This window comes from Magnolia sinica, chromosome 1 (assembly GCF_029962835.1).
Source record: "Magnolia sinica isolate HGM2019 chromosome 1, MsV1, whole genome shotgun sequence".
NCBI classification, from domain to species: domain Eukaryota; kingdom Viridiplantae; phylum Streptophyta; class Magnoliopsida; order Magnoliales; family Magnoliaceae; genus Magnolia; species Magnolia sinica.
The window spans coordinates 134,722,219-134,794,307 of NC_080573.1; the positions used below are offsets into that span (position 1 = coordinate 134,722,219).

The window sequence follows — 72,089 nt, forward strand, 5'->3', positions numbered from 1 at the left end:
CAACGGTGGTAAACTCTTTCAACAATTTTCCTTTTGGTATGGCCACCTTGATTTTTGGAACCACCTGATTTTTATCTCATGTACTAACATGATCTCAAAAAGAAAAAGGATGGGGTGAATTTTTCATAAATATCATAGTGAGCCCCACCTAACATCCAAGTGCCGTAACTTCTCATGGAAGGCTTTTGGCAAGACATCCGCGTCCGTTTCTTCCATCTAAGTAACCAGGTGAAAGTGTGAATTATACAAACCCAAGCCATAAACACTCTAAAACAGAGGTTTTTGACCACATGTATTCAAGATCCAACCTTTCCATCAAGTGGACTAGTGATGCAGTTTTTGGCTCACCTCCTTTATGACCCTTGAGTATCTGCACAGGAAGAGGACAAAGGAGACCCTAGTGCCAAGGTCAGGAATGGAATCTGGGTCTAATAGTTTGTAAGGGTTTAGGGGTGAGAGAGTGTGCATACCTTTCACCTTGAGCGTATCTCCTATTCATAGGAGAGAGGAGGTCTCGCGGTTTTGGGTTCCTTCCCTGATATCTAAGGGGATCTATCATTATCTAAGATAATCTCGAGATTATAGATTCCCGTGATTCTTGAGGGTTGATGTTATCTTCCGAAGATATCGGAAGACATCTGTAAAATCTTCTAAGATTTGGCCGAGTCTGTAGCTCGGCTGGGCCCGCGACATCAGTTGAAGCCTCTTCGACTTTGTCAGGGATGCTCCTTGTGTTGGTAGCGAAACGGTCGGCCGATGCTGGCGAATCCTTAATCGGCTGTCGGATTAGGTCAGGTCGACCCGTAGTCGACCTAAAACCGACCTATAGCTGACCTATGAACTAGGTCGGACTAGAGTCGGGTTAGGGTAGGGTCGATCCATAATCGACATATAGCTGACCTACTGGTTAGGTCGGCAGTATATAGCCACTAATGGGCTCTTTGAATGTCCTTAAAGCTGCATCGACCTCCTTGGAGGTCTCGCCTTTTGATTCTTTGGTCATGTGGGTCTCGGTTAGGCTCGGCGCCTAAAGAGCCCAGGTTATGTCAGTATTGGTCCATTCAATAAGCTGACTTATCGACTTGTCAGCTTTTTCCCCCAAGATGGGCGATTCCATTTTGATCTTCTGGGGCAAGGTTACCTGGTTTCACTTAAGTTGGCCAGTGTACAAAATATGGATGACTAAAAATATATATGTTTTAAACCATTCGTTTCTTTTACACAATGTAGCCCACCTGAGAAGTACAATGAGCCATGTAAAGAGAATTTGCTTCAACGCACAAGGTAGAACTCCATCGAAACACACCAGACAAGCGTTATAGAATACCTCATTAACCTCGGAATCATCAAAGTATTTGAAATATTCTTCTATTTAGGAATGCTTTTTCGTTATTCCTATCCACAATGAGCTCATCATAGGAACACAATATATAGGTACGTTTGGAAGCCACCAAATATTTTATTTTTCTACTTATAGGGTGTAAGTAACTTATTTGAAATAAGTTTGAGTTATGATCAATTATAAGCAGGTTTTTTTTAAAAAAAAAGTTTAGAGTTATTTAATTACTTCAACTTAACAATACCAGTCCTTACTCCTGGCTTGGTAGTAGGCTCAAAATAGTTTCAACGCGATGTCATGGGTTCAAGTATTCATTTCAGTCTGTTATCTGGTCAACAGGGATTTCCTGATACCCTAAGGGCCTGTTTAGGCATTTGGTTTACAATGGATTAGGAGGGGTAGGATTGTAAAATCTTCTCCTATTCCATCCAACATCTATTTGGGCAACCAAGTCACCGTCTCTGCTTAAACTTCCAATATCCTCAAAAAGAGGCGCGGGATTGCGATCCGGCGGGCGGGATTCAAAGGGATTTTCGAAGACTTCTCGAATGGGATAGTTGCGGTGAGATGGTTGCAATCCGTCGTTACCCAAACAGGTGCTTGCGGTGGGATGATTGCAATCCCACGACACCCAAACACAATACGGGTGGCGAATGGGATAGGTGTGTACTCTGAAAACGCCCGACCATCCACTGACAGTAATAAATGCCCTGGCAGAGGTAATTCCATACTTCTCAATCCACCATAAACCAAATGCCCAAACAGGCCCTAATCCTCATTGGTGCATGTCACCACTCACTTAAATTTTTTATTTTTTATTTTTTTTTAAAAAAAAAGGATAAAAAAAAGCTTCGGACGCCAAACCATTAGGGTAACAGGAAATCCCTGTTGACCAGATAACAGAGGATCCCGACTCGTGCCCCATATGTTCACCCTCGTAACATGGAATCGGATTGGTTACTCCCCCTACCACCACCCAATGGCTGATGGTCAGTGCTCTGTGGGCCCCACCATGATGTATCTGTTTCATCCATGCTGTCTATCTATTTTTCTATATCATTTTATGGTATGAGATGTAAAATGAGTAATATCTCAATCTCAAATGGACCACATTATAGGAAACAGTGTTGAATGAACATTAGCCATTAAAAACTTTGGGGGCCATAAAAGTTTTGGATCAATTTGATCTTTGTATTTTCCCTTCATCTGGGTCTGTATGACATAATCAACAGATTGGATGTCAAATAAACAGTAAAGTAGGCCTTAGGAGGATTTTAATGGTGGATATCTAATCACTAATTTTCCCTGTGGTGTGGTCCACATGAGAATTTTATCCCTCTCAATTTTTGAACCAATCCTTAAAATGATCTGTAAAAATGGATGAACGGCATGGATGAAACACATACATCATGGTGGGGCCCACAGAGCACCGACCATCAGCCACCGGGCTGGTGGCAGCGGAGGAGCCAATCTGTTTCCACAAAACATGCGGAAGTTAGCTTTCTTGCATAACATCATTGGTAGGCTACTTGCATCTGCACGTCAACAGCAAGGGTACGCCCCATCTTGCTTCACCCACTCTGGTCCGTCTTCTAGCGAACCGGTTTTGGCACATTGCCTCTCCCCTGAACACTTGGATGTGAAGCCGGTGAATCTAGACCGTCCACACTGTAACACCTCCCATATATAAATGGCCCATGGTAGAAAATTAATGGACATCAAACATGCAATCTAGTTATCAAATCAGTGTCCCCAAACAGATGATGGAGAGAATTCAGTGAATCCAAAGTATCGGCTGAAACTGGTAGGTAGCCCATGAAAGATATGGGTGTATCAGCGCCATATGGGCCCGAAACAGTTCAATACAGGACTATACAAAGTGGCATTAGCTGTGAACCATACGTTATGTAAATCACCCATTTAAAAACTTGGTGAATCCGACCATCAGAAGAAGTCTACTAATCTTAAGGGCAGGATCTTCCAATCAGTGTGTCCTTCATGGCTAGGACCAAGCTACCGTAAGCCGTCAGATGATGAATGGCCAACTTTCTACGACCCGAGAGGATAAGATATGGGAGACATCCTCAATAAATTATTGTATATAAATAATAATAATACAACGTAATATAGGATTCCATGTGGAGGATCATCTACCACTGCACAAGTTTTAAAAGAAGATCTTTTAGCTTTAATACAGCTGGTTAAGATTCCACAATGTCTGAAAAGAAAATCTTTTAATAAGGCAGCTTAGGAAAATGGGTTTATGCTTTTTGTGGGAAAATACTTAAAAGAGAAAATTTTGATGCTTTGGCACAGTGCGAAGGATGAGGACGCGATTTGGCTGGTGACCCCTGTATCAGCCAACTAGCGGTGTCAAAGCTCCATGGGCCCAACACAATGTATGTGTTTTATCCAAACCGTTCATCCAACTTTAAGAGCTCATTTTAGGGTATGTCGTAAAATTGAAGCATATCCAAAACTCAAGTGGACCACATTGTAGAAAACAATGAGGATAATGATGTCCACCTTTGAACAGTGAGTAGTCTGCTTTATGACCACTTTACACTTCTTCGAAAATCTTATAGCATATCGCCGTAGGCGGAAACAAATTCACCAGGTAACAAGTTATGTTAACAGCTTCCGTTTATGAGTCCTTGTCCAATTCAGTATTACTCAATATATTTTAGGTTCTATTTGAAAAAATATAATTCATCCATTTTGTCACTTCATTTTACTTAAGAGTGTCTCATTGTATTGTGTCTCAAAATCCCTTTATCTTTGTAAAACTGGTTGAATTTCTTTATAGTGAATTTATATTCATTATCAATACTTAATTCATTTACTTTCTGTCGTATATATCTGCCCTTTAACAATTGTTTTCAACACTTTAAATGTGGTAAAAATTTCAAATTTATTTTTGAAGAAATAAACCCGCACTTTTCTTGAGTAGTCATTGATGAGACAAAATACAATGACCCCTATCAAAAACAACAGGCGACAGGTCTCATATATCCAAATGCACATATTCAAGTACACATTTACAAACATGCTTTCCAATTTTAAAAGTTAGACTTGATTGTTTACCATATATACAATGTTCACATATACTAAATTCAATACTTTAAAAACTATGAATCAAGCAACGATCAGAAAGTACCTTTATGCTGCGGTCCCTCATTTGGCCTATACGTGCATGCCACAATTGTATCGATATAAATTCCACTACAGACATTGCAACTTCACATATTTTAATGTTTCCGATCAACTTGTATAGATTACTACTCCGCTACGCTTTTTATCACAATAAGTACTCTTTTCGAAACTTTAAAGACCATGCCATCAATAGACCCAGTTACAGACAAATTAAAAATATCTGACAATAATAGTCATAGTACCGTAGATAAGGATCTATGTATTAGTAGTTAGGATTGTTTAAAAAGTACGATTTTTCTACCATAACTTACTGACAACATGTTCCACATTTTAATTAGTCTAATTGAATTGAATTAATATATGACATGTGTGTCATTTTCTATTGCTCGCATATCAAACATTATGCATATACGAGAATATATGACATGTGTACCATTTTTAATTGTCTGCATATCAAATATCATACACAGATGAAAATAACAAATTACTCTCCAAAACATTTTTCTATAAATTTTAAAACATGTGGGAGTACAGGTGATTGATAAAAACGAATATGAAGCTAGCTTTGGAATGAGCACCACGCAATAAATTTTAAAAAAAAGGCTTGTATATCATGTACGAAGCCTGATTAAGAGAGCATCATGTTGGAAGTAGACTACAAGAGCATGATATTAGAATGAAATGTACTCTGCAAACACTTAAACATATGGTACACGGGTTCACAGATGCGAAGAGCATCATGTTGGAAGTAGATTGGATTATGTTGGTGGTGTTGGGTGATGTGGGGTCCACTATAATGGATGTGTTTTATCCACGCCAACTATCCATTTTATTAGCTCATCTTTGGATGTAACGCCCATGAAAATTTTGAATTTGAGAGAGAGATTTCGTATCTCTTATCCAAACCTAATTCTTATCTCATATCTTATTTCTATTTTATCTCTATCAATAAGCATTCTTTCTTTTATATATCTTTAACTTTCCCTATATCTCTCAAACTCTCACATGAGCCTTCTTTGTAAGGAGGTTGCCGTAAGAGGAGTTTTACTCCAACTCAGAAATTAACCAAAAAGTCACCTTGCAGTAACTGAGAAAGGGAGAGAGGGATAGGATTTTAGAAAGCTAAGATCCACTAAGTTTATTATCATTATTTCATAATTTTTTATGTAATCAATGTAATTTGACTCGATCTATGCAATGCATGGTGTAGATTGGTGACGCATTTATTATATTGATATATAAGTAGATATGATATAAAGATGATGCAAGTCTAAAATTCCATACGAAGTTTTTTGTCATAGAGATTAATTAGTGTGCATCTGTTCGAATCATATTAGATTTGTATAGATTATACAATCCTTAAGGCCAAAATATACAAGGGTCCTAATATTCAGATTAATCTGACCATCAAATGGGCAACACTAGTCAGATCTGAAAAGTGTTTAATAAAGAAAGCTTAAATTTATGCGCAAGTGTTGGTATCACTTGTCGTAAAAGGTTGAGATGGGTCATCGATATATGAGTGGTTAGATTCACACCATTCATCCAATATGTAGAGGCAAAATATGCTAATACATCAAGAATCTATATGATCCAATTATCTGGTGGGCCACTTCGATCAATCATTTGCCATTCAATTTCAAAATCGATATATAAATAAGCATATGAATGGTTTATATCAGTAAATCCATGGATCTTCTCTGATATTTGACTAAGGAGTGGGTAATAATTAGTGTAAATATGTCTAAATTGGTTAAATTCCGTCCAGCGATATGTAAACCTAAAAATGTATTTTTTAGATTTGACAGCATCAATCGATAGTTGTCTAAATACAATTTTAAAAAATCTTAATTTTAATAATTAAATTTAATGAACATATTATAAATGAAAAATTCAATTATTTGATCATTAAGAGTTTGACCATCTATGATGTTAATTAAAAGTGAGCCCCATCGTGTAATATAATCGGATGACTAATAATGTTGTAAATATAATTGATAGGATTTCTAAATTCAAATTAATCTGATCATCTTGTGAATTTTTTACTAGTAAACTCAGGTGAGCAATCACACCTTGTCTCATGTTCATTTGAGTTAAAATAAATTGTTTGTGATGGTTTGATTGATTGATATACCAATTGGAGTGTTTTGTTATAATGTTGTTGATTCAAGTATTGCGAATATATGTTGCGTTCAATCACATGATGATTTGTGTCAAATTGCATGAATTATGATAATTATACATTAAATTCACATATAAATGTTCTGCCCAAGATAAGTAACTATGACAGTTATAAAAATGGTGCATTCATACATCATCTATGATACAAACACATTGTATTATTGATTTCGGAGGCCCTCACTGGAAGAAACTTCGTTCCTGATATATAGTTACCAGATGTGGGCTATGCCCAAGACTACCGGAAGGTGGAAGCCTACCCAATGGGTGAATGTGGGTTGACGATCTCCAACCCAAGCAGATAGAAGATCATTACATCTGATGTATTCATACACCATTTGCATTCATATCATTGTGCATACTTTGTTTATATTATATCTTAATTTCAATAAGCATGAAACCTACTGGGTTTTCTCAAAAAGCCTACCTAGTTTACATTTTTATTGATAGAAAAACCATACAGATGAGCAATTAGTTGATGAGTTGACGTATGAACAAGAAGTTGTGTCTGCATTGGTGCACAACCCACGTGAGATGTGGCTATATCAATCAGAAGAGAAATTGACCGCATTTAGCCCATTCATAATTATTTAATTAAAATTTTACTTGTTAGGGATATTATGATTCGTATATAATGAATTATAGTATTAGTTGTAGGATTTTAAACATTTGACTAGTTTTATTTGATTGAATAGTTATAGGTCTGTTGTAAGTAATCATTGATAAGTTGTATTGGCTGATGAATTGTGCCTAATTTACATTGATTGAATGTTTATAAGTGTTGAGAATAGACGGATGTTAATATTTAAATCATTTTGTGTAAATGATTGCGAATGGACCTAATTGAAATGTAAAATGAGTATTAGTTTTGCCTCTTAATAATCATATAATGGAATGAGTTAAGTACACAATATACGAGTTACAACTCAAAACTCGGGTCTGAGATTGCATGCTTTGTACTTGAATTTCGAGACATGGCATTGTACATAAATTATGACACAAATCAAAAGCTCAAGTAGACAGTGATGATCGGATGTCCACCATTAAAATTTTCTTAAGGTCCACAAAAGTTTTGGATCAAGCTAATATTTTTTATTTCCCTTCATCTAGGTCTATGTGACATAATCAATAGGTCAGATGACAAATAAGCATTACAGTCAGCCATAGGAAGGTTTAAACAGCGATGTCATTATCCCTTTTGCTTCCCGTGGCATGGTCCACTTGAGCTTCAGATCTACTCCATTCTTAGGATCATGCCCTAAATGAGCTAGAAAAACAAATGGATGGCATGGATATAAAACAAGTACATAACAGTGGGCCCCACGGTGACCAACAGCTAGGTAGTGTTGGGGTCACCACCCGATCAGGTCGCTTCCCTGGACAATGCAACAAGTTGTTTTTCGACGGACTGCACAATCCATGCATTAATTAAGTCCTCCAACTGAAGACAAGTCCTGCAACTGATGGACCACAGTCGAAGGACACATTAATCCAACTGTCCTAAGTGGACTGCATGGTTAATACCTACATACGGTGGATGAAAAGTCCATTATTGATATGATTTAGTACAGTGGAATATGATGGGATTTTTTTCAACGGATCACCCATGAATGACCTAGATGATTGGTCTCTATGATAGTCACGCTAGATCCACCTAACCTAGGGGTGGCAATGAGTTGGGTGCCCGTGGCACCAAGGCTTGGGGCTCTAAAGGTCCTGGTCTGGGCCTGGGTCAATAACGAAAGGCTCCGTCCAACCATCTAGTGGTCCGCTATTATATATAAAAAAATGGACGGTTTAAAGAGACTCATGTGCAATTCTCATTTAATTACATGTGTTATTTAATGTTTAATCTATGTTGATGTTTCAATAATCAAAGCCATTTATAAAATGGTTTATGAGGTCTGCTTCTCGATACTGGGCCGTTTAAGGTGAATGGTGTCCCTCCACAGCGTGTAAACCAAGCTTAGGTGATTGCAAACTCTACCAAGGTTGACATTTCTAGCTTACGGGGATATACCAAAAACTCCTCCAGTTTAAGTTCAATGTTTAATCTATGTTGTGAAAGAACATCCGCATATAGAGAAAAACAAGACACTGTTTGGTAGTATACCTACATCTATAATGCTACACGACGGGCCTTTCTTAACTATGACAATAGAAATAAGAAAGTACAAGACAATACACCTGGAAAAGATGGCTTTCTCTACAACCCAGGGAAATTAGACTTTACGCGTAGGCATGTGGAAGAGACGAGGTGTTTCCTTTCCACCACCACTGCATCTCCATCTTCATCACTTTTCAATACAAAGTAGCACAGCGATGGACGGCCCCAGATGATAAATCATAATGTCACCGGTATTGTGGAGAAAAAACCTTACATATTCAGATAGAAAATAGAGTTATTTCAAAATCTACACTTCTTCTTTTGGCATCAAACCAGAACACACAACTTTAATCATAGACATTCGAAAGAAAGAAAAAGTAAAAGAAAAACCTCTTCATCTCTCACCCACACAGATTATTTAAAACACTTCTCACCATCTCTCCCTTCTTCTTCTTGGGAGAGAATTCATCCTTGATAATCACCCTCACCCCAAGAATTGCGTGAAGGTGTCCACGGTCATCGATGATCCTTCACCACCTACTGTTTCTTGCACTTTCGAATATATTTCGCCCGGATCCGGCCCATTGCCATCCTCACCGTTCTCTTCTTCCCCCTCACCACCTTGTTCAGGCGCCCCGTCTGCCCCTTGCTCATCTCCATCTCCAATCAAACACAACCTTCCCATCACCTCGTTCATGGCCGGCCTTTCCTTCCCACTGAACTTGAGGCAATCCTCTGCAAGCTTCGCAAGTTCTTGCAACTGATCCATCCCTGCTTCTTCCGGGAGACCATCCTGGACAACGAACTCTAGACGATTCTGATTCATCTCGGAAATGAAATGCATAGTAAGGCTACCACCCTTTTTCTTGCTCTCGTCTGAGTTGGGGTCCTGCCCCGTTAAGAGCTCGACTAGTACAACGCCAAAGCTATACACATCACTCTTCTCCGTCAGCTGCTTTGTGTGAGTATACTCAGGATCCAGATACCCAATCGTCTGATTTACATACGACACGCTCGACAACACCCTCGCCACTCCAAATTCGACTACTTTGGGGTTGCCATTTTCATCCAAGAGTATGTTTGATGACCTCACATCCCTATGCCAGACACTGATTGCATGCAAATCGGCAAGTGCCCTTGCCGTTCCTTTGGCAATCTTCAAGAGGTCTTTCCACCGCAATTGAGTTTCGGGATCTGCATTCGCATGGAGATAGTCGTAGAGAGTGAGGTCAGAGACGTACTCATAGACTAACCACTGATCAGGTTTGGTCTCCAAGCAACAGCCCAAGAGCTTCACTACGTTCAAATGTTTGACACGGCAAAGAGTCATTATCTCCTTCAGGAACGGTTGGCGCTCCTCCTTTTCCTCCATCTTGAATGGCCTCATATCAATCTTCCTATCATCAGGAAGCCTACCTGTAGACCTTCTACCTTGACGTATCCTCATAACAAGGTCGGAGCCCTTCTTGAGGAGTTTGATTGCTTTCTCGAGGTTTTCTTGATTGAAGATTTGGGGATTTTGATCACTCGGAGCAGCATTGACCAACGCCGACTCTGATCCAGTGGGAGGAGGGAGAGCTTGGGTCGACAACGCCGACTCTGTTCCAGTGGTGGGAGGAGCAAGACCAGTACTAGCAGCTTGTGATAACCCCGACTCTGCTCCAGTTGGGAGAACAGGAGCAGCATTACTAGCTTGATTGATGAAGTTTTGCAAGATAGGACCTCCATTTTGGATGAAGGTCTCATGCCTGATTACAGCGAGCTTCTTTTCAAGGAAAGAGCCATATGACCACGATGCTCCTAGAAGGCTCACCGCCAGTCCTAAACCAGCTGCTCATTTGCCATTCAAACCCAACCCCATGTTAGTTTTATTAATATGGGATGAAATCCCTAACACAAGTAACCCGAGTTTCATTGTTCTAAAACTCGGACCCGGGTCTGACTCGATCCCGACCGCACCATTGAGTGGATTGACCATAGTGTTTGTATTTTACATTTGTTGGGCGGGTCGTGTATTCGAGTCAACCCGACTCGGCTGCCAAGTATATGCTAATGCCATTATCGGCAACACACACATGCCAATGATTGGTTTCTTCGAGACATTCGTCAGGCGGGGCCCTTGAGTTTGGCTGGTCCACTCATCAGGTAAGCCACGAGTGTATGAGAAAAATCAAGGGTTAGAAAATAATTAACAAGTCGTTGCGTTCAATTTACACTCGTGGCTCAGTTGTTGAGCTGGCCAGCATGCATGATCATCCTTCATGTGTTCAGACTCCAGGGTCTTAGGACTTCACATGATCTTAGCTTTTAAGGGACAGTAGTCATTCACACCTCCACTCCGTCTATCAGACATACTCCTCAATTTTTGGCCCTGGGGCCAAAAATCATCCAGATGCGAAACTCACATGAGCCACACTACAGGGAACAATGGGGATGGGACACCAACCATTGCTTTATGTGTGGGGCCACCATGGTGTGTCTTTTATGAAATCTGTTCACTGGGTGACTCCTGAGGATGAAGTGAAGAAGAAAAAAAAATCAACATGATCCGAAACTCAGGCAGGTTAGAGCATGCTATACCATAGTGGTTATGGGTGCGATTTTACAATTGCTACCGTTGGTGTGATCCATCTGAGTTTTCTGTCTGGCTGATTTTTTGTATGTACTACGAACATGAGATTTATCACCTTATGGACAATGGATTTATTCCTAAAATAGGTTTTGTATATCCCGTTTAAAGTAGGTTATGATACCCACCGTAGCGCAGCTAGTAGCTAAATTTCAGGGAAGGATTTTAACACCGTTGAATCTTATATGATCTTAACCATTCATATTCTATGTTCTATATGTTCCGAGGGACATCCTAAGAAAGACGAATGACTAAAGGCTATAGCTTTTATAAGGTAGCAATGAAAACATAAACTGTTCATATACAAGCCGTGGAGAATAATATGCTCTCTGGGCGGGACGCAACATCTTCATTTTGATGCCCACCTTTTGCAAGGATAGCATTCAACCCAAAAGTATGGGCTGTATATGCACAAATGGAATATACTGTCCAAACGAAGTTTATGTGGATGGCTCATTGATTCCGTCCCCTGATAAACGGCTCGGATCTTGAAGACTTGTGCGGGTTTTTAACCATGCCGGCGTGTAGAGTTGTCTGTTTAAGAGTGCCAATCAGGCTAGCAAGAGTCTCGTAAGGAGTCGCATGCTAATCGGACAATTAGAAGTTTGCTAGCCCAACTTGCACCTTCAGCTATCTGTGAATGTGAAAAAACTCTGGGTATATATATATATATATATATATAGAGAGAGAGAGAGAGAGAGAGAGAGAGAGAGAGAGAGAGAGAGAGAGAGAGTGTGTGTCATGCTCATCTGTGCACCTATGCACATGTGCACCTTTGCACACATGTCATAAGCATCTAATCTGAACGGTCTATGTGATATGGAATCCCATAAAACTTCAAGGGACAAATTTTCACCATGATTTAAATTTCTGGTGGTCTATAACAAAGAGAAATTCAAATCAAGGGAGGAAAATATTTTCATTTTTCTTGGCCTACTAAAGTTTTGGATCAAAGTAAAAATTAGGCCTAGGGTGTTTCATGAGGTGCTGCTTCACGTGGACCATTTAGATTTAGGTGGCAAATCCCGTATGATGGGATCTCAAAAAAAGATATATATATATATATATATATATCATGCCAACTTTTTTGAGAACTCATCAAAGGTGATGTGGCTCCAAAATCTGAATGGTCGACATGAAGCAACACCTCGTGAAATTGCCTGAGTCCAATATTTACTTTGATCCAAAACTTTGTTGGGCCATGAAAAATGAAAATAGTTTCCTCCCTTAGATTTGAATTTCTCTTTGATATAGCCCTTCAGAATTTTAGATTAGGGTAAAATTTTGCCTCTTGGTGTATTATGGGATTCTGCATCGACATGAACCATTCAGATTAGACACCCATGACATGTGTGCAAAGGTGCGCACGTGCCATGACTCTCTCTCTCTTGCACATACATCACAGTGTGCAAGCTATCTGTGCCGGGTGTACTGTAATTTATATTCCTACGTACTCTATATGCACACGTGCGTGTTCTGTGCACATGTGCATGTTGGTACACCAAAGATTGAGAAAGAGAGAGAGAGAGGAATCCCACACCACCAATATAATCAAACGAAAAAATTCAGACGCGACCACTTATAAAGCAGCCACGTGTTTTTGGACAGTGGACAGATGAGCCTGATTATTTTTTATCGGATGGTCAGCTGAATGATGGGATGATATCCACCAGTCAGATGTTCCTTATTCTTTCCAGACTGGCACGTTGGTAAATGGGCTTGTTTGGTTACTCAAATTATACTTCTCAAAGGCAAAAGAGAGATTCATCCAGTCAGCGTTTCGTACCTAAAGCGTATATTAATCCCGGGTCTTTATCTTTATTGCTACCTGCAACCACAGTCGTGACAACATGTCAGACTTATCAAATTACTAATTGAAGTAGAAACTGAGAAATAAACATGAAATATACAAAGTAAGAATAGTAAGGCCCTCCCCCCATTAGTCTTGCTCAATCTTCTACCCCACCATGCTACGATCCACACCGTAATTGAACATCCTACTGCTTTAATCCACCACTATTTCCAAGTCATTTTGTATGCATGATAAGATCTAAAAACCATGTATCCTTAGATGCACCGTCTGGTTCATCACACGGTGGGACCGAACCACACAGACGAACGGTCTAGATCATCCACATGAAAAGTATATTGGGTACTTTGGCACCTTACCTCTACCATCATGTGTATGACCATATCTGCGTGGGCTTCACTGGCTCTTATCAAGGCGAACCAAATCATTGAAACCCATTGCGTGGCCCACCTTAAGGACGATGCAAACACAGACCATATAGACAAACGGTCTATATCAGCAAGTGGTATGGCATAAATCCTAGTAAGAAGAATTCATCTCTGATTCACGGTCAGGAAAAAAATCATTCAATGATGGGACGATAGTGATGAACGGTCTAGATGTCTACCTGGAGGTTGACATCCTCCCACCCCGTCGAGATAAGGATTCCCATCACGACTATAGTTACAGTAGCAAACATAGCCAGAGCCCCTCCTGGACTTATTGTGGAAGGTATGCATACCGCACTTGCTTCCAATCTCTTCTGGGTCCTCGATGGCCCATTCAACGGCCAACGGAAGACCCAACTGATATTCGGGAACCGTTATGTTGGTGAAGTTCTGGAGGGTCGACTCGTTTAAATGGTACTCGGCCTCTACCAACCCCGCAAAGCTGTACTTGGTCGAGCATACGCTTTTGCTGTAATTGAAGAAATTCGTAACGTTGTAGCAGAACTGGGTCTGGCCGTCGGGTATCATGCTCCGGCAGTGGCCGAGCCCGCCTTGCACAGTGTTCCCGTTCAAACCACGATTCCACTGACACTCGCAACCGCTAACGAAGTTAGTGGTGTTGATGTAGGCCTTGGTGTCGCAGCCTAAGGCCACGAATTTAGTCCACCGGCCCGATACCGTGAAAGGCGATTCCAGATTGATGCACTCCGCATTGGATGTGTTGCAAGAAGAATAAAAGCATTTCCCTGTAGCATCTATGTCCGTGGAGTTCCCGTCTGCGGCCATCTTTCCTTTAATGAGTAGGATTACTTTTTCTGGGAGCTCGATTTTCTGAATCGGTAGCTGGACTCGGTCGAGGATCAGAACCGGTGGGTCGACCAAGTCATTGCAGGTGACCTTGAAACCTTCAAGATAACAACCTGCTTCAATTCCAAATGGGTAAGTGATGTTGATGCCGCCGCAGTCGGGGGTGCAATTGGTGGGCAGTTCTTTTCCATTGGATTGTAAGCAGAAGCTGAAGAGAAGAAGCAATGGAAGAACAGAAACAGTTAGGGTTCTCATATCTGTGACTCGAGGAAGATGGAAAAGAAGAGACTGATAGAGTCTATAATAATCAAAGGGTGATAATACACACCAGGCCTTCGTGGGGGATTTTATAGAGGAAGAGAAGCCACCTCTGCTGACGCTGGATTGCTTGGCTCATCTTTCTCACGTACGCATGCGTAGCTCATTCACTGGCGTGAGTGCAGTTTCCGGGTGCTCTCCATTCGCACGTGGCTGAGCATAAAGATATGGGCCCCAGCCTAGATGGTGAATGGATCAGACCGATTTTCCAAGAATGGTGATCTTAGCCGGTTTTCAAGGTGGGGTTTAACATTTAATTTTCATGGCACTGACTAGTTTATGGAACCATTGCATATAAGTGAATATACACAACATAGGATCGTGTGGGCCCAGACGGAATCACAAGTGCCAAATTGCGGGCGTGCGAGACCACACCTTTCCATCAGGTGAGCCCAGTACCTGATTTGGACCGTTCATTTTTTAGACTTGTAATACCTGGGCCATCCTAAGAAGCATTTGTTGAATGGGTAAGTGTGTGTGAAGAAGATAAATATTTAATGGCTCATTATTTAAAAAATAAAAAAAGAAAAAGAAAAACAAACGTCAGGATCATCAGCAGATGGATGGATTAAAAAAACATTTTCACTCAGTTCTAGGTTTCGATCGAAGTAAATGGAAAGCTGATATCTGGCACACGTGTGCTAATCTCTCAACTGTTTGTGCGCGTAGATGGGCTGGGCTCTGCAAAGTGCATGTAGCTTGATGTGTATGATACCCGTCTGTCATTTGCACATTTGCGGTGCATTTTTACACCTGAAAAACACAATAGAGATGTACCAGTATTCTGGCTCTGAAACGGATCTTATGACCTGATCCTGTCCAAAGCTGGCCTCTTCAATGCATCGGCTAGGGTACTGCTAATTGCATCCTCATGAAAATCACCCCATGGTCTCTCCACATCATCTATTAGACAAGGATATTTTGGTGGCATTTAACGTATCATGTGTTATTGTTAGATACGAGTCAAAACAAAATGTATTTAAAATTTGTTCAGTTGAGTAAATACATGACTTAGCCCTTCTGGTTTTTTTTTTTTCAGTAGAATATGACCTAATCAAATTCTGAATTACATCCCATTATCAAGAAGATGGGTCATATAATTGGTGACCTCAGTTCCTACGTCATTAAGTCGAATCTCTCCTGACAGCCTAATCACCAAAAAATATCTTTGATTGCCAAGTCGCTGTCAAGGATTAGAAAAACTTTCATGTATGGATTTTACCAACACCATCTATCTATTTTTCCATTCGTTGTAGGGTAAAAGCTAAAAAATAAGTAGATCATAGCTCAATTTGGACTACACCAGAAGTTGCAATGGTTAATTGTCATCCAACTTGTTTATTAGTGTTAAAGTCTCTTAAAATATATTGACACAACATTATTGAATGGGTTGAGCTTAAGGAGAAAGTAATTATTTGATATAGCATCAGTCGGGTGTTTTAATACTGGCAGCAACAAAAATGCTTATCCGACAGCGCGAGGCAAGATAAGCCAGGCCCGCCAAGAGCTTTAAAGAGAAAGTGGATTAACCCATCATATACATTCACCGGTAACTTTATGCGAATGCCCTTTCCAGGTTCCCATATCAGCCGATTTTTGAGACGGGATGAAGGGTATTTTGGTCTTAGCACGTTCGCAGGCATCTCTGTCGACTGACACAAGATAAGACTTTTCCATTTTACCATAATGCCCTCAATGAATACGACCCCTGAGATTTGATTGGGCTTCTTGCCCTTTCTTTTGTATCCAAATCCCGTACGGTGCCTTTTGAATGGACGAGGATTTGAAGTTCCTGCGCTCGAAACATAGGGTGCCTACCGATTTTTTTTTAGGAATCCACCCGGTCCATCCATTTTATGAGATCATTTTAGGACATGGGGTAAAAAATGAGCCGGATCTAACCCTAAATTTTGCCTAAAAGATAAGGATTTAAAGTTCACAGTTGAAATATTTCTGGGGCCACAGAAGTTTTAAATCAGCCTAATATTTGTATTATCAGCTCATCCTAGTAACAATTACTTAATGAACAGTACGGATGGCAGTAGTAATTTCCCTAGCCATCTATCTTCTTAAATAATTCGTCCTTTGTGTGGCTGTCTCGAGAGGCCAAGTGGGCCACACAGAGGACGAGACACCAAAAACATTTTCGATGAACTATAACGGAAGCTGTCTCCAGATCAATAATTTCCCCAAGCGGAACTACAGAGGAATCTTGTTTCTTTAAAAAAGAAAAAGATAAGTACACCCGTGCGAGTGTACGTTTTTAATACTTGAATGCTCACATACGTGCCAACATACAAAACATGTGGGAGATCTGATTAGGTCATCTTACTAGCCCCTATATTTAGATCTTTTAAATCAAGCATCGAGATGGCCAAGCAAACAAATATGTTACACGTGTCCGCCGAATGTGGACTCGTTAGTAACTTCCTCCTACTTGTCCATTTGGTTCTACATGTGCGGCCCACTTGGTAAGCAGACGAGCCTCGCTTTCAAGTTAGAGCAAATGAACGACGGAGCCATAGGATGAGCGGTTTGGATTTCTCACGATGTTGCCACGCTGTGGATTAAAAAACACGTTGTGTTGCGGTAACGCGTGCATCGATTACGTGACTACCTCCCTTTTAGCGGAATGAGGAGGTGGAAAATGTTTGTACGACGCAGCCTCACAAAATAATCAAAAGGTCACGTGATACACGACATGCCAAAATAAAGACGAATCTGCTAGTTCACCACCCTCTAAAAAATGTTGGTAGTTCCCTCCATTAGTGGAGCATCTCTCTTAAAACCACGCTTATCAATAAATCTTAGCCTTCCAGTTTGTGGCTATCAAATGGATGTTTATAATTGAAAAGTAGCAGTCCAAATTCTACGGATAAAATCAGACTGTTACTTTATCTTCTCACTGTAATTTTGAATTCGCCCTTGACATGCTTGTCCAGTTGAGGAATCAAAAAATGGTGGTGAACTATTACAGGAGTCAAGGGCAAAGCTAAAAGATAATTTATTTGACCCATCATCTCAATTGATTAAAGAAATTATTAAAGATGTTAATTACTAGCTAATCTCCATTAAGGGTGTTAACTACTGTTCGCCCAATCTAAGCATGGAATAGTGGGAGAGGTTTGGCCGCATTCTCTGGCTGAGTCGCTAAAAACTTAAGCTCGCACGAGTACTGAAGTGTACACGTGCACTTGACACGTGGAATACAGTAGCCGTTCATGAGGCAGTCTCATCTTTTGGATACTTTTTTTTTTTGAAAATTAATGGCAATATGATTATCGGGTGGGTCACGCATACGAAACAAATGAGCGGTTGGGAGAAGATCGACTAACCACCCACATTGGTTGTGCACGTTTCGTCCCAGTGATAGTCGGGAATGTCTACTTTTTTTTTTTCCTTTTTAAAGAAAACGCACATAAAGGGTGAGGATCACCTGACCGGCTCGGATCTTTCACATGTGTATCTAGTTGCCACATGGAAAGCCGAGCAGGAAAAAAAGTGCACACTCGAGCAGAAAATGCCCACTTTTATTTTTATTTTAGAGAAATACTCTTAGGATCCGTTTGGTTTTAAAAATTACATGTAAATAAATAAATGTAAATAAGTTATAATTATTTTTACATTATGTTTGAAAATTGGAATAATACTTCTCTTAAATGTGCCTTTAAAATCTCACTTACATGTATGAAATTAGACATTGTAGCTTTATAATATATCAATTGGCCCCACAATTTTTGTAGCTTTATAATATATCAATTGGCCCTACAATTTTTAATGCATTCATTGTAGCTTTTAAATTTTTTTATCATGGAGGTACACTTTCGAAACATGAGCAGTTGTCACTCCAGCGTAAAGTAGATGACGGCAGCTGTCACGCGAAGGGAAAGTAGAAGAAGGGTATTTCAGATGTAAATAATAAATGCTAATCCAAAGACCAAACAGGCCCTTATGATTGTCTGCAGCTTTGCTAAGCCTACAAGCAGGTGTAAGGTTGCTCACATATGCCAGCAGTGTGCATAGGTACGAGATCCAATCAATTCATCATAACAGTAAAGAATCAGGTTGATCCAGTCGTCAGGTAGGGCACAGCTTGCGAAACAAACCTACTGCTGAAAAAAGTTGGCTGAAGTTTTCTTACCTGTCCAACTGTTTCTAACATCGTGGCCCACTTACCAAATTGAATTAGATTTACTTTCAGGAAAAACATCTATACCATCAGATCCACCTGTTGACTGGTTTGGATATTGCACCTGTTGACTGGTTTGGATTTGAAACCCCTTGTTATTTTATTGCTGTCAAATAAATCCCTTCAAATCTACGGTGCCAATCGACCCTTAAGGGTATTTTGGTCAAGCAGAGTTCTAGGTCAAGGTCATGGAACGTTACTGGCATCTTTGTCAATTCATGAAAGATCAAGGACCGGACCTGGGGACTCCACTTGCAGGATACTTTTCCATTTTTACCATAATGCCCTCAATTAATGAAACCCCTCTATATCAATCTGAGGGCTATTTGGTAATTTGATAACGTCTGGCTATTGTCCAAATCCGCCAGGACCCCACAGTTCCTTTCAATATCTAGGCTTCCTGTAATAAAAAGATAACGTTGATGGTTCACTACCACTTTTTATTTCTTTTAGTAGTTGTAATCAAGCACATCAATTCGTGATAGACACCACAGCTTGAAAACAATATTGATGGACTATCACGTATACGGCTCTCTGATCAATAATTTATCGTAACCGGAGATAGAAGGAACCTTCTTCTTTAAATAATTTTTAAAAAAGAATCGTGAAAAGTACTGGAGAGGATAGCTGTTACCGGGAATGGGTCGTTTGGCACCATGGTTTTGAGGGATTCGAGGGGATTTCAAACCCCCGTTGTTTGGCACCAGAGCCGATTTCAAATCCACTCAAATAAGGGTTTTCAAATCCAAGGTGAGAGGTTGGATTACATCTAAAATCCTTTCTATATTTGCATGCGTAACATGCATGTTACCATGCTATTATTCTATTGGGCACATGGCCTGCTAATGATATCCTAAAACAATTAGATTATCAATTGTATCACTATAATTACTTTAATATGATGATCAATGCCGTCCAAACATTGTCCATGTAAATTAATAGTTAAAAATCATTGGTTAGCCACTCGGATGTGATCTTATGCTTGTGGCCCACCCGAGACTTGGAATTTCATCATTTTTGGGTAAAGCATACATTTCAATGGGCTTATTACAACCATTCTGTCAAACATTAAATACGCTACTAATTAGAGATATATATTAAAGTTGATTTAGTAATTAAATTCAAACCTCCGTGAATATACCATGCATAACTACTTTTGGATTAAAGTTGATTCACAATATGCCAAACACACCTAAGGATTTCAAATCCAAGGGGGTTCCAAATCCACGCTCCAAACAAGCCCTTAAGTGTTACCCTAAATGTGGGCCAGCATGATGATTTTTTGTATATCCACACCATCCGTCCATTTCTCAAAAATTATGCATATCCAAATTTCAGGTGGACCATACCATGAGAACAGTGGTGATTGAGTGCCTCACTATAAAAAATTCCAAAGGGCCCACCCTAAGGTTTTTGTAATGTTTATTTGTAACCTGTTGATAATGTTAAGGTCTGGATGAAGGGAAAGTACAAAGATAAGCTGATCCAAAGCTTTTGTGGCCCACAAAAAGTTTTAATAGTCATTCGTCATTGTTTCTAGTGGTATGGTCCACTTGAGATTTGGATCTTCTTAAGGTTTGGGATCTCATCCTAAAATGAGATGGAAAAATAGATGGATAGTATAAATATACAACAAATACATCAAGGTGGCCCCACACAGATAACAACTAATCCGCTCCTGAAAAGTACACCCGCGTGAGTGTACGTTTTTGGTACTTGGATGCTCACATACGTGCCAACATAAAGATAAAAATTTAAAATAATAAAATAATAATTTAAAAAAAAAAACACAGTTGAGAGATCCAATTCACTCATACGGCTAGCCCCAATTTGCAACTTTTTCAAGTCAAGCATCAAGCTGGTTGATGGAACCCCTAATCTACTCCCATCCGCAATCAAGTCCAAAAACTTATGCAGATCCAAATCGGAAGTGGACCACACCACAAGAAACAGTAGTAATTAACAATGCAGCTCAATTCCAACTAAACAACTTTGACCCTAAGTGTTTAGATAGGCGGATACGTTAAAATTGATCGTGTATGACCGAAATATGATAAGATCGTAAGTTACTGTGCACACAATGAATGTGAAACTTAATCCCACATCGAAAGCGTCGTCCGAAGTTGTGGTGGTTATAAGTTGGTTCCTTCCTTAATAGGCATGACGCGTTTTAAATCCGTGAACTTCCACAAAGTAGACAATATCATTTGATGTGGGGATGGGTCTTACAAATCGTATCAGTGCCGAGGACGGCTTTGCCCTCAATGGGAAATATTGTGATAACCCATCACTGTGGTCACATGTGGGTAGGCACATGTGGGGAGGCGCACATGTGGCCGGGCTCCAAGGTGGCTGACAGGCTACTGTGTTGGCAAGCTACTATGCACACAATGAAGGTAGAACTTTTTCTCACATCGGAAGCGTCATCTGAAGTAGTGGTAGCTATAAGTTAGATTCCTTCCTTAACAAGTATGACGCGTTTTAAATCCGTGAGTTTTGGCAAAGTGGACAATATCATGCGATATGGGGACGAACCTTATAACCTTCCTCTAGTGGAATAGAGGAATAGAAAATGTTTGTATGACAAACCATCCTAAATAATTGCACCGCATCATTACTTATGCTTAATTTAGTAACTTATTTTTTAAACACCAAAATTATAGAGGCTATGAAATATGTGGGGCCCATCGTGATGTATGTGACGTATCTATGTCAGCTGAATTTATAGCATGAGCCAGAAAATGAAGCAGATCCAAAGCTCAATTGTACCACACTATAATAAAAAAGGAATCAATCACCTATCATTAAAAATTTCTTGGGATCACTGTTTACTCTGGTGTGGCCTACTTTAGAATTGGATCTATCTCTTTTTTTGATTTCATGCCTCTAAATATTCTAATAAAATGAATTAATGACGCAGATATGTCATATACATCAAGATGAGGCCCATGCATAAATTTAAAATAATCCTTTAAAAGCAATTTATGAAGCAGAAATACATGCTCATTTTTTAAAATGATTTAAAAAATCCAACATTTGCTTATTTAGAAAAGATTTAGAAAATCAAACCGGCCCTTAAATGTAATTTTGAATTTGCTCTCGCTGTGCATGAGGAATTGAGGAGTGAAAAAATACCGTGATAGGAGTGTTGAGGAGTCAAAAAATTGTAGTGAATTATCAAAGGAGTCCAGACCAAAGCTACGAGATAATTTATTTGATTAATCGTCTCAAATGGTTAAGGGATTTGATTAATCATCTCAAATGAATAAGGGAATTATTAAGGGTGTTAACTACTGTTCGTCCAATACAAACTCCTGCCGAGTCGCTAAAAACTTAAACTTGCACGATTACTGAAGTGCAATATAAGAGCCGTTCAAGAGGCAGTCTCACCTTTTGGATGTTTTTTTTTTTTGTTTTTTCGTTAGCTTGTTAGTATACCCACTGTCAGTTCACACATCACTGTTAGCCACCCCCACTTGGGAATTGATGCCAAGACTTCTGGGTTAAAACGAGGTATCTTTCAGTACTCATTCTACCACTCGAGCCATGGATCTTTTTTTTTTTTTTTTTTTAAATAAAAAAAATTAATGCCAATCTGATTATCGGGTGGGTCACACGCATACGAAACAAATGTATGGTTGGGAGAAGATTGACCAACCATCCACATTGATTATGCAGATTTCGTCCTAATGATAATCGGAAAGGTCTATTTTTATTTTTATTTTTTAAGGGTGGGGATCACTTGACCGGCTCGGATCTTTCACATGTGTATCTAGTTCCCGCATGGAAGGCAGAGAACCAAAAAAAAAAAAAAAAAGTGCATACTGGAGTGCACTTTGAACTCCAATTATGATTATTTGTAGCTTTGATTAGCCTATACGCGTGTGCAAGCAGCTCACATGTGCCAACATGGTGCATGGATGTGAGATCCAATCCATTCATCAGAACAGTAAAGAATTAGGTTGATCCAGTCGTCACGTGGGGCCACAGTTTGCAAAATAAATCTACGGCTCAAAGTAGTTGGATGAAGTTTTCTTACCTGCCCAACTGTTTCTAGCTAACATTGTGCCCACATACTGAATTAACTAGATTTACTTTCAGGAAAAACATCTAAACCGTCAGACCCACCTAGTGTCTGGGTTGGATATTGCACCTGTTGGCTTTGGTGGCACATGTAGAGGGGTGTAGATGGTGGGAGCGGAGTAGGTGCGGCCCATCCTCACCCAAGACTGGGCGCCCTTGCTGTGGAGCCTGGCGACCTTGATCCATGTATTCTATATCCATGCCGTCCATCCATTTACCAGACCATTTCAGGGAAAGAGATTAAAAAAAAATGAAGTAGATCCCGATCTCAGGTGGACCAGATCATAGGAAACAGTAGTGATTGACTACTAAAAAATTATCTTGGGCTACAAAAGTGTCAAAACGAACTGATTTTTGTTTTTCTCCTTTCATCAAGGTTTGCCTTGGGATGTTTTTAACGGGGAGGCATTCAATCACCCCTGTTTCCTATGACATTGTCCTGTCCCGAAATGATCTGGCAGATAAAACATCATTATTTATGTGAGGTTTGCTGGCATGCATCCCTACTTATTATAGTAAGACACGTGATGGAAGGTCTTATTGGGCTCAATGTGATGTATATATTTTATACACGTGCTGTCCATTCATTTTGAAAAATCATTTCAAGGAATGAGCCCAAAAATGAAGCATATCAAAGGCTCATGTGGACTACACTATAAAAAGCGGTGAAATTGAAAACCTCCCATTGAAAACTTTTCAGGGCCATAAAATTTTTGGATGTAACTCATTTTTTAGCTCATTACATTTAATTAAATTCTAAATTCTAAATCCATTGAACGGATTGAATTCGACGCATAAATCACGACTGGACCCATACCCCTTATAACATGATAACCTCGACCCTTATTATGTTATAACCAGATCTCCACATGTGACATGACAACCACGACCCATATGACATAACAACCTTAATCCTTATCATATTACAACTAAAAACTATACTCTTATGACATAGTAAGGATCGTGATTGTAATGTGGTAAGGGCCGTGGTTGTTAGGTTAATGTAATTAATAACTTGAATATTTTTAAATAATAAGAGTTGAGGCTTACAATGGGGTAATCCGTTCCATCCACCTTGTCGGCCAGCTCGTTGTGGGCCTAAAAAGTGCTAACTTAAATAGTGTCCACTTTTACCAAACATCACAGTGAGCCTGAAAAGTTTCAACGGTGAGTGTCATTCTCATCATTATTTTCTATTATGTGGCTTATATGAGCTTTGAATTAAGCTGATATTTGGGCCCTAGCCCTAAAATGACACAGCAAAAAAGATAGGCAACATGGATTATGCACATACATTGATGTGGGCCCCACAAGTTGGGCCTTGCCCACACCCAAAGAGGCTTCCATTTACATCACTTTCTCAACATTAAATACGATGTAACTTCTTGTTTATTTAAAAACCATACAACTATTAAACCAAGAACAAGAGCAATTTGGTCTAAAATACTTCTCAAGACCCGTCACAAGGTTATCTTTGAAATATTTGGAAAGTCAAAAGAATGCCAGTACAATCAAAATCTCCTTTTTAATGCTTGTCAGTCTAACTCAAGTGAATCAAATGAGTACTTTTCGCACGAAACTTCTAACATTAGGTGGGGTACTTTAAATATTTTGAAAGCATGCCTGTTTTCATAAATAACCCTAAAAGCTGACGATTTTACAAAATTAAACATTTTCTTTTAGTATTTATACACGTAAGTAAAATCAAACATTTTCTTATAGCAATTGTACACATACACATCAATCTGAACCGTCAAAATTGTAAGACCCTTCATAATATAAAGTTTAACCCAAAAATCACACTGCCAGCAATTGGTAGGTGATGAATAAAACGGTCGGCAGCCAAAGCCAAGCAAGAAATGAGATGGTCCGGATTGATTTATTCCTAGTTGATGATATAGATTGTGATAATGTGACCCATTTGAACTGTCCAGACAACCATAGATATATGCCACGTGTACAATGGGCGAGACACCACATCTTAAAAACAATATTTGTGATCTATCACGCATATTGTCCACTGATCAATAATTTCTTGCAGCGCAAATTGAAAAAGGAAAATGAGAAGTGCACCCGCTCGGGTCATGTACTTCTGCTACTTGAATGCTCACACACGTGCGAACATAGAAAACTTGCGAGAGATCTGACAGTAACTTTACATCTTATCTGTGTAATTTTTAGTTCCCTCCACCGTGCGTATTTGGGTTCGTGATTTGAAAGGCCTTTACTGTCACACACCACTTTGTCATGTCTACGTTAGAGAGGAGTCAAAAATGGTTGTGAACTATCACAGGTATCCACGCAAGATAATTTATTTGATTAATCATCTATATGATCTCATTTGATTATGGGAATTATAAAGGGTGTAATTACCAGCTAATCTCCATTCAAAAGGTGGAGTGAGAGAGCTTTGGTCCAGTGATGCAAGGACTATTGGAACTTTAAACTCACACACATACTAGGTACACTCGAGCAACTCACTCGTGTAAATGAGGCACACACGATTGATCTGATTCGTTCATGAGACGATCCTGTCTGCAGCTGATTTGTCTTAAAACCCATGAACATCTGGAGGGCTATCGGGTGGGACCCACCTGTTATGAAACAAATGGGTGGTTGGGATAAGATTGGCCAAAAACATTCATATTTATTGCGAATATATCTATACCATTCTTCCATTTTTTTCAGCTCATTTTAGTACCTGTATCAAAAAATGAGGCAGATCCAAATATCAGGCGGACTACACCATAGGAAACAGGAAACAGTGGTGATTGAATGCCCAATGTTAAAAACATCTTAAGGGCTACAAAACTTTTGCATCAAGCTGATTTTATGTTTTCTCTTAATCTAAGTCCGTGTGACATCATCATGTTGGATGGAAAATAAACATTACAGTGCGTCTTGGGAAGTTTTCGATGATGGGCATCAAATCAACCTTGTTTCCCGTGGTCGTCTAGGGTTTAGGATTTAGGGTTCGCACGAGATTTGGATTTACTATATTTTTAGGCCAGGCTCTAAAATGAATGAAAAAATAAATAGACAATGTGGACAAAAAACATATGGTGGGGTTTGCAATCACGGATCCGTTGAGGTTGATGGTGTCCCGAAACTGCATTCGGGTGGAAGGCATGTATATCTTGCATGGATGATACAAAGCATTGATTAGATGGCCATACGGTGGATGGACCATCCTCAGGATATTTTCTCACCGCTCCAATTATAACCCTTGGCTTACCGACCTTTAAGTAGATTGCTAGGAAAGACATACTCAAAAAGAGTTCTCACTTCAGCGATCATCCAGTCATTAATTAAAAGACAGCAACATAGGCTTCTCTGAAAGGGAAGACATCTTGGCTTGGGACCTGACCGCCTCTGGCAGTTTTTCTTTGAAATCTGCCTGGAATGGTTACAAGCAACATCATCCGAAACAGAGATGGGCAGCGTTGACCTAGAACAAGCTGCTCCCGCTAAAAATTGGCTCGTTCCTCTGGAAGATCATGCTTAATGCTGTCCCTATGGACTACGCAGTTCAGAATTCGAGCGCGAACATAGCCTTCAGATGTGAATGTTGCAGGGATTCCTCTTAGTCGGATCAACCTTCTCCCTCTTCTCCTGCCTCCTATTATCAAGTGGAGGACCTCAACCACCTTTTCTGTCAAGGAAGGACAGCGTGCGAGGTTTAGGCGCATTTCTCCCTCATTTTTGACATTCCCCTAGTCCCAAATTAGTCCATCCAAAACAGAATCTATCTGTGGGTAGCCAAGGCGTCCAAATCTACTCGCCTTAAGCAGCTGGTGGGGCTGACTCCATGTTTCGTCTCCTGGGAACTATGGCTGAGCCGGAATGTTTCCAGATTCGAAGGTGTGAAGATGTCAACTATGCAGATCATCTCCAACGTCATCAGATGGATTCAGGAAGTTGGTAGCCCGATGCCAGATCAGGCCAGAGCCTCGTTCATGGAAGCAGTCACTAGCCAAACTCTTCGATCGGACAAATCCTTCTACCCTCATCTAGAGAAATCCTTTGTTGTCAAATGGTCCAAGCCAAGAAGCGGGTGGGTTAAGCTGAATACAGATGGCTCTTCACGTGGAAATTGGGTTGGGGGGGGGCGGGGGGGTGGGGGCTGATTTTTGCTTTTGCTTTCCATAGAGGCTATGGCAGAGCTACAAACACGATCACTGAAGCTTAGGCAATGCTAGATGGCATCGTCATTTGCTCCAACTTGAGCCTATCAAGCATTATTGTTGAAGGCAATTCGAAGATCATTGTGGATGCAGCTTACGACCCCTCGGCCCTTTGCCCATGGAATATCTGGTACTCGATGGGAGTCATCCATCAATTGACTTATCCTCTCAGCTTCTCCTTTTCTCACATCTTCTGTGAAGGAAACTCGGTGGTGGACGCTTTGACAAGATTGGCTAGTGAGTGGCGAGTCAACTGCCTCTACGCTTCAGGTGCAGACCTTCCGAGAACCATCAAGGGATCTCTGGTTCTCGATAATGTGGGGATTGGTATCATCAGATTTTCTTAATCGGTCGTTTGTTCAATTTCCCTTAATGGTTCTCGGAAGGTCAGCACCTGAAGTGTAGAGCCAATTGGCTCGCCACTCACTAGCCAATCTTGTCAAAGCGTCCACCACCGAGTTTCCTTCACAGAAGATGTGATAAAAGGAGAAGCTGAGAGGATAAGTCAATTGATGGATGACTCCCATCGAGTACCAGATATTCCATGGGCAAAGGGCCGAGGGGTCGTAAGCTGCATCCACAATGATCTTCGAAACGCGCATCCCCCCCCCCCCCCCCCCCACGTCGGGCCATTTCCAATGGATAGGCCATTTGTCCTTTTGTCCATAGCCTTAGTTGTTTCTGGTATTTGATAGGCGAGGCCCAGTCCTTTTTGTTGGTTCCCTCGTGAAAGATTGTACATCTTTGGCTGATTATAAATAAAATTCCTCTTCGTTGAAGAAAAAAAAAAACTCAAAAAGAGTTCAAGCCAACTCAAAATAGCTAAATGATTTGATGGCTGGGATCCTCCAACCTCAATCTTGAGATTTTCAAGGCCAGGTTCATAAACAGTGGGGCAGGATTTTGAAGAATGATATGAGAATGTACAAGATTTATATCACTTGCTCCTTATTGAGATTATTAATTTACACCCAATTTGCCACCGCATGTTAGCATGAAGACCATACCGTGACGATCAAAAGAGGTCTTTATTAGAAATGTAGATGGATCAGGCACCAAATAAATCAAAGAGGCCAAGAAACTTAAAATAATTTGGAGAATCAAGAGGCCACTAAACTTATAATAATTTGGAGATATATGAAATAGGGATGTCCAAGTCCTGCTGGCAGGGGAGTTTTGGGCTTGCAGATTTTTTCTGCAGGGAGGATAGTGATGCTTCTTTTTTCTGCTCTGTTTATCTGTCATCCGATATGATAGGTGAGGTCCAATTCTTTTTGTGTCGAGCCTACCTGAAAATATAACTTGCACATCGTTTGTTCCTTCTTAACAAAGATACAAGGGGCGCGGCCGTTCTTTTGAAAAAAATAAAAAAGAGAGAGAGAGAAATAACCATCCTTATGGAGACGACTTGTGAACTTCATTTTCTATCAACCGGCTAGCATGTAAAACTTTATGATTCAATTCAATTTATATCCCCAGGACATGGATGAGACGGTTATGATTGCATAATAAAGGTGCGGTTCTTTAGATGGTCTCTAACAACTAGATGGATCAATTTCCTACTTGGACCTACTTTTATGTAAATAATCTTGACCGTCCATATCTAGGGCCATTAATCAAATGTTAGTATTCATTTAGTGTGATTTTTTCACGGTCACCCAAAAAATGTACATTTGACCTAACGAACAGTCTAGATCCAAGGATTGAACTAATTGTACCATTGTAATTAACCAGTACTAGCTAGCACTAAACTTATAGCGCCTGGAGAGCACAAAAGCATCTCTCTTTAACCTTGGTACACTTTGTTCATGTGTTCTATGAATATGGAATACCTCTTCAAACCTTGGTGGAGAGGATCGGTGAGGCCCAGATGTCCCACATACTTGCAGGACTACCAGGAATATACACTACCGTGGAGTGAAAACTCTGTGGGGCCCAACGTGATATATGTATTTTATCTACACCATTTGTTTTGCCAGCTCATTTTAGGACATGAGTTATGAAGTAGATCAAAAGCTCAAGTGGAACATACCATCCAAGAAATGCTTAAGTAGAACACACCATAAGAAAACAGTAATGTTGATTGAAAGACCACCATAAAAAAGTTCTTGAGGACATGGAAGTTTTGGATCAAATTGATATTTGTGTTTTTCCTTCATTCGGGCCTACGTGATCTTATCAAGAAGTTAAAAGTCAAATAAACATCACCTTAATATTTTGGAAAATTGACCGTACTCGCCTCGAAGTTTGGGTCAATTACCTCGAACGCTATGACACTCCATATATTCCATAAAGGGCCTTCTGACAGCTTTTGGAGATTGTTTCGGACGAAAATGCCCCTGACCTTGATTCAGTAGTTACACGATTTTCTAGGGACTAAGAAGTTACGTAGTATTTAATGCTAGTAAAGTGATGTGTATGGAACCCTTTTTGCGCGTGGGCAAGGACTAAACTCGTGGGGCCTATATTGATGTATGTGTATAATCCATATCGTCCATGCTTTTTACCGTGTCATTTTAGGGCTAGGGCCTAAATATCAGCCTGATCCAAAGCTCGTGTGGGTCACATAATAGAAAATAATGGTGACAATGGAACTCGTTGTTGAAACTTTCCAGGCTCACTGTGATGTTTGTTAGAAGTGGATACTACCCAAGTCAGGACTTTTTGGGCCCACGCCGAGCTGGCCGACAAGATGGACGGAACGGATCTCCCCATTGTTAGCCTTAGACTATTGTACCAATGGCTATCCTTTCATTTGGTAGTAAAGGAAGTGAACATGTAACAACCACGACCTGGGAAAACTACGAACCATGACAACCACTACCCATATAACATGAGAATCACGACCCTCACTAGATTACAATCACGACCCTTACCACATAACAACCACGACCCAGGTATGGGTCGTGGTTGCCATGTTATATAGGTCATGGTTTTCATGAGGAAAGAGTCGTGTTTATCATGAGGTAGAAGTGTGGTTGGCCCGTTTTTCTTTCTTTCCCAGTGTAAGTTACGCGCGAGAGAGGAAATCAGATTGAGTACTCAGTTGGGCCCACCTTAAATGTATGTGGTCTATCCACGCCATCCATCCATTTTTCCATCTAATTTAAGGGGTTGACCCAAAATTGAAGCATATCCAAAGATCAATTGGAGTATACCACGACCTTAATCTGTAGCCTTCGATCCATTTACACTACCAAAAATGGATCGTGGTTGTCATGAGTCCTAGTTGTCATGTTAGATGGGTCGTGGTTGTTATGTTATATAAGTCATAGTTATCATGGGTCGTGGTTGTCATGTTATATGGGTTGTGGTTGTCATATTATATGGGTTGTGTTTGTTATGTGGTAAGGGTCGTAGTTGTCACGGGTTGTAGTTGTCATGTTATATGGGTCGTGATTGTCATGTTGAATGGGTCGTAGTTATCTTATTATATGGGCTGTGGTTCTCATGTTATATGGGTCGTTGTTGTCATGTTATATGTTAGATCTGTCTTATTTTTTATATCAAGCATTAAGACGAACTCACCAAATGGATGAACGGTTTGGATATAACATATACCTCATGATCAAACACACATAACTTGTTGACTTCAATACAGCAGCTATATAGCTGGTGTGAGGTACACTAGCCAATCCGCTTCCTCTGATCCACGTCCATATCCGGGACGGAAATGGATTGGCTACTCCCCGCTACTAATAGCCCCGTGGCTGGTGGTCGGTGCTCTATGGGCCCACTATGATGTATGTGTTACATCCATTTTTACAGATTATTTTAGAGTTTTATACCAAAAATGAGAGGGATATAAATTTCAAGTGGACCACACCACAGGAAAACAATGGTAATTGGATAACCACTACCCATGACAACCACGACCCATATAACAGGATAACTGCGACCCATATAACATGACAACTGCGATCCATATAACTGCGACCCATATAACAGGATAACTGCGACCCAAATAATAGGACAACTGCGACCGTGACCCATATAACAGGATAATTGCGACCCATATAACAGGACAACTACGAACCATATAACAGGACAACTGCGACTTAAATAATAGGACAACCGGAACTGCGACCCATATAACAGAATAACTACGACCCATATAACAGGACAACTGTGATCCATACAACTAAGACCCATATAACATGAAAACAACAATCCATACAACTGCATGCGGCCCATTTAGGTCATGGTTGCCATGTTATATGGGGCCACAACCTGACCATTGCCCATGTAACTTGAAGGCAAATGGACCGTTGTTATTATTTGGCTATGGCCCACCCATGATGTGGGTCCACTAGATGGGAAGTGCCATTAACTATACAGATATACATGAAGCTTGGGGTGATCCATTATTTTAGGTGGGCCATTGAGCTATTAAAAAAAATCCTGCAGAAGCCCTTTTTGCCTCTATGTTACATCATTTCACTTTTGCCTCTTGAACCTAGACCGTTGCTTAAGTTTTGATTTGACCACCCAATTTCTGGTCACCAATCTAATGGCTACAGTGAATCTCAGTGTGTTTTTCAGGTTAAGAGACTGGGACCCAACTACAAAGTGTGTGATGAGATTTACGTAAAAAGTGTCCATTTGACAGATGGTCTATACACGTGATCACATGTACGGTCAAGATTTGGATTGCTGGTGGGAGGACATATAAAAAGTGTGGCCGAGCAAAAGATGAGATGGGTTAGCTTTTCCACTTCAAGGCTCCTGCATTTCTTGCTGCTACAGCCAACATGTGGTGAGGAATCATTTAGAGCTGGGCCTCGGACCGAGTCGGATCGGATTTGGTCCAACTCGACCAGGTTCGAAATTTGTAGGTCCCGACCCAAACTCAATCCGATTCGGGACTGGATCCGGGTCATTTAACTCGAACAGATCCAAATTCTTGCTGGCCTGAATCGATCCGAGTCCGACTCAGTCAGGAAAATCGAGTCAAATCGGATTGAGTAAGGTTCAGATAAAAAACTGATGGACGGTGTGGATAAACCAAAAAAAGTTCAAGATGGGCCCCACATAATTTACTCAGTAGGAAAAAAATGGACAGTTAGCTTCTTAAAGAAGCTTTACACCACAGACAGATAACTTCTTGAAGAAGCTTTACACCACAGACAAATAGCTTCTTGAGGAAGCTTTGTAACTCCCAAGTGGCTAGTGGTCGGTGTTCCGTGGGGCCCACTATGATGTATGTGTGTCATCCATGCCGTCCATCTATTTTTATATATCATTTTATGATATGAAAAAAGAAAATGAAGTATATCTCAATCTTAAGTGGACCACATTACAGGAAACAGTGTTGAATGAATTTTGACCATTAAAAACGTTTTGGAGGTAATAAAAGTTTTGGATCAAGCTTATATTTATTGTTTCCCTTCATCTGGGTCTTTATGACCAAATCAACCGATTGGATTTCAAATAAATAGTACAGTGGGCCTTTGGAGGATTTTAATGGTGAATATCCATTCATTATTGTTTTGTTGTGGTGTGGCCCACCTAAGATTTATATCCCTATACTTTTTTTTATCAAGCCCTAAAATGATTTATAAAAATGGATGAAACACGTACATCATGGTGGGGCCCACAGAGCACCCACCATCAGCCGCGGGGCTGGTGTCAGGGGGAGTAGCCGATTCGTCTCCCTCCAAGTACGGAAGCGGATTGCGTACTGAGTGACTTAGTACGCTTAATGTACTGAGTAAACTCTTTAGGGCCCACCGTCATACATACATTTTATCCACTCCGTCCATCCTTTTTACCAGATAATTTTAGGGAGTTATCCCAAAAATGAAGCATATCCAAATCGCAATTGGAACACACCACCAAAAATAGTGTGAATTGAATTCTACCGTTGAAAAGTTCTTAGGGGCCACAAAAGTTTTAGATTAAGCTGATATTTGTGATTTCCCTTCATCCATGTCTGTGTGATCTTATAAATATCTTGGATGACAAATAAACATCACTGGGGACCTTAGAAAGGTATCAACGGAGGAAATCAATACTTCCACTCTTTCCTGTGGTATTGTCCCCTTTGAGATTTTTATATGCTTCAATTTTGGGATCAACGACTAAATTGATCTGTAAAAATGGATGAACGGTGTGGATAAATGTCATGCACTCAAGGTGGGCCCAACAGAGTTTACTCTGTACGATAAGAGCGTACTGAGTAACTCAGTACGCAATCCGATTTCTCCAAGTACTAGCTAGCACCAGCTATATAGCTGATCTAGGTACGTGTCATGCGAAGACGAGCACTGACACTCCTTGAGCTCTGAGTTGTACGAATGGTTCAAAGGAGATCCACATTACATGGCCCCACAGTGACGTATTTACTATATTCACACTGTTCATCTATTTTTAGAGATCATTTTAGAGCATTATCCAAAAAATGAATCATATCCAAAGATCACTTGGACCACACCATAAATAGCAGCGGAGATAATGATTTTCACCATTAAAAAATTTGTAAGGCCCACCATAACGTTTATTTTACATCAAATCTGTTCATAAGGTCACAAGTACCTGAAAAAACACATTTCATAAGGTCACAAGTACCTGAAAAAGCATATTTCATAAGGTCACAAGTACATGATTGAAGAGGAAAAACAAATTTCATATTGATCCAAAACTTCTGTTACCTTAAAAAGGGTTTCAATGGTAGACGTTCAATCTCCCAGTGTGGTCCAGTTGATGGTTAAATCTATCTTATTTTTTGGCTCAAGCCTTAAAATGAGCTCGCCAACTGGATGGACGGTTTGGATATAACACATACCTCGTGATTAGACCCGTAAAACTTACTAATTACCTAAGTCCATCAGCTTCGTACACCGTTCAAGCTGCGAGTCTCTTTCTCTTTCCCTCTTTCTCTCTTCCGAACACAAGTATAAATCATTTCTCAGTATATCTCTCTCCAGCAGAAAAATTCAAGCTCCAAAACCTTCTTCTCGCCTTCTTCTTCAACAGAAATAGAGAAGCAGATATGGAGAGAGAATCACAGATATAGAAAGATGGAGAGAGATAGAGAGATAGGGACGGGCTCAAGTGTACATTGGGTGGGATTTTTTGGCGCCGAATCGTAAAGCCTAGGTGGTAAAAGTAAAAAAGAAAATACACACACACACACACACACACACACACACACACACACACACACACACACACACACACACACACACACATAACATTAATGGTTGTAATAAGCCCAATTAAATATTTACTTTGCCCAAAAAATGATAAAATTCTAAGTCTTGAATAAGCTACTGGATTACGCTACCCGATCTTGACCGATCCTGACCATCGGTTCTGTTCGAATCGGGTTGGATCTGGTCTGATCGGGCCGGATCCACTGGTTCGGGTATGAAATGCCCAGCTTTAGGAATCATATATATAGCATTGATGCACCACCACATAAGTGCCCCCAGACTAGCTATAAAAGCACCACCCATGTTTTAGTGATCCATGCAGTCAATATCATGGGGGCCCACATTATATTAGGGATGCCATAAACTTCTCCCAAAATGGAGGATCCTAGCCCTTCAACCAACAAAATACAGATGGACAGTAAATATAGAAACTTAGCAACCGCATGGAAGAAAAGCCAGAGACTGGATGGCCAGGATCATCCAATCTGTATAAAAAAATTATGGCATACCCCATACATAGTGGTGGGGCCCACAGACCATCGAGCGTTGAATGGCTAAGTGGTCCATTTGCCAGTTCAGGCTAGAGACATGCGGTGGTAGGACGCAATTTGCGTCTGTCTCCAGATGGAAGCGAATTGGCTGGTATATTTCACACCGAACGCGGATTTCTTGCAAAAGCCTTTCGCATGGAGTTCCTGCTGAAAACTCAGGTGGGGCACTGTGATGTTTCTGAAAAATCCACTCCATCCATCTATTTTGTGAGTTCATTTTAGGACATCTTGTCAAAAATGAACCATATCCGAAGCTCAAGTGAACTGAAGATGTGATAATTAAATGTCCACAGTTGAAATATTTTTGTTTTCAGTTCATCTAAACATTACTGTTGAACCCAGGAAGGCTTCAACGGTAGAAATTTCCCTAACCACATTTTCCTTTAGTACAGCTCACTTGAGCTTTGGATACGGTTCTTTTTTAACAAAATATCCTAAAATGAAATCATAAAATGGATGGATAAGGAGGATTTCTCACAAACATCATAGTGGGCCCATCTAAGTTCCCAGAGGAGGAACTTCCTGCAAAGGCTAATTTGGCAGGAAATCGGCGTCCTCTCACACAGCTGTTGTATTGATGTCAGCAAGTTTTGTGGATCGCATCATGCGGTATGTGTTATATCCAAACTATCCATTCATTTGGCGAGCTTGTTTTAATGATTATAGAAAAATAAGACAGATGTAACTATCAAGTGGACCACACTACAAAAAGCAATGAGGGATTGAACGTCTGTCATTGAAACATTTTGAGGGTCACAGAAGTCTTAGATCAATATGAAATTTGTTTTTCCTATTTATTCAAGTCTTTGTAACCTTATGAATGGATTGGATTGAAAATAAACGTTATGGTGGGCCCTATGAATTATTTAACGGTGAAAATCATTATCTCCTCTGTTATTTGTGGTGTGGCCCATATGATCTTTGGATATGATTCATTTTTTAGATAATGCTCTAAAATGATATCTAAAAATAGATATATGGTGTAGATATAATAAATACATCACTATGGGTCCCATGTAACCGTTCCTACAACTCGAGCTGGAGGAGTAGCGTCAGGGGGAGTAACCAATCACGACACGTACTACAACAGCTATATATGCTGGTGTTGGTACATGGACGCAGCTGGCACGGACACATACGTACCTACAGCAGCTATATAGCTGCATGTGGTACACGTGGATTGCATCCTACCCCGGGCAGGGCTCTGCGGGGCCTACTGTGTAGACGTGGGTGTATCGAAAAAACAAATATTAGCTGCTCCCAAGAAGTTTTTAACGGTGGACATTAAATCCCCACTTCGTAATCCACTTAAGCCCTATACATTAAATTACGGTGGGCCCCACAACCATCCCGGTGGGGGTATGACGCAATCTACATCCATGGTACACCAGCCAATCTGCTTCCGCGAAGCTAACTAGCTGTTGTACTGATGTTAGTAAGTTTTGTGGTCCTATCACGAGGGATGTGTTATATCCAAACCATCCATCCATTTCGCAAGCTCATCCTAAGGCTTGAGACTAAAAATAAGGCAGATCTAAAGATAAAGTGGACCACTGCGAAAAGCAACGGGGGATTTAACGTCTACCATTAAAACCCTTTTAGGGGTCATAGAAATTTTGGATCAACATGAAATTTGTTTTTCCTCTTCATACAGGTATTTGTGACCTTATAAACAGATTGGATGGAAAATAAATGTTATGGTGGGCCCTATAAATCACAACAGGACCCACGATCCTTATAACATCACAACATCCATCCTTATTACGTTATAACCACGAACTATACACATCAAGTAAAAACCGCGACCCATATAACACGATAACTACGATCCATATAATATGACAACCACGACCCATATCAATCATGATCCCTATAATATGACAACTACGACCCATATAACATGAAAACCATGACCTATACGAACCACGCCCTATATAAAATGACAACCACGACCCATATAACATGACAACCACGACCCATATAATATGACAATCACGACCCTTGCAACATAACAACCATGATCCATTTGAAGGGTCATGGTTCACATGCACAATGGATCGTGATTTTGATCCACAAAAGGTCGTGGTTGATATTTGATGCTACCCATATAATGACATAACAAAAAGGATGGGCGGCATAGATTATTCACATACATCAATGTGGACCCATTTAGGTCGTGGTTTGCATGGGTCGTAGTTGACATGTTATATGGGTCGGGGTTGTCATGTTGCATGGTTCGTGGTTTGCAACATGTTCACTTCATTTTCTACCAAACCATCGGTACAATAGCCTAAGGCCCACAATGGGATGATCTGTTCCGTTCACCTTGTAGGCCTGCTTGCCGTGGGTCCAAAACGTCCTGACTTAGGTAGTGTCCACTTCTAACAAACATCACAGTGAGCTTGGAAAGTTTCAAGAGTGGGTTCTAGTGTCACCATTATTTTCTATTATGTGACCCACACGAGCTCTGGATTAGGCTGATATTTGGGCCATAGCCCTAAAATGACACTGCAAAAAGGATGGGTGGCATGGATTATACACATACATCAATGTGGGCCTCAATGTATTGTCAAATTCTCAAGTCGTGGTAGTAACACAATACGGGTCGTGGTTGTAATGTGGTAAGGGTCGTAGTTTTCATGGGTCGCGGTTGTTATGTTACATGGGTCGTGGTTGTCATGGGTCTTGGTTATCATGGATCGTGGTTGTCATGGGTTGTAGTGGTCATGGATCGTAGTTATCATGTTATATGGGTCGTGGTTCTCATGTTATATGGGTCATGATTGTCATATTATATGAGTTGTGGTTGTCATGTTATATGGGTCGCGATTGTAATGTGGTAAGGGTCGTAGTTGTCATGGGTCATGTTTGTTACATGTTTGCCGAAAATAAAGACAAATATAAAGATAAACTGGACCACACTACAGAAGTGTTAGATCAAGCTTATATTTATTTTTTTTCCTTTCATCCATGTCCTTGTGATCATATAAAAAGGTTTCAACGGTGGAAATCATTATTCCAACTGTTTCCTATGGTAAGGTCCACTTGATCTTTGGGTATGATTAAATTTTGGATTCAACTCCTAAAATAAGATGGAAAAATGGATGGACGGCGTTGATAGACCTCATACATTCACAGTGGTACTCCAGCCAATCCGCTTCGTCTTCTGATGCGGATTAGAAGTTACTCGACTTACGTGTAGCTATAGGAGTCTTCGAAGAGTCCAGATTCCCAAGACCTCGAGAAGACTATTTTAGTAAGTCACGTTACTCGACTTACGCATCCCAATATATGTACAGATGAATGGACTTATTAGGCCCATTGTGATGTATATATTTTATCCATGCCGACCATTCATTTTGAAAGATCATTTTAAGGAATGCGCCAAAAAATGAGGCATATCAAAGGCTCATGTGGACCACACCATAGAAAGCAGTGAAATTGAAAACCTACTATTGAAAACCTTTTGGGGCATGACAAGCACAACCTTTATCAACCACAACCCGCATAACATGATAACCACGACCCATATAAAATGATAACTATGACCCGTGACAATCACGACCCAGATGACAACAACGACCCATAAAACATGACAACAACGACCTATATAACATGACAACTACAACCCACAACCATGACCCATATAACATGACAACTATGACCCACAACCATGACCCATAAAACTTAACAATTACGACCCATGATAATCACGACCCGTATAAAATGACAACCATGACCCATATAACTTCACAACCACGACCCATATAATATGACAACCTCAACCCTTTCTACATGACAACCACAATCCATTCGAAGGGTTGTGGTTCACATGCACAATGGATCGTGGTTTTGATCTACAAAGGGTCGTGGTTGATATTTGACCCTACCCCTAAAATGACACAACAAAAAGGATGGGCGGCACGGATTATTCACATACATCAATGTGGGCCCATTTGGGTCATGGTTTGCATGGGTCGTATTTGTCATGTTATATAGGTCGTGGTTGTCATGTTGCATGGTTCGTGGTTTGCAATGTGTTCACTTCTTTTTCTACCAAACCATTGGTACCATAGCTTAAGGTCCACAATGGGGTGATTCGATCCATCCACCTTGTCGGCTAGTTCGTTGTGGATTCAAAAAGTCCTGACTTGGGCATTATCCACTTCTAACAAGCATCACATGAGAACCATGACCCTATATAACATGGCAACCACGACCCAAATGGGCCCACCTAAAATAATGGATCACCCCAAGCTTCATGTAGATCTGTATAGTTAATGACACTTCCCATCTAGTGGACCCACATCATGGGTGGGCCACATCCAAATAACAACAATGGCCCATTTGCCTTCAAGTTACACTAGCAATGGTCGGGTTGTGGCCCCATATAACATGGCAACCACGACCCAAATCGGCCGCAGTTGTATGGATAATTGTTTTCATGTTATATGGGTCTCAGTTGTATGGATCGTAGTTGTCCTGTTATATGGGTCACAATTATTTTGTTATATGGGTCGCGGTCGCGGTTGTCCTGTTATTTAGGTCGCAGTTGTCTTGTTATATGGTTCGCTGTTGTATGGATCGCAGTTGTCCTGTTATATGGGTCGCAGTTATCCTGTTATATGGGTCGCAGTCGCAGTTGTCCTATTATTTGGGTCGCAGTTATCCTGTTATATGAGTTGTGGTTGTCATGGGTAGTGGTTATCCAATTACCATTGTTTTCCTGTGGTGTGGTCCACTTGAGATTTATATCCCTCTCATTTTTAGTATAAAACTCTAAAATAATCTATAAAAATGGATGAACGGAATGGATGTAACACATACATCATAGTGGGCCCACAGAGCACCGACCACCAACCACCGGGCTGTTAGCAGTAGGGAGTAGCCAATCCGTTTCCGTCTCGGATATGGTCGTGGATCAGAGGAAGCGGATTGGCTGGTGTACCGCACACCAGCTATATAGCTGTTATATTGAAGTCAGCAAGTTATGTGTGTCTAATCATGAGGTATATGTTATATCCAAACCGTTCATCCATTTGGTGAGTTCGTCTTAATGCTTGATATGAAAAATAAGACAGATCTAACATATAGTATGAGAACCACGACCCATATAACATGAGAACCACGACCCATATAATAAGAAACTACGACCCATTTAACATGACAATCACGATCCATATAACATGACAACGTACCACAACCCATAACAAATACAACCCTTACTACATAATAACCACAACCCATATAACATAACAACCGCGACCATTACAACCACGACCCATATAACATAACAACCGCGACCATTACAACCACGACCCATATAACATGACAACCACGACCCATGATAACTAGGACCTATATAACATAACAACCACGACCCATCTAACATGATAACTACGACCCTATGACAACCACGGTCCATTTTTTGTAGTGTAAATGGATCGAAGGCTATAGATTAAGGTCATGGTATACCCCAATTGATCTTTGGATATGCTTCGATTTTGGGCTCAAACCCTTAAATTAGATGGAAAAATGGATGGATGGCGTGGATAGACCACATACATTTAAGGTGGGCCCAATTGAGACTCAATTCGATTTTCTCTCTCGCGTGCAACTTATACTGGGAAAAAAAGAAAAACGGGCCAACCACACTCCTACCTCATGACAACCACGACCCTTTCCTCATAAAAACCACGACCCAGGTTTTTATGAGGAAAGGGTCGTGATTGTAATGTAGTGAAGGTCATAGTTCTCATGTTATATGGGTCGTGGTTGTCATGAGTCGTAATTTTCCCAAGTCGCGGTTGTTACATGTTCACTTCCTTTACTACCAAATGAAAGGTTAGTCATTGGTACAATAGTCTGAGGCCAACAATGGGGAGATCTGTTCCGTCCATCTTGTCGGCCAGCTCGGTGTGGGCCTAAAAAGTCCTGACTTGGGCAGTGTCCACTTCTAACAAATATCACGGTGAGCCTGGAAAGTTTCAACAACAGGTTCCATTGTCACCATTATTTTCTATTAAGTGACCTACACGAGCTCTGGATTAGGCTGATATTTAGGCCCTAGCCCTAAAATGACACGGTAAAAAAGATGGGCAGCATGGATTATACACATACATCAATATGGGCCCCACGAGTTTAGTCCTTGCCCACGCGTAAAAAGGTTCCGTACACATCACTTTACTAGCATTAAATACTACGTAACTTCTTAGTCTCTAGAAAACCGTACAACTACCGAATCAAGGTCAGGGGTATTTTCATCCGAAACAAACTCTAAAAGCTGTCAGAAGGCCTTTTATGGAATGAGTCGGGATCCTCTGTTATCAGGTCAACAGAGAATTCCTGTTACCCTAATGGTTTGGCGTCCGAAGCTGTTTTTTATTTTTTTTTATTTTTTTGGTGAGTGGTGACGTGGACCAATGAGAATTAGGGTATCAGGAATTCCCTGTTGACCTGATAACAGAAGATCCGGACTCTTATGGAATATATGGGGTGTTGCAGCATTCTAGGTAATTTGCCCAAACTTCGAGGCAAGTACAGTCAATTTCCTTAATATTTTTGCATCAAGCCAGAACACACAACTTCAATCATAAGATTTATTCTTTTGGCACCAAGCCAAAACACACGACTTCAATCATAAACATCTGAAAGAAAGAAAGAAAAAGGAAAAGAAAAACCTCTTCATCTCTCACCCACACAGATTATTTAAAACTCTTCTCACCATCTCACCCTTCTTCTTCTTCTTCTTGGGAGAGAAGTCAACCTTAATATTCACCCTCACTCAAAGAATTGCTTGAAGGTGTCCACGGTCAGTTCTTGCACTTTTGAAGCTATTTCGCCAAGACCCGGCCCATCGCCATCCTCACTGTTCCCTTCTTTCCCCTCACCACCTTGTTCAGCAGCCCGGTCTACCCCTTGCTCATCTCCATCTCCAATCAAACACAACCTTCCCATCACCTCGTTCATGGTTGGCCTTTCCTTACCACTGAACTTGAGACAATCCTCTGCAAGCTTCGCAAGTTCTTGCAACTGATCCATCCCTGCTTCCACCGGGAGACCATTCTGGACAACGAACTCTATACGATTCTGATTCATCTCGGAAATGAAATACATAGTAAGGCTACCACCCTTTTGCTTGCTCTGGTCAGAGTTGGGATCCTGACCCGTTAAGAGCTCGACTAGTACAACGCCAAAGCTATACACATCACTCTTCTCCGTCAGCTGCTTTGTGTGAATATACTCAGGATCCAGATACCCGATTGTCTGATTTACATAGGACACTCTCGACAACACCCTCGCCACTCCAAATTCGACTACTTTGGGGTTGCTGTTTTCATCCAAGAGTATGTTTGATGACCTCACATTCCTATGCCAGACACCGAGTGCATGCAAATCGACAAGGGCCCTTGCCGTTCCCTTGGCAATCTTCAAGAGGTCTTTCCACTGCAAGTGAGTTTCGGGATCTGCATTCGCATGGATATGGTCGTAGAGAGTGAGGTCGGAGACATACTCATAGACTAACCACGGATCAGGTTTGGTCTCCAAGCAACAGCCCAAGAGCTTCACTACGTTCAGATGGTTGACACGGCAAAGAGTCATTACCTCGTTCAGGAACGGTTGGCGCTCCTCTTCTTCCTCCATCTTGAATGGCCTCATATCAATCTTCCTACCATCAAGAAGCTTACCTATAGACCTTATACCCTGACGTATCCTCATAACAAGGTCGGAACCCCTCTTGAGGAGTTTGATTGCCTTCATGAGGTTTTCTTGAGTGAAGATTTTGGGAATCTGATCACTAGCACTAGTAGCACCAGTTTCATTAGTAGCATCGATCAAGCCTTGCAAGAAGGGGCCTTCATTGTTGTTGAAGGTTTCTTGCGCCATTTGAATGAGCTTCTTTTCAAGGAAAGAGTCATATGACCATGATGCTCCTAGAAGGCTCACCGCCAGTCCTAAACCAGCTGCTCATTTGCCATCCAAACCCAACCCCATGTTAGTTTTAAGCCATTGTTCTAAAACTCGACCAGGTTCTGACTCGATCCCGACCGCACCATTGAGTGTATTTACGATAGTGTTTGTTATCTTACATTAGTAACATTAATTGGGCGAGTCCAGTCTATGCTGAGGCCATTATCAGCATCACACATGCCAAAGATTGGAGTCTTCGAGACGTTCATCAGGTGGGGCCCTTGAATTTGGATGGTCCAGTACTCATCAGCTAAACGACGAGTGTATGAGAAGAATCAAGAGTTAGAAAACAAATGACAAGCGGTTTGGATTCGATTTACACTCGTGGCTCAGTTGATGAGCGGGCCATGTGTTCAGACTACACATCTTAGCTACAAAAACACCCCAAGTTCTTCATGTGAAATCCACTCCGACAGTCAGGCGCACTCCTCTATGTTGGGTCCTGGGGCCAAAAATCATCAAGATGCAGAACTCACAGGGACCAGACCACAGAGAACAATAAGGATGGACTGCCAACCCATTGCTTTGTTTGTGAGGCCCCTGTGGTTGTCTTTTATCAAATCTGTTCATTAGGTCTGGCTCGCCGGGATGAAGGGAAGATACAAAAATCAATCTAACCCAAAACTAAGAGAGGCTACAGCATGTTACTATAGAGGTTATTGGTGCAATTTTACATTGTTCATATTGGGCTGATCTTTTTGTATGTATCATGAATATGAGTTTTATCACCTGATGGACCCCACAGATTTATATAAAATATAGTGGCCGCCTGGGTGTTCCACGCACTCCAAAAAAAGGTTTTTGTATACTACTATTACAAAAATTCCGGTCCCTTTTAAAGCAGGTTTCGGTGCCCACCGTACCACAGTTGGTCAGCTAGATTTCAGGGATAGATTTTTACCCCCATTGAATCTTATATGATCTTAACGGATCATATTCTAGATTCTATGCTCCAAGATCATATTCTAGATACTATGCTCCAATGGACGTCCAAAGAAACATTTTTTGAAGGAATGACTGTATGAGATGAATTAATTTGAAATATTTAAAAGTCTGAATTGCTTATGTTCGAATCTTCAAAGAAGCGTGATTGTATTACTCGAGTGCTGATTGTCCGTGTTGAAGGCACAGGAAAATTCAGTGCCGTTGCTTCTCATTGGTTTACATCTGAAGACGCAAGCTGACAAAACACACCAATTTTCTCTATGGCAGATGGACTATGGACTATGGACTACACAAACCAACTTTTAACGGGTGGAACATCTCTAACCCCGGCCACTATGATTTATATATTAGATCCACACTGTCCATCAATTTTTCTGGATTATTATACAGCATGAGCCCAAAAGCAACAACCATCCAAAGCTCCAGTGGACTACACTACAGAAAGCGGCGGGATTGTTATAACCTTCATAGTGTCGAGTAGGGTCGACTGTCGGGTTTATTTGTCATCTAATCTCATACTATGGAATTCTTTTAAAGAAATGGATGGACAGTGTGGATCTAAGAAATGCATCATCATAGGGCCTGCCTAAATTTCAAATATTAAAGAAATTATATTGCTTGCGGGGAGAAAAGAAGGTCGGCAATGTTGACATATGGAACTTCCGCAGGCCCTACTATGTTGTATTTATTAGATCCACACCTTCCATCTATTTTTTCCATACAGGAGACAAAAAACTTTTTAAAAAAAAAAAAAAGAAAAGAAAAAAACAAAGAGGCATTTCCCTTCATTCAGGTCTATGGGATGTTGAATATATATATATATATATATATATATATATATATATATATATATATATATATATATATATATATATATATATATATATATATAAGGTTTGCGGAAAAAGAGAAGAAGGATTTTGAGTATATATGTGGTAAGCGGAGTATTATAATATTTACTCACCTAATCCGAGTATGGAACTTGTGTGTTCGCACTGAAACACCCGCACTCACGCACAGGCTCGATCTCGGTCACAGGCTCGGTGCAAGGGTGTGGGCATGTATGGTTGTAGAGGCGCTAGTGGCATACTTTGCACCAACTGCTTGTAGTAGCCATGTATTAGTTTCTCCCAATAGTTAGAAATGGTCATTTGGGTTAAATTCCCTGGACCATAACTCTCAGCCACCATAGCCTATATATACTGGGCCTGGATGAGTTTCTAAACCATCACAACATATTCTAGCAGACTCATACGAACCATATTCACTCCTACAAACCACAAGTTCCAGCAAGACAGCAAGGTTCATCTGAACCATTGCTTGAAGATCAGACCAGCGGTGTTGTCTAGAACGGTTTATCTAAACCATTAACTAAGGACTGACCAGTGTAGTGGTCTAATTCACATTTCTTCTTCTCATTTTCTTTCTGAAAATTTTCCTTTTATTCTCTGTCAGAAATTGTGTAACAAAGTCCCATTAGTGGGTCTTCATGTTTGCTTAACGCAAATCCACACCAGGCTCGTCATATCCTAGCAGCAATTTGCCTGTAACCTTTCAGCATACTCAAATTATTTGAGTTGGGGCAAATAACACTTCAAGGACAACGTTCTCATACATGCTTTAGCCTATCCTGATTTCAGGATATTTTGGTTTTCATATTTTACAGAAAATATTATTTATGTATAATTTCTCAACATGGGACAGAGATAATGGATAGGTTGGATGTCTGAACCACATCTTATATAAGCAATTGGGAAGGTTTTAATCAGTGGCATTCACCCTCAATATACTGTTATCTATGTGTGGTCTACCTAAGCCGTGGATTGGCCCTATTTTCAGGCCCATGGGCCACCATGGAAGGGTCCACTAAATGAATAGTGTGATGTTTGACACACATCAGGATGGGGTTCACAGAGGTCGAACTCATGGAAGCTCCCATGTGGTTGACCTAAATTGAACCTTTTTCCTATGCATATTTATCCATAATTTTGTATGTGTGTTGGCACATGTAGGCATGCATGCGGCACACCATCAAAGATAATCATACAAAATATTCAGGCTCGACCATTTAACAAGCAGCCATGTGTTATTGGAAAGTGAGAAGATAAGCCTTAACAATTTTTTTCGCATGGTCAGCCTAATGATGTGATGACATCCTTATCCACCAGTTAGATGTTCCATATTATTTCCAGACTTGGCATGTGTGTGAAACAGATTGTCTGGTAACTCAAGGAATTTTCAAAGGCAAAAGAGAGTGTCATCGTACCTAGAGCGTATATTAATCCCGGGTTACCTGCAACCATAACGGTGACTACATGTCAGACTTCTCGAAAAAACAAATTGGAATATAAAATAAGAAATAGACTAAGAAGATACAAAGAGTGGGTTATTTTATGAAAAATAAACTTAGAGTTTTCATCAATTTCAAACAGTGAAAGACGATGGTAGAAAAATAATCAAGATGAAAGGTTAAGGTATTGACGATAGATAACGATGAGGAATTCACTTCTGAAGAATTCAATCAGTATTGTAAGGATAGAGGGATCGTAAGGCACAACACGGTGCACCACGCACTAGAGCAGATTGGTATATCTGAGCGGATGAATCAAACTTTATTGGAGAGGGCCCGATACATGATCAATAATGCTCAGTTGGCCAAGAAATTGTGGACTGTTAACATAGCTTGTTACTTGGTGAATCGATCTCCTTCTACGACAATTGAATATGAAATTTTAAAGGAAGTGTGGAGTGGTCAGCAGGTGGACTACTCGGGACTGCGTGTATTTGGTTGCAATGTTTGCTCTCGCGTACCGTCAATTGAGTGAGATAAGCTGGGCCAAATGACTAAAAAGTATGTCTTTGTCAGCTATGGTAATGGTGTGAAAGGGGTATAAGCTATATTACCATATCACACAGAAGATTATTCTCAGTCGCCACGTCATATTCAATGAAGTATATATCTTTATTTCATAAGGATGAGCACAATGAAGTTGAAAGGTTAGTTGTGGACATTCAGTTCGATAGAAATGAGACATAGGCTTATGTTGTGCAGACACAGGTACAGGAGCAGGTGGAGTAGCCATACATGAGAAGGAATCCACCAAGGGATTGTAGGTTACCAGTGAGATACATATATGATTCAAATGTCGCATTTGACCACATTACGAATGAGGGGGATCCATATACTTTTAAGGAGGCTTGACGATGTAACTGCTAAAAAGTGAAAAGTAGCAATACACGATGAGATAGACTCCCTGTACAAGAATGAGATGTGTGAGTTGGTGGAGGTTTACATCGGCTGAAAAGCAATCGGGTGCAAGTGGATTTTCAAGAAAAAACAATATAGGTACAAGATAATGTTGGTAGCGAATGAATAAGCTCAGAGAGAATATGTAGACTTCACTGAGATATTCGCGCCTGTAGTGAAGAGAGTATTTATCATATTTGTATTGGCACTTATTGCCCAATACAATTTTGAGCTGGAACAAATAGATGTAAAAATTGCCTTCCACCATAAAAAAGTAGAAGAGCAAATTTATATAAAGCAACCAAAAGGTTTCAAAATATATGGGGTAGAGAACAAGGTTTTTTTTAGGTTGAAGAGGTCGTTGTACAGCCTAAAATAGTCTCCTAGACAATTGTATAAGAAATTTAATTATTTTATGGTGTCAAAAGTTTACCACGAATGAGTATAATCATTGTCTATTACGAGATACTGAGTGATAGGAAGTTCATTATCTTATTATTGTATGTTGATGACATACTTATCGTTAGTCATAACATATTTAAGATGGACATACTGAAGACTCAGCTATAAGGGACATTCGAGATGAAAAATCTAGAGGCTGTAAAGAGGATTATCGGCATTGACATATACATATACAAGAAGAAGAGCATGTTATGATTATCTCAAGCGGAATACATTGAGAATGCATTAATAAAGTATTGGATAGACAAGCTAAAACCAGTCAGTGTTCCCTACGTAGTTAATTTTAAGCTTTCTTCTGAACAGCTGAAACAAATTAAGAAAAGCAGAATATGTCTCATATGACTTATTCGAACGCAGTTAGTAGCTTGATGTATGACATGGTTTGTACAAGATCGAATATTTCACATACGGTGGGTGTTGTTAGAAAATACATATCTGACTCTGGCAAACAACACTGGGAGGCGATGAAATGGCTATTTCAATATATTCTAAGTACGCGAGATTACGTTTTATCATTTGAAAAATCAGGAGACAAGTTAATAAGCTATGTGCATTCAAATTATATGGGCAATGTGAATAATAGATGGTCGATTTCTAGTTACTCATTTGTGCAATTATGTGTAATTTGTTTAATTCATGATCTCTAGGTGTTTCCACAATTCCCAAACATTGTCTGGATCATCACATGGTGGGACCAGACCACATAGACAAACGGTTAGATCATCCACATGACAAGGTGTTCGGTAATTTGGCACCCTACCTCTACTTTCATGTGTATGACCATGTCTGCCTGGACTTCACTGGATCTTATCAGGGTGAACCAAATCATTGAAACCCATTGTCCGGAGATGTGTGGCCCAACTTAAGGACGATGCTAACACAGACCATATAGACAAACAGTCTAGAACAGCCGGTGGCGGGACATAAATCCTACTAAGAAGAATTCATCTCTGGTTCCTTGTGGGTATTCTTAAATTCACAAATCATTCAATGGTAAGTGAACGGTCTAGATGTCTACCTTCATGTCGACATCCTCCCTTCCCGTCGAGATACGGATTCCCGTCACCACCATCTTTACAGTAGCAGACATAGCCGGAACCCCTCCTTGAGATATTCCAGACGGTATTGGAACCGCACTTGCTTCCACTTAGGTCTTCCATGGCCCAGATAGCAGCCAACGGAAGGCCCAACTGATCTGTAGAATTCACATGGCTAGCGAAATTCATTAGTAACGACTCGTTGAAATGGTACTCATCTTCCACCAACCCCGCAAAGCTATACCTAGTCACGCAACTGGAATTAATGTAGTTGAAGAAATTCGTAACGTTGTAGCAGAACCGGGTATGTCCATCAGGTATCATGCTACGGCAGTGGCCGAGCCCGCCATGCACTGTATCCCCTGCCTTACCAAGCGTCCACTGATACTCGCAACCACTCACGAAGTTGGTGGTGTTGACGTAGGCCTTGGTGTCGCAGCCCAAGGCCACGAACTTAGTCCACCGACCCGACACCGTGAATGGCAATTGCAGCTGAATGCAATTTGCATTGGACGTGTTAGTAGAAGAATCACCAGGTATCAGCTGACTACCATTTCTGGCCGTGATCTGCTTGTCTACCGCCATCCGTCCTTTAATAAGTAGGATTACTTTTTCTGGAAGCTCGATTTTCTTAATTGGGAGCTGGACCTGGTCGAGGGTCAGGACTGGTGGACCGTCTTTATCATTGCAGGTGACCTTGTAACCTTCTAGATAACAACCTTCTTCGATTCCAAATGGGTAAGTGATGTCGATGTCACCGCACTGGCGGATGCAATTGCGGGGCAGTTTCATTCCTTTGGAATGTGAGGATCTGAAATAGAAGCTGAAGAGTATAAGTAATGGAAGAACAGAAACAGTTCGGGTTTTCATATCTGTGACTCGAGGAAGATGGAAAAGAAGAGACTAAAGGAGTCTATAATAATCAAAAGGTGATAATACGCACCAGGCCTTCGTGGGGGATTTTATAAAGGAAGAGAAGCCAGCTCTGCTGATGCTGGATTGCTTGGCTCATCTTTCTCACGTACGCATCATGCGTAAGCTCATTCACCCGCGTGAGTGCAGTTTCTGGGTGCTACCATTCTTACGTGACTGAGCATAAAGATATGGGCCCCAGCCTAGATGGTGAATGGATCAGACCGATTTTCCAAGAATGGTGATCTTAGCCGGTTTTCAAGGTGGGTTTAACATTTTCATGGCACTGACAAGTTTATGGAACCATTACATATAAGTGAATATACACAACATAGGTTCGTGTGGGCCCAGACACAATCACAAGTGCCAATTGCGGGCGTGCGAGACCACATCTTTCCATCAGGTGTGCTACAGGGTAGGTTTTGTTAAAGATATATACAACGCCCAGTACCTGATTTGGACCGTTCATTTTTTGGACTTGTAATACCTGGGCCATCCTAAGAAGCATTTGTTGAATGGGTATGTGTGTGTGAAGAAGATAAATATTTAATGGCTCATTATTTTAATAATAATAAATAAATAAATAAATAAATCAAAGGTTTGGATCATCAGCAGAGCATAGAGATGCAATCCAACTGTGAAAACTGGCCACTGTACGGTAACATGACAGGCATGCCGTAACCTATCAAAACACACCGTTGGTTCCACCCAAAAAATCAGGCCACTTTATTCTTTAGGTAGGCCACAGCACGCAAAACAGACGTGGATGTTAAAAAGAAAAAAGAAAAAAAAAAAAAAACCATTTTCACTCAGTTCTAGGTTTTGAAGTATATGGAAAGCTGATATCTGGCACACGTGTGTTAATCTCTCAACTGTTCCTGCACGTAGATGGGCTGGGCTCTGGAATGTGCCTGTAGCTTGATGTGTACGGTACCCGTCTGTCATTTGCACATTTGCAGTGCATTTTTACACCGGAAAAACACAATAGAGATGGACTGGAACCCTGTATCTGAAACGTATCTTATGACCTGATCCTGTCCAAAGCTGGCCTCTTCAATGCATCGGCTAGGGTACTGCTAATTGCATCCTCATGAAATCACCCAATGGTCTCTCCACATCATCTTATTAGACAAGGATATTCTGGTGATATTTAATTGTATCATGTGTTATTGTTGGATATGGGTCAAAGCAAAATGTATTTGAAAGTTGTTCAATTGAATAAATACATGACTTAGCCCTTATTTATTTATTATTTTACCTTATTTTTTTATTACAGTAGAACATGAACTAATCAGATCACTGTCAGGGATTAGAAAAAGTTTCATGGATAGATTTTACCAACACCATCTATCTATTTTTCCATTCATTGTAGGTTACAAGCCAAAAAAATGAAGTAGATCATAGCTCAATTTAAACTACACCAGAAATTGCAATGGTTAATTGTCATCAACTTGTTTATTAGTGTTAAAGTCTCTTAAAATATATTGATACAACATTCTTGAATATGGCTTGAGCTTAAGGAGAATATAATTATTTGATATGGCATTAGTCGGGTGTTTTAATACTGACCGGAACAAATATGCTTATCCGGCGGCACCTGCCAAGATAAGCCAGCCCAGCGCCAAGAGCTTTAAGACCGGATGAAGGATATTTTGGTCAAGTAGATTTCGAGGTCAAGGTCATGGCACGTTTGCAGACATATTTGTCGATTGATACGAGGAAAGATTTTTCCATTTTACCATGATGCCCTCGATAATTACGACCCCTGAGATTTGATTGGGCTTCCTTTCCATTCTTTTATTTCCAAATCCCGCACAGCACCTATTGAATGGACGCGGATTTCAAGTTTCTGCCACCGAAACTGTGATTTTTTTTTATTTTTTTTTAAAGGAATCCACCCTGTCCATCCGTTTTATGAGATCATTTTAAGAGATGGGATAAAAACTTAGCCGGATCTAATACTAAAGTGCTAAAAGTGCACCTAAAACGTGAGGATTTAAAGCAGACAGTTGAAATATTCGTGGGGCTACCGAAGTTTTGAATCAGGATACTAGTTGTGTTTTCAGTTCATCCCAATAGGAATGACGTTATGAACGGTATGGATGGCATATAAGCATCACTGTCGAACTCAAGGATGTTTCAATGGTAGGAATTTCCACACACACCTATTCTTTTAGTGCGGCCCACTTGAGTCTTGGATCTACTTACTTTTGATCTTAAATTCTAAAATGATCTCAAAAAATGGATGGATGGGATGGATTTTTTTTACAAACATCACATTAGGCCCTACCTAAGTTTCGAGTGCAGTAACTTACTGGCTTTCGTAGGAAATCCGCGTCCCCTTTGAATTGTCTACGAAGCCAAGTGCACAAAGGACGAGACACCACGACTTAAAAACATTATTATGAACTATCACGGATACTGTTTCTGGTCAATAATTTTCCCTAGCGGAAATAGAGAGGAATCTTCTTTCTTAAAAAAAGAAAAAAATGAGAAGTACACCCTCGCGTGTATACGTTTTTGGTACGTGAATGTTCACATACGTGCCAACATACAAAACGTGTGGGAGATCTGATTAGCTCATACTGCTAGCCCCTAATTTTAGATCTTTCAAATCAAGCATCGAGACAAATTTGTTACACATGTCCCACTGAATGTGGACCATTGATAACTTCTTCCTATTTGTCCATTTGGTTCTACATGTGCGGCCTTCTTGGTGAGCAGACGAGCCTCGTTTTCAAGATAGAGCAAATGAACGACGGAGCCATATGATGAGCGGTTTGGATTTCTCACAATGTTGCCACGTTCGCATGTGTGAGCTGCAAATGCAGAGGGAAACATAGAACTAGCTGCACCGACCTGTATCGAGTTTTTGAGACGACCCTTTGTGGATTAAAAAACACAAAAGCATTACAGTAACGCGCGCATGGATTACGTGACTACCTCCCTTTTAGTGGAATGGGGAGGTGGAAAATGTTTGTACGACGCAGCCTCACAAAATATTCAAATGGTCGCGTGATTCATGACATACCAAAAAAATAAAAAAAAAGAAAGATGATTCTGCTAGTTCACCACCCTCTTAAAAATGTTGGTTGCTCCCTTGAGTAGTAGAGCATCTCTCTTAAAACCACGTTTATCAAGAAATCCTAGCCTTCTAGTTTGTGGCTATCAAATGGATGTTTATAATCGAAAAGCTAGCAGTCCAAATTCTAAGGATAAAATCAGACGGTTACTGCGTATCTTCCCACTGTAATTTTGAATTTGACTTTGACATGCATGCCCAATTGAGGAGTCAAAAAATGGTGATGAATTATTACAGGAGTCTAGACTAAAGCTAGAAGATAATTTATTTGATTAATCATCTCAATTGATTAAAGGAATTATTAAAAATGTCACTTACTAGCAGCTAATCTCCATTAAGGGCGTTAACTACTGCTCGTCCAATCCAAACATGGAATAGTGGGAGAGCTTTGGCCTGGTCACGGTGTGGTGATGCATTCTCTTTATGAGATGCTAAAAACTTGAGCTCGCAGGAGTACTCAAGTGTACACGTGCACTTGACACGTGGAATATAGTAGCCGTTTATGAGGTATTCTCATCTTTTGGATTTTTTTTTTTTTTGGAAAATTAACGGCAATCTGATTACCGGGTGGGTCATGCGCATATGAAACAAATGAGCGGTTGGAAGAAGATTGACTAGCCATCGACATTGGTTGTGCACGAGAGAAAACGCATCTAAAGGATGGGCATCACCTGACCGGCTCAGATCTTTCACACGTGTATCTTGTTGCCCCGTGGAAGGCAGAGCAGGTTAAAAGGTGCACACTCGATTGCACTTAATTAGAACTTCACTGATGATTTTCTGTAGTTTTGCTAAGCCCATAAGCGGGTGCAAGGTTGCTCACATGTGCCACTACCGTGCATAGGTATGAGATCCAATCCATTCATCAGAACAGTAAAGAAACAGGTTGATCCAATCGTCAGGTAGGGCACAGCTTGCAAAACTAGCCCACCACTGAAAAAAGTTGGCTGAAGTTTTTTTTACCCGTCCAACTGTTTCTAACATCGGGGCCCACTTACCGAATTGAATTAGATTTATACTTTCAGGAAAAAGATTTATACCATCAGATCCACCTATTGACTGGTTTGGATATTGCACCTGTTGGCCTCGGTGGCACATGAAGTGATGTATATGGTATTGCTACCAAACCCGTCTGGGATTAGCAAAACCTTGTTACTTATGAGAGGATTGCTTGAATGCATAGCATTAAAGCAAGGACTCTAGCTGATGGATTTAGGTATTTTTGAGTGACACAAACCATTTATTTAGTAGGGCTTCCCTAGTATGGAAGATGCCACAAAATACTATCAAATTAGTGAAGTATGTAATGTTTGACACAATGATTGTAATAAGTTCGCTGAAATATAAGCTTTGTCTGAAAATGATGAAATTTTAAGTCTTGGAAGGGCCACAAGCACAAGATCATGTTCACGTGACAAACCAATGATCTTTAATCGTTGATTTACATAGACAATGTTTGGACGGTGTTGATCATCATATTAAAGTAATTATAGTGATGCAATTGATAATTTAATTATTTTGATAAATCATTAGTGGCTATGTGCTCAATAAAGTAATAGTCCGGTGACACATGTTACATATGCAACTCTTAGGAGGATTTAAAATATAATTCAAGCTCTCACCCAATAATTAGAACTCCCTTATAAATTAAAAACCCCGGCTTACTTTATGGTGTCAAATAACTAGGAGATTTAAAATCCCCTCAAATCCCTTCAAAATCACGGCGACAAACGACTCCTAAGGATATTTTGAGCACGTAGAATTAGAGGTCAAGGTTATTGGCATGTTGCAGTCATCTTTGTCAATTCAAGAAAGATCAAGGACCAGACCTTAGGGCTCCACTTGCAGGATGCTTTTCCATTTTTACCATACTGCCTTCAATAAATACATCCCCCCTATAATGAGCCGATGGCTATTGGGTAATTTAAAAAGCATATTGCTATTGTCCAAATCCCGTGATAAAAAAGATAAGGTTGACGGTTCACTATCGCTTTTTGTTTCTTTTAGTAGTTGTACACATGCACATCAATTCGGAATAGACACCACAACTTAAAAACAATATTGATGGACTATCACGTATACGATCCTGTCATCAATAATTTACGGAACCGAAAATAGAAACGAATCTTCTTCGTTTAAATAATAATAATAATTTAAAAAAAAAAAAAGAATCATGAAAAGTACCCGAGCGGATAGCTGTTAACGGGTACCTTAGTGGGTGTTACCCTTAACGTGGGCCAGTCGTAATGATTTTTTTTTGTATATCCACACCATCCGTCCGATTTTCAAAAATTATGCATATACAAATTTCAGGTGGACCATGCCACGGGAAACAGTGGTCACTGAGTGCATCACCATAAAAAAAAATCCAAAGGGAAACTACAAAGATAAGTTTGATCCAAAGCTTTTGTGGCCCACAAAAAGTTTTTAACAGTCATTCATCATTGTTTTTAGTGGTATGGTCCACTTGAGATTTGGATCTTCTCAAGGTTTGGATCTCATTCTAAAATGAGATGGAAAAATAGATGGATGGTGTAGATATACAACAAATATATCAAGGTGGACCCACTAAGGTGTTACCCAACATAAAAAAAAAAAAATAAAAAATTAAGAAGGAAAACATGTGAGAGATCTGATTCGCTTATACTGCTAGCCTCAATTTACAGATTTTTCAAGTCAAGCATCAAGCTGGCCAATGGAACACCTAATCCACTCCCCTCCACATTCAAGTCCAAAAACTTGTGCAGATCCAAATCTGAGGTGGACTACAACACAGGTAACAGTGGTGATTGAGTTCCTCGTTGTTAAAAATTCCTATGGATCCATAGCAAGGTTTTCATAATGTTTATTTGCAATCCAACCATGTTGATAATGCCAAAAAAATTTGGTTGAAAGGAACATAGAAAGATCCACTCGATCCAAAGCACTTGTGGACTAGAAAATGTTTTTAATGATCATTCATCACTGTTTTTAGTGTTATGGTGTGCCTGAGATTTGAATCTTCTTAGGGTTTTGGATCGCATCATAAAATGAGATGGACAAGCAAATGAACATCATGGATATCTTAAAAATACATCAAGGTGAGCCCTACACAGTTAGAGTTGTTGTCTCTCAGTTTCAAAATTCGGTCATGTGTGTGGTTCGATTCCAACTGGACAACTTTGACCCCCAAGCATTAGGATTGACAGATATGTTAAAATTAATCGTACATGACCGAAATATAATAAGATCGTAAGATGTTGTTTAAGATAATCAGACGATCATCGAACAGTGTGGTTCGTCCTCAAAGAATATATAGGTTGCACATTGCCTTCCATATGAAAAAACTTTCATATACAGAAGTAAACAAAAAGGAAACATTATAATCAACTATAGGGAGTGATTGCAGAGCACCTTTCTGAAAAGAGAACTGCTTGTATTTTAGTGGAAATCGTCCAGCGTAACAATGTAAACTTGAATTACATCTAAGGATTACAACTATTGAATTACCACTACTCCTAGGGCCTGTTTGATTTTTCATGATACATGTAAATCATAGTAAATAAGTAATTATTACTTTTTTCACCTTGTTTGGAAATATGAGAGTAATTCCACCTCGAAAATCAAAACAAAAGTGTTGGCTTAAATATGTGGACCCCACCGTAATGTATATAATACATCCGCATCGTCCATCTATTTTATTAGAACATTTTGGAGCATGAACCGAAAAATGAGGCAGATCCAACACTCAAATGGCCCACACGAAAGGAAACAGTGGCCTTAATTCGTCCACCATTGAATGTTATTTTCTTCACTAGGCCCACATTAAGGTTTTTTCATCATCTAACCCATTCATAGGGTCACACAGACATGGATAAAGGGAAAACACAAATATCAGCTTGATCCAAAACTTTTAAGGGCCCAAGAAGTTTTTAATGGTAGGTGTTCGATTCCCGTTGTTTCCTGTGGTGTGGTCCACTTGAGCTTTGGATCTACCTAATTTTTTTGCTCATGCTATAAATTCGGCTGGCATAATAAATGAGCGGCATGGATAAGTAACATACATCACGATGGGCCCCATATTTATGTTGTAAATTTCTCGATTTAAGTATTAAAAAAGTAAGTTGTCACATCCGCATTGGGAAAGATGCGGTAATTACCTTGGTAAATGATTATTACTCATTTACATGGTAATTATACTTGAGCTGAAAACTCAAACAGGTCCTAATGTAAGATTATGCTACTAGTTACACTAAGGAATGTAAAAGCCTGATTATGCCAAGAAACATAAAGAGTATAATTAATAGATTTAATTTGTTTGATTCGGTTGGTATAAGACTTTGCTTTGTTAAACTCCTTTTTATTTATAGGTTTCTTGAAGACAGCCATCTAAATGTTTCTTCCTACATTCAATTGGTTATAACAACTACTTTGGCACCGCTCCGACCTTTTACTCATCGTGGACACCTATCCTGGTATAGCCACTTTAGCATTGTTTTTCTCTTGACCACTTTCCATCTTTCACTGCTTAGCTACGTTGACATGTATTATCTAACCAGTGCCTGCTGTTAATTCCAAAACACATGCTCGAAATATCTTCACAAATCTTATATGTGATATATACTTCTCGTGCAATGACACGTGTCATTTCCTAATAAATTTTTCAATAAAGTAAAAAATATAGTAATATAAGAGTAACACACACTAGGGTATTATGAGAGTAACACCTAATCCACTTCTCTTTAGGATGACCCTTTGTGGATAAAACACTGACAACATACATGATGGATTACATGACTACCTTCCTGTAGTGGAATAGGGATGTGGAAAATGTTTGTACATCATGACCTTCCAAAATAATCACATGGGTCACGTGATGCACAACATAAAAAAATTAAAAATTAAAAAATTTAAAAAATTTTAAAAAAAAATCAAATTTTAAATAAAAAAAATAAAATAAAATTAATAACTCCGCTCACCATCCTTTACAAAATGTTGGTTATCCTCTAGTATTGGGGCATGTCACCGAAACCATACTTATGAAGAAATCCTAGCCTTCCATTTGGTGGCTATCAAGTGGATGGTTATAATTGAAAAGTTACTTGCCCAATTTCTAAGGATAAAATCAAACGCTTACTTCCCATGTAAATCCATTGCAAATAGGTAATAATTACTTAATTAATTACAGTGTCGTTACCAATGCTTGATTTGATGACTTATTTTTTTAACACCAAAATTGTGGAGGTTGTGAAATATGTTGGGGCATCATGATGTACGTGGCGTATCCATGCTGCCATCTCTGTTATGTCAGTTGAATTTATAGCATGAGCCAAAATATGAGGCAAATCCGAGGCTCAAGTAGACCACGCTATAGGAAGAATGGAATCGACCACCTATCATTAAAAATTTATTGGGGCCACTGTTTCCTTTGGTGTGGACTACTTTAGAGTTGGATATATCTCATTTTTCAATATCATGCTTCAAAATATCATGATAAAATGGATGGACAACACAGATTTTTTATATACATTAAGATGGGCCCATAAATTTAAACTAATCCTTTTGAACCCGTTTATGAAGCAAAAATACATGCTCATTTTTTAAAATGATTTTAAAAAAAAGCAACAATTGCTTATTTACAAGCTATTTACATAAGCTTTAGAAAATCAAACCGACCCTTAAATATAATTATGAATTCTGTAACTTTGGATCTTACTCTTACTCTTGCTGGGGTGGTAGACTCTCAGGAGTTTCAACACCCGGTCAAGGGTTCAAGTATCCATAGGTGGTGAAATTCCACCAGCCTGACACAGAAGTCCAGACCAAAGCTACAGGATAATTTATTTGATTAAGGGAATTACTAAGGGCGTTAGGCGGTGACATTCCTTCTCCTGCTTGATACGTGCAATATAGGAGCCGTTCATGAGGCTGTCTCAGCTTTTGGATGCGTTTTTTTTTTTTTTTTCTTTAATGCCAATCTGATTATCGGGTGGGTCACACGCGTGTGAAACAAATGAGTGGTTGGGAGAAGATCGACCAAACATCCACATTGATTGTGCACGTTACGTCCAAGTGATAGTCCGAAATGGTCTATTTTTATTTTTATTTTTTAAAGAGAAAACGCGTTTGAAGGGTGGGATCACTTGACCGGCTCGGATCTTTCACGCGGGCCACAGTTTGCAAAACAAATCTACGGTTGAAAGTAGTTGGACGAGTACATCATGCCCAAATACTGAATTAACAAGATTTACTTTCAGGAAAAACATCTAAACTGTCAGACCCACTTCGTGTCTGGCTTGGATATTGCACCTGTTGGCCATGGTGGCACATGTAGAGGGGTGTAGATGGTGACCTGGAGCGGATTAGCCCATCCTCACCCAAGATTGGGCGCCCTTACTGTGGAGCCCGTTTACCTTGATCCATGTATTTTGTATCCATGCCGTCCATCCGTTTACCAGACCGTTTCAGGGGATGAGATAAAAAATAAGCGGATCCCAATATCAGGTAGACCCTATCATAGGAAACAGTGGTGATTGTTATTAAAAAATTATAATAGGCTACAAAAGTTTCGAAACTAGCTGATTTTTTATTTTTATTTTTTGTTCAAATTTATGTTACCTTACCAACGGGTTGGATGGCAAATAAACATTACCAAAACATTGCAGCAGGCCTTAGGATGTTTTTAACGGGGAGGCGTTCAATAACCACTGTTTCCTGTGACATTGTCCTGCCCTGAAATGATCCCCCGGGATGGGCGGATGGCGTAGAAATAGAATAAATACATCAAGGTAGGCCCCATGCAAGGGCTGCAGCTGCACTGTCAAGGGTGAGACTTGGCCGCACCTAATCCACTATTCGTTGGTGAGGTTTGCTGGATTGCATCCCTACGTATTACAGTGAGACACGTCGTTGGATTTGGGCCCAGTGACATAAACCGTTTATTTGGTAGGGCTTTGCTTGGATGGATTATGCCACAAAACACTGATATTAAATATGTCAAGCCAATGTGGTGGGTTTCGACAATGAGGCCCTACATGCATTCGAGTGCCGATTGTGGTTTGAAAAAATAAAAAAACAAAACAAAACGAAACTAAACGAAAGCCATTGATTAAGTCACGTTACTTGACTTTTGCTGGTATGGTAACCAGACCTATGTAGATATGGATGGTCTTATTGGGCCCACTGTGATGTATATATTTTATCCATGCCGTCCATTCATTTTGAAAGATCATTTTAAAGAATGAGCCAAAAATTTAGGTATATCAAAGGCTCATGTGGACCACACCATAGATAGAAGTGAAATTGAAAGCCTACCATGCATTGAAAACATTCAACCTTTTGGAGGCTATGAAATTTTTGGATGTAATTCATTTTTTGGCCTATGACATTAATTAAATTCTAAATCCAATGGACGAATTGTATTCAACACATAAATCACGACAGGACCCTTATAACATGACAACCTCGACTCTTATAAACTCCACACGTCTTATGACAACCACAACTCATATAACATGATAATCATGACCCACATAACATGACAACTATGACTCATAACAACCACAGCCCATATAACGTGACAACCATGACTCTTACCACATTACAACCACGACCCCTTATAACATAGTAAGCATCGTGGTCGTAATGTAGCAAGGGTCGTGGCTATTAGGTTGATGTAATTAATAACTAAATTATTTTTAAATAATAGGAGTTAAAGTTTACAATGGGGTGATTTGTTCCGTCCACCTTGTTGGCCAGCTCATCGTGGGGCTAAAAAATTCTGACTTAGGTAGTGTCCACTTCTAACAAACATCACAGTGAACCTAGAAAGTTTCGATAGTGGGTGCCATTGTCACCATTATTTTCTATTATATAGCTCACATGAGCATTGAATTAGGCTGATATTTGGGCCCTAGCCCTAAAACGGCAAAAAAAGATGGGCAACATGGATTATACACATGCATCAATGTGGCCCCACGAGTTGGGCCTTGCTTACACCCAAAAAAGCTTCTGTTCACATCATTCTCTCAGCATTAAATATGACGTAACTTCTTGTTCACTTAAAAACCGTACAATTAGTAAACTAAGAACAAGAACAATTTGATCTAAAAAACTTCTCAAGACCTGTCATATGGCTACCCTCGGAATATTTGGATGGTCAATCTCTCTTGAGAATTTGACCATACAATAATGTCATTACGTTCAAAATCACTTTTTTTAAAAATTTTATTTTATTTATTTTTTTTAAATGCTTGCCTATCAAAGTCAAATGAATCAAATGAGTGCTTTTGGCAGGGTATTTCTAACATTAGGTGGGTTACTTTAAATATCTTGAAAGCAGGCCTGTTTTCATTAATCTCCCTAAAAGCTGACGATTTTACAAAATTAAATATTTTCTTTTAATAATTATACACATAAGTAAAATCAAACATTTTATTATAGTTATTGTACACATACACATCAATCTAAACCGTCAAAATTGTAAGACCCATCATAAGATAAGTTCAACCCAAAAATCACACTGCCAGCAATTGGTAGGTCATGAATAAAACGGTCAGCAGCCAAATCCAAGCAAGAAATGAGATGGTCGGGATTATTTATTTATTTTATTTTTAACACGCACACACTGCGACACATTCATGCCTTAGTGGGTTTTCACCACCCATGGGTTTTCAAGCCCTAGACCACAGGTGTTGAAACTCCTAAGAGTCTACCACAGGAGCAAGAGCAAGGACCCATTTGGACTGTCCTGACAACCATAGATATAGATTGTGATAATGTGGCCAATTTGGACTGTCCAGAGAACCATAGATATATGCCACGTGTACAATGGGCGAGACACCACAGCTTAAAAACAATATCTGTGAACCATCACGCATATTGTCCACTGATCAATAATTTCTTAAAGCGCTAATTGAAGGGGATTCTTCTTTCTCTGAAAAAGGAAAGATAAGAAATGCACCCGCTTGGGCGTACTTTTGCTATTTGAATGCTCACACACGTGCTAATATAGAAAACATGCGAGAGATCTGACGGTTACTTTACATCATCTCTGTCTAATTTTGAGTTCTCTCCCTGCGTAATTGGGTTCGTTTGAAAGGCCTTTACTGGAACTTTAAACTCACACGCATACTAGGTGCACTCGAGCAATTCACGTGTGGAAATGAGGCACGCATGATTGATCGGATTCGTTCACGAGACGCTCCAGTCTGTAGCTGTTTTCTCTAAAAAGCCATGAACATCTGGCTATTGGGTGGGACCCACCTCTTATGAAACAATTGGATGGTTGGGATGAGATTGGCCAATTATCCATATTTATTGTGCACGTGAGGAACAGAAGATTGTTACAGAGTTTTTCTTTTTTTTCGAGAAAATGCGGCTAAATAGTGGGGAACACCTGACTGGCTCAGATTTTGCACACGTGTGTCTGGTTGCCACATGAAAGGCTGAGTACCAAAAGAAGATACACACTTTCGAGTGCAGTTAGCATTATTCCTCCAATATGCCTCGTTGACGAAAAAAGATTCCAAGGATATAACGAATTAAACGTGGATCGACTCATGACTATGCGGAACTAGAGAGGAATCTTCTCTCTTAAAAACAACGAAAAATGAGAAGTACACCGGCGCGAATATACGTTTTTGATACTTGAATGCTCACATACGCGCCAACATACAAAACATGTGGGAGATCTGATTAGCTCATACTGCTAGCCCCTAATTTTAGATCTTTCAAATCAAGCATCGAGACAAATATGTTACACATGTCCGCTGAATGTGGACCATTGATAACTTCCTCCTATTTGTCCGTTTGGTTTTACATGTGTGGCCCACTTGGTGAGCAGACGAGCCTTGCTTTCAAGTTAAAGCAAATGAACGGCGGAGCCATATGATGAGCGGTTTGGATTTCTCACAATGTTACCACGTTGGCATGTTTGAGCTGCAAATGCAGAGGGAAACATGGAGCTAGCTGCACCGACCTGTGTCGAGTCTTTGAGACGACCCTTTGTGGATTAAAAAACACAAAAGCGTTGCAGTAATGCGTGCATATATTACGTGACTTCCTCCCTTTAGTGGAATGGAGAGGTGGAAAATGTTTGGACGACGCAGCCTCACGTGTGTGAAAAATAAAATATAAATAAATAAAAAATCAGACGGATACTTGCACACGTGCACTTTACACCTGGAATATAGTAGCCGTTCATAAGGCAGTCTCACCTTTTGGACGCCTTTTTTTCAAATGGCAATCTGATTATCGGGTGGGTCACGTATACGAAACAAATGAGTAGTTGGGAGAAGATTGACTAGCCATCCACATTGGTTTTGCACGTTTTATCCTAGTGATGGTCGGAAATATTTACTTTTTTTCTTCTTCTTCTTCTTCTTTATTATTTTTTCTAATTTTATTTATTTTTTTATTTTTTTAGAGAAAACACATCTAAAGGGTGGGGATCACCTGATCGGCTCGGATCTTTCACACGTGTATCTAGTTGCCACACGGAAGGCGGAGCAGGAAAAAAAGTGCACACTCGAGTGCACTTAGAACTTCACTGATGATTTTCTGTAGCTTTGCTAAGCCGGCCTTGAGCGGGTGCAAGGTTGCCCACATGTGCAATTATGGTGCATAGGTATGAGATCCAATCAATTCATCATAACAGTAAATAATCAGGTTGATCCAGTCGTCACGTAGGGCACAGCTTGCACAACAAACCTACGGCTGAAAAACGTTGGCTGGAGTTTAATTTCTCACCCATCCAACTATTTCTAACATCGTGACCCACTTACCGAATTGAATTAGATTTACTTTCAGGAAAAACATTTATACTATCAGATCCTCCTATTGACTGGTTTGGATATTGCACCCGTTGCCCTCGGTGGCACGTGGAGTGATGTACATGGTATTCCTTCCACACCCGTCTGGGATTAGCAAAACCTTGTAACTTATGAGAGGATTCCATTAATGCATGCTGAAGTATTAAAGCAAGATACGTCGTACTTTTGGCCGATGGATTTAGGCAGTTTTTAGGGACACAAACCATTTATTTAGTAGGGCCTCCTGCGCATGGAAGATGCCACAAAACACTGTCAAATTAGTGAAGTATGTAATGTTTGACACAATGGTTGTAATAAGCTCGCTGAAATATATGTTTTGCACGAAAATGATGAAATATCAAGTCTTGGATGGGCCATAAGCATAAGATCATATTCGAGTGACTAACTAATGATTTTTAGCCGTTGATTTGTATAGACAATGTTTGGACAATTGATCGTCATATTAAAGTAATTACAGTGATGCAATTGATAATCTAATTATTTTGATAAATCATTAGTGGGTATGTGCCCAATAAGGGCGTATTTGGATTCACGTATAGTATTGTTTTGCACTGTAAATTAGTACGGAGCCAGTATTCCACAAACTGTAGTACGGTGTACGTCCTGAAGGTCGTAAACTACCACACTGTTTGTTTTTTTACCAGAATTCGTATATATATTAATTGAAGAATTCAATGTCAACATTTGGGAAAAGACTCTGCGCCTGGGCCTACATGTGTAATTAATGGAGTACAATATATATATATATATATATATATATATATATATATATCAGCATTCTTTGTTAATATCTGGTCCACACAGTAAGTGGGACCCACCATGATATGCGTCCGGGGATTCCCAACGTGAACGATCTCATGTGGCTTGGTCCACCTACGATATCTAACCCTTTCAGAAGTAACATACGGTGGATATCCAATCATCGTCACTTTTGTGGTGTAATCTACCTCTGATTTATAACCCTCTCAGGTGGTTTTCAACGGTGGATATCCAATCATGGGGTGTACTACGTGGGTTGCCTGCATCGTAGAGGAAGAGGAAATCTTGGTCCAACACCCATAGAGATGCGACTGAAACTCATAAGGTGTATCGTGGTATATATGGAGATAAGGAAGACCAACAAGCAAAGGATAAAATCTATCACACAGCGTTTTTAGATCCTCTCTTCCCCAATAACGCAATGACATTCCATTACATGCATCACCACTAAAAATACTTGTCTATAATACCTGGATACCACTGAATCTGTGAGAAGATTGTTGTACCAGTTGAAAGCAGGGTGGAATTAGGGCAGCTTCACGGCGACGCGCCGATCTACCGATCCAGAGAACAAAGATGACCACAAGTAACCATCCATGTCTTAGATCTTCTGGATCTGCAATGATATTCTCAAGTCGGATGATCAGTGAGGAAGAAGGGAATGAATGAGGGACGGAGTATCTGCGCCTAATGGAGTATGTGTGTTGATGGTCTACAGGATTGAAAGCTTCCGTCTTTAGTTTTTCGCCGCATGGTGGTGCAGTGCAATGACTGCAATGCACTGCACGATGCGTTGCTTACTGGCAGGAGATAACATGTGGTTATTGAAATGCGGTTCAGCGACGTACTCGGGTCTCTCGTCCATGACCACTTTTAATTCGTATTCAAATATTGGATAACGTACAACTCAACTCATAACACAGTGTAACACCACCTGGGCCGTGAATACAAACACGCCCTAAAATAATAGTTCGGTGACACACATGTTACATATGCAACTCTTGGGAGGATTTTAAATATAATTCAAGCTCTCACCTAGTAATTAAAACCCCCTTAATTTAAAACCCCAGCTTACTCTATGGTGTCAAATAACTAGGAGATTTAAAATCACCTCAAATCCCTCCAAATTCATGGTGACAAACGACTCCTAAAGGTATTTTGATCAAGTAGAGTTGGAGATCAAGGTTATGGCATGTTGCCGTTATCTTTGTCAATTCATGAAAGATCGAGGACCGGACCTCAGCACTCCACTTGCAGGATACTTTTCCATTTTTACCATAATGCCCTCAATAACTACAACCCCTCTATAACGAGCCGATGGCTATTGGGTAATTTAAAAACGTATTGCTATTGTCCAAATCCCCCACAGTTCCTCTCAATTTCTAGGCTTCCTGTGATAAAAAGATAAAGTTGATGGCTCACAACCACTTTTTATTTCTTATCGCAGTTGTATCCTTGCATATCAATTCGGAATAGACACCACATCTTATAAACAATATTGATGGACTATCACGTATACGGTCGTCTCATCAATAATTTACGGAACCGGAAATAGAAAGGAATTTTCTTCTTAATTTTTTTTTTTTTTAAATGAATCACGAAAAGTACCTGATCGAACGGATGACTGTTAACGGGTACCTTAGTGGGTGTTACCCTTAACGTGGGGCTAGCATGATGATACACACACACACACACACCGTCCGGCCATCCGATTTTCAAAAATTATGCATATACAAATTTCTGGTGAAAAAAATAATAATAATTCTGGTAGACCATGCCATGGGAAACCGTGGTCATTGAGTGCCTCACCATAAAAAAATCCAAAGGGAAACTACAAAGTTAAGTTTGATCCAAAGCTTTTGTGGCCCACAAAAAGTTTTTAACGATCATTCATCATTGTTTTTAGTGGTATGGTCCACCTGAGATTTGGATCTTCTTAAGGTTTGGGATCTCATTTTAAAATGAGATGGAAAAATAGATGAATGGTGTAGATATACAACAAATATACCAAGGCGGACCCACTAAGGTGTTACCCAACATAAAAATAAAAAAAAAAATTAAAAAAAAATTAAAAAGGAAAACATGTGAGAGATCTCATTCACTCATACTGCTAGCCTCATTTTACAGATTTTTCAAGTCAAGCATCAAGCTGGCCAATGGAACACTTAATCCACTCCCCTCCACATTCAAATCCAAAAACTTGTGCAGTTCCAAGTCTGAAGTGGACCACACCACAGGTAACAGTGGTGTTGCTATAAAAGAGGCCTAGGGACTGGAGTCTTTTATAGTAGCGAAATATAATTTATCCCAAGATCCGATGCGAGCTGATCTCATCCGGGGAAGAGCTTCCCATTTTCTTAAGATGATCTTTAGCAAGCTTTCCTTCCTTCATGAGAAGGTTCAATGGAGTGTTGGAGCGGGAGATTGTAATTTCTGGCAGACAAATTGGACGGGACTTGGCCCTCTTGAGAATTTTCTGTCATCTGATGTGGCAGCCACCGTTCATCCTCTAAAGGTGAATCAGGTGTTAGGCCCTCGGGGTCCACTTCCTCCATCAAGTGCCATGTCCATGCTCCCCAATGAGGTAACAGATTTCATCTTCCACTATGGCTTTTGTATCTCTCCTGAGCCCGATTCCCGCTTTTGGCCCTTTACTTCTTCGGGCTCCTTTCCGTCAAATCGGCGTGGGATGTCAACAGGATGACCGGTCCCAGAAATGGCTGGGCAAGGTGGGTTTGGCACGGTTCATTTTCACCAAAAATCTCTCTTTTCCTTTAGAGGCTTCTTCAAAAAGCTCTTCCTCTTCAGTTAGCAGCCCAAGCAAAAGGTGTTTCTCTTGCTTCCAAATGTTTGTGCTGCAGAACCGACGCTGAACCAGGCCAACTACAAAATCCTTTTCGCATCTTTTTTTGGACGGACAGATTGCAAAGTATGTCTGGAATTTCTTTGGTGTGCAGGCAGGGATCTCCATCATGCAAGCGATGACGGTGGAATCCAGAATCGTGCAATGGACAAGCGCATGTGCGGATAGGAGATTTCAGGGGAAGCAATATCTCCTCACTCCAGCTTTTATTTTCTGGGAACTCTGGTGATCTCGGAATGGGGCATTTTTCGAAGACAAATTGATGAATCATCGGTCGGTTATTGCTAAAGTCTCCTAGTGGTTGGCATCTGCCAAGGAAGAGATCGTCAAGAACAGGTTATCCCATCGCCTCCAATCTGTGGATGGCCTTAAAAATACTTGTTCAAACTAAACGGCGCAGGCAGTCATACTATGGTAGAAACCACCTATGGGCTGGGTAAAGGTAAACATAGATGGATCCTCTAGAGGAAACCCGGGCCTGGCAGGGGGCGGCGGCATTTGTAGAAACGACAGAGGAGATTTTATTTTCGGTTTTGCTTATGGGTATGGTCAGTCAATGACGAACTTTGGCGCCGAGTTCAGGGCAGTTTTAGATGGAATTCTCCTGTGCTCGGAGAGAGGCTTCTCACAAATCATTGTCGAGTCGGATTCAAGTATAGTGATTAAGATTTTTAATCATGGGGCTCAAACTAGCTGGGTATAGAAAGGGTGGAGAACCCTTATAGACAGGCTCCGGGGTCTCACATTGGTGAATTTCTTGCACACCTTTAGGGAAGGAAACGGCACGGCTAACGCCCTGGCTCGGATGGGAAGTTTTTTGCAATCTCGATTATATTTCCTGACTTCTGCTGACCTTCCTAGCTAGGTAAGGGGAGTCCTTTTCCTAGACAAACTAGGGCTAGGTGCGATAAGGGAAAGGAAGACTCCCTTCAATTTTTTGTAATTTTCTTGTTGTTTCTCTGTTCGGCCTTTTACGATAGGTCTTCCTTTGGTCCTTTTTTCCAAGGAAGACCTAAAGAACTGTAATTTTATCCAGATATGAATACAACACACCTTTTTGAAAAAAAAAAAAAAGGTAACAGTGGTGTCTGAGTTCCTCGTTGTTAAAAATTCCTAAGGATCCATAGCAAGGTTTTCATAATGTTTATTTGCAATCCAACTTGTTGATAATGTCAAAAAAATTTAGATGAAAGGAACATAGAAAGATTCACTTGTTCCAAAGCACTTGTGGCCTAGAAAAAGTTTTTAATGATCACTCATCACTGTTTTTAGTGGTACGGTGCGCCTGAGATTTGAATCTTCTTAAGGTTTTGGATCACATCATAAAATGGGATATAAAAGCAAATGAACAACTTGGATATCTAAAAAAATACATCAAGGTGAGCCCTACAAGGTTAGAGTTGTTGTCTCTCAATTTCAAATTTTGGTCATGTGTGCGGTTCAATTACAACTGAACAACTTCGACCCCCAAGCATTAGGATTGACAGATACGTTAAAATTAATCATATATGACCGAGATATGATAAGATCATAAGATGTTGTTTAAGATAATTAGACGATTATTGAACAGTGTGGTTCATCCTCAAAGAATATATAGGCTACGCATTGTACCTTCCTTGCATACGAAAGAACTTTCATATACAAAAGCAAACAAAAATGAAACATTACAATCAACTGCAGGGAGTGACTGCAGAGTACTTGTCTGAAAAGAGAACTGTTTGTATTTCAGTGGAAACAATCCAGCATACGAGCGTAAACTTGAATTACATCTAAGGATTACAACTAATCGATTACCACTACTCCTAATGTAAGATTATGCTACTAGTTATGCTAAGGAATGTAAAATCCTAATTATGCTAGGAAACATAAAGAGTATAATTGATTGATTTGATTTGTTTGATTCAGTTGGTATATGACTTTGCTTTGTTAAATTCTTTTTTATTTATAGATTTCTTGGAGACAGCCATCTAAATGTTTCTTCGTACATTCGATTGGTTACAACAACTACTTTGGCACCACTCCGACCTTTTACTCTTCTTGGACACCTATCCTGGTAGCCATTTCAGTATTGTTTTTCTCTCGATCACTTTCTATCTTTAATTTACTGCTCTGCTACGTTGACATGTATTATTATCCAACCAATGTCTATTGTTAATTTCAAAACATATGCTCAAAATATCTTTACAAATCTTATATGTGCTATATACTTCTCGTGCAATGACACGTGTTATTTTCTAATTAATTCTTCTAAGAAAGTAAAAAATATAGTACAATAAGAGTAACACTTACTGGGGTATTATGAGGGTAACACCTAATCCACTTCTCTTTAGGACGACCCTTTGTGGGGATTTACAAGCATGATACCGGGTAATGACCCGATTTAATCGTATTTGTGATGCAGAGTATATTTACGAGCATGGGCTGGAAAGGATGTTAAAAGCATGGATTTAAAGCTCAGGCATTACCAAGGGCAAGGGACGGACTCTAGGGGACCAAGATCTACGGAATTATACGCCAGGGATCCGCGAAAATCGAGAAACTGAAACTCAAGTGGCCTGAAAAGTGTCCAGAATACAAGATCATAGGGTTCCCACCATCTGATCAGTTCAAAACTCCATATGTGGCCTGAGGACCATAAATGAACCTTACACGTAAAATTTCAGCCATTGGATCCCTCTGGAAGTGGTCCAATGGTCAGATCAGCCCACGAATTACTGATCTGAGGCCCACCTGATGTTCAGATATGCTTCAAACTTGGACTTTATCCATTAAATGAGATGAGAAAAGGGACGAGTGGATCCGATTTCCCACAAACATCAAGGTAGACCCCACTTCAAGAGGCGAATGTGCACAGCCAATGTACACCCGCTGTGCACCGGACCAACAAGAGCGGTCAAAGTCAGTTTTGACCGACCTTATTCAAAAGGAAACGGAAATCACCGTCTCTGTTCGCAACAGGGAGTTGCAGGTGACTTCAGGTGGGCCATCATCATCGCAGATAAGCCTCATCCGGACCGTCCATTTGTTTCAGAAGGTCAAACCGACCGTACACATGAGGCTTTTCCAAATCGATGCTTGCATACACAAGATAATACCGTTCAAACGCAGGTTGAACGGTGATATGGAAAATCAGGTGGGCCGCTTCAGCGTCGATCCAAAACCGACCATATCCGAACGGTTTTGTGAGTAGAATATAGTGGACGTCGTGGATTCCTCGAACCAGCAGTGAAGTGGGCCCCACCAGCAGTACAGCCCTCGGACGTGCGCGCCTCTGTTCACGCGATCCGAAAAATTCGGGACGATGTGGTCCACCCCTGTTGATCAGATGGTTGATCTGATCCGTCTAGTAGGAGCGCAGGTCAGCCATGATCCTAGCTATGTCGCCGGAATTTCGACTGAAGGAATCATCAATCCAAAAAGTTCAGTCGCAGCTTGGTATGTTGCGTAAGGAATCCCGAAACCTACAAACTGGTTGCGAAACGATTTCACGGCAACCATTCCGCATTGTCTTACGCACTCCCAGCCGAGGAAGGTTGAGACCACCATATAAGCAAGGGAGAAACGGAGGCCGAGGGGGATTCTTTTGGAACGGAAAGAAAAGGTAAGAAGACAGTTGGGCAGGTACGTGAGCAACAAAGGAAAAACGTAGGGTGGCTAGGGCTGGACGTTTGGGTTGGCTTTGAAGGAAGGAAGAAACGTGAAGACGTGGCTGGAGAGAGAGCTGCTGGCATGTGAGACTGGATCTTTCTCCTTTCCTTCTTGTGCTCTTCTGTTCCCTTTTATTTTTCTATCTGCTTTGGGTCTAAGCCAATCATGTGTGGCTAAACCTCTTAGCTAGGGCTAAGAGGTGAAGCCTGTAGCGAGATGGGAGATACAGTTTCATGCGTTTAAGTTAAAATTTCTGAACTGAACTTGGTTTTAAGTTGATTATTAAAAGAATATTCGTTTCAGTCTTTAATGATCTGTTGTGACTGAAATTACAATGGGTTTGTAATGGCTTTTGAATCTTTCTTTTTCCTCTTTTTTTGGTGTTTATGAAGTCAGGAAGCCCTGTTGTTCATCATTGTTCCATGGGCATGGTAGGATGACAGTACCCTTCCTGATCTTCATACATTGTTGGTTGGTTGGTAATTAGTTTAATTCTGTTGTTTACTTTGTCTCCTGGGCATGGTTTGATGATGGAATCCATTCTAATTCATATACCTTTCATCTCTTGAAAACCAGATCAAGTAAGTTCAGTTTGAATTCCATAATCCTTGATGCAGGCATAAGATCTCCCTGATCTCTACAAGTGGATCCTCTGAAACCCTAGTTTCCTTCCTCTGAATTCCTTAAAGTTTTAGATAATTATTCCACAATTATTCCTTAAAATTCTATTTGGTTAGATCACATCTTAGTCTAGTTCTAGTTCTACTTGGTTTCAGATAACGTACAGGTATCAGTCCCTGTGGATTCGACCTCGGTCTTACCGAGTTTATTACTACATCACAACCCTATACTTGGGGAGTGAACAAGTTTTTGGCGCCGTTGCCGGGGACTGACGGTTACGATTCTCTGAAATTAATTGGTTTTAGGATTAGTTTAAGATTAGGATTTTACTAACCTTAGTTTTTTATTTATTTTTATTTGAGTTCAAAACTAACTTATTTCCTGTTTTATAGGATCTTGACATAAGTTTCTCAATTGGTAATTCCTTCCTAATCTCTCTACTTTTTCTTATTTTTTTAGAATTAGGGTTTAAAATTTTAGAAATTTTTTTAATTCTAGTACCCTCCCTTCTATAGGAAATAGTTTATTTTTAGAAATTAGGTTATTTCTTTCTACCTTTTAGAATTAGGGTTTGAATTTTATAAATTTTCTAATTCTAGAATCTAATTTGTTTCCTAATTTATTTTTAGAATTTTTGTTTAGAAACTAACCTTCCTATTTTGTAGGCTTTTAAAATAGAAATTTCTAATTCGGTAAGCTCCTTCTCTACTTTCTATTTTTCAGTTCTCTTTTAATAATTTACTTTCTAGTTTAGGTCTTTCCTAATTTATTTTAGAAATTTTCACTTTCTTTTAGGAATTC

At 40.1% G+C, this 72,089-nt stretch overlaps 1 protein-coding gene across 2 annotated transcripts; it reads right to left on the bottom strand.

Moving 5' to 3' along the window:
• Positions 1-9,010: 9,010 nt before the first annotated feature.
• Positions 9,011-49,639, bottom strand: LOC131218894 (wall-associated receptor kinase 3-like). Of its 2 annotated transcripts, none has more exons than XM_058213779.1 (3): positions 48,574-49,639; positions 13,193-13,222; positions 9,011-10,607 (listed from the first exon to the last, which is right to left on the bottom strand). In XM_058213779.1, the coding sequence occupies exons 1-3, from the start codon at positions 49,460-49,462 to the stop codon at positions 9,262-9,264; spliced, it is 2,265 nt and encodes a 754-aa protein (XP_058069762.1). In that variant the 5' UTR covers positions 49,463-49,639; the 3' UTR covers positions 9,011-9,261. The 2 variants fall into 2 exon arrangements, with proteins under 2 accessions (XP_058069762.1, XP_058069757.1); XM_058213774.1 differs by lacking the exon at positions 48,574-49,639 and adding an exon at positions 13,824-14,813 and having other exon boundaries at positions 13,193-13,234.
• Positions 49,640-72,089: the final 22,450 nt, after the last annotated feature.

Bases quoted from the DNA above. Each gene is read 5' to 3' on its own strand.
- LOC131218894 (XM_058213774.1), bottom strand. From the start codon at position 14,706: ATGAGAACCCTAACTGTTTCTGTTCTTCCATTGCTTCTTCTCTTCAGC. The intron at 13,235-13,823 runs GTAGACATCTAG...CTGTGGTTGCAG, and splicing joins GGGAGGATGTCAACCTCCAG to GTAGCAATAAAGATAAAGAC. The intron at 10,608-13,192 runs GTACGAAACGCT...GCAAATGAGCAG, and splicing joins GGGATTAATATACGCTTTAG to CTGGTTTAGGACTGGCGGTG.